The 72,089-nt window shown below is 43.1% G+C and overlaps 2 protein-coding genes, 1 long non-coding RNA gene and 1 pseudogene across 4 annotated transcripts; 1 reads left to right on the plus strand and 3 right to left on the minus strand.

Annotated features, from left to right (window-relative positions):
- Positions 1-29,819: 29,819 nt before the first annotated feature.
- On the minus strand, positions 29,820-39,362 carry LOC309361329 (vomeronasal type-2 receptor 26-like; the record flags this gene model as incomplete). Its single annotated transcript, XM_081896210.1, has 4 exons — positions 29,820-30,724; positions 32,384-32,510; positions 38,306-38,603; positions 39,160-39,362. The coding sequence occupies 4 exons, from the start codon at positions 39,360-39,362 to the stop codon at positions 29,820-29,822; spliced, it is 1,533 nt and encodes a 510-aa protein (XP_081752336.1).
- Positions 36,607-37,752, plus strand: LOC309365470. The gene is made up of 2 exons (XR_014166177.1): positions 36,607-37,404; positions 37,506-37,752. It is a non-coding gene; the product is annotated as an uncharacterized lncRNA (long non-coding RNA).
- Positions 39,363-43,110: 3,748 nt separating the features above from the next.
- LOC309361343 (vomeronasal type-2 receptor 26-like) lies at positions 43,111-53,917 on the minus strand (the record flags this gene model as incomplete). The annotated part of the gene is made up of 5 exons (XM_081896212.1): positions 43,111-44,021; positions 45,338-45,464; positions 51,241-52,050; positions 52,593-52,761; positions 53,694-53,917. The coding sequence occupies 5 exons, from the start codon at positions 53,915-53,917 to the stop codon at positions 43,111-43,113; spliced, it is 2,241 nt and encodes a 746-aa protein (XP_081752338.1).
- Positions 53,918-63,825: 9,908 nt separating this feature from the next.
- Positions 63,826-68,710, minus strand: LOC309361354 (vomeronasal type-2 receptor 26-like; annotated as a pseudogene). The gene is made up of 5 exons: positions 68,543-68,710; positions 67,065-67,880; positions 65,749-65,976; positions 65,191-65,317; positions 63,826-64,749 (listed from the first exon to the last, which is right to left on the minus strand). The product of its transcript is annotated as a vomeronasal type-2 receptor 26-like (transcript).
- Positions 68,711-72,089: the final 3,379 nt, after the last annotated feature.

The following is a 72,089-nucleotide window of genomic DNA, read 5'->3' on the forward strand; positions in this document are numbered from 1 at the left end:
TAAAGAAAAGTCCTTGAAACAATAGACTTTGTTATTGCATCAACAGAGAAAAGAGATCTGTTGATGAACTAACAAAAGTTGGCTCACCCAGAAACAGCTGAAAAGGTATATTAAAAACTCATTGGCTGGCCCTCAGGTGCTCTTACAATCTCATGATTAATCCGAGCCCCTGAGAATTGGACAAGAAAAGTGGTCCATGGCACAGGGTATATTTTCTGCAAGAAACTTTTCAGACACAGTGTAATAGCCTTGATTCTGATGTTTGGTTGATTTGGCTAAATCCCTGGTGATTTGGCAAGAATAAGAATAATTATAATGAGGAGATGCATCACCTGAGTCTCTGTGTGGCTCAAGGCACAGGTGCAGACCTGGAGGAAAACATGAGAAGAAGAATGCACAGAAATGGCTCCCTGGTCTTTACCTGGGTTGGCTTGGGGGGTCAAAGGTCAGCTTGACCTTTAAATGACATACTCTTTTTATGTTCCATAAATGCCAGCAAAGTAGGGTGAACCTTGTTTTCCTTAATTATCAGAATCGTACTGATTTATTCTCCCCAGAACTCAAGCGATATTTTTCATAATTGTCAGACGTCCGAGTAAATAGCAGCACAGTGTCATTCATTGCACTGTGCTGGGGCCCGGGGGAGAGAAATCTGGTGCACAGAAGATCCTGTGTCAGAGAAATATTGAGTCAAGATTTAGAGCAGCTGACGTAGTTAGTAGTTTACTTCAAATTAAAAAACTTTAACTCCCGAAAAATACATGCCCTCCAAAATATCAGCAAAAAAGCACTTGCAAATAACACTCCAGTTGTAACACCAACACCCATGTCCTGAACATTCACCCTCCCTTCCTTACAAGCTGAGTTACTCAATGGATCTGGTTCTGCTAACCATAGAATAGATGAGAGATCTTTTCAGTTGCTGTCTCTTCTGTATAGGCAAAACCTATGACTGTGGTGCTGGCTTTCGTGGCCACAAAGCCAGGAAACACAATCAAGAGATGTCTGGGGAAGAGTCTGGCCAACTTCATTGTCATTTCCTGTTCTCTTGTCCAAGTTGTCATCTGCATCATCTGGCTGGGAATCTTTCCCCCATTCCCAGAAACTAACATGCACTCCCAGCCTACAGAGATTATCCTGCAATGCAAAGTGGGGTCCTCTGCCATGTTTTATGGTGCCCTGGGCTACATGGGCTTCCTGGCCTCCATCTGCTTCACAGTGGCTTTCTTAGCTTGGAAGCTGCCTGGGGCCTTCAATGAGGCTAAGCTGCTCAGCTTCAGCATGCTGGTCTTCTGTAGTGTATAGGTCTCCTTTGTGCCCTCCTACCTGAGCACCAATACATGGTGGCCGTGCAGATCTTCTCTATCTTGGCCTCCAGTGCTGGGCTTCTGGGCTGCATCTTCATTCCCAAGTGCTACCTAATTGTACTCAGGCCTGATATGAATACAAAGGAGGATCTAATGACCAAATCAAAGGATGGTGTATCATCTTGTGCTATGCAACTGATTTGATGATTAATATCTAGTGTCTGACAACAAAAGCTGATTCTTAAATTACTCATTTTCGACAACTGTCATCCAGCACAGACATACCTGCAAATGTAGCTTCTTAAGATTTCAATCTTTCTTCCTGTCAAATAAATCATGAATATTGAAACCGAAGTCATAATAGCTTTGCAATGGCCATAGGTCCTTTGGGCATAAGCTTGTACATTGCTTCATCACAGGCTTATCCCGCTATATTATTGACCAACCATACTAGTCTTTATGCTGCTCATATTTACTTGGGGGTCACAAATAACCAGTCACACTTATTTGTCTATTCAAACTGTTGGTAGTCAGACATTTTCCTCTTCTTTGCCTTTCTTTTGCGCTGCATAAATTATTTGATCTACAGCAAGCCTCTTTGCTCTTATCACTATCAAAAGGATTGTTATTTGAAAAGAGAACCATTTTCTCTGCATTTGTAGCTTCAGGTTTTTTCCTGACACACCTCATTGTTATCCTGTCCGGTGAAATTGACTGTATATTGGGGAAAGTATGGATACAGTTCTGAAGCCAACCTTTACGTTGGTGGTGTTGTACATTTTGCCAATCTTTCCATTTGGAGTTCCATGCCCCAGAGGAACAGCAGCAGAAACATAAGCCTTGGGTGGTTCTGGAGAACTGGAAAAACCGGTAGGAGGTGTCATTCATTTCAAAAGAAGGTGTAGCAAAAAGGCCACTAGTAAGTAAGTATAGTAAGTAGGCCTGCCAACACAATATTGGGGTCCTTGATTAGTCCTGGAATGAGGGACATGTCAGCTACCTTTTGTGCTGGTCCAGGGGGGAGGTTACCATGGGGCGAGGTCCAGGACCTGAGTTGAGGGTCGGCATACAGTCCTCCTCGGGCAAAGCAGGGTCCACAGCGAGAAGCCGGGCAAGGACAGGGGAACAGGAATGGATGCTGGCCAAAACAGTTCTTCAACGACGTTGCTCCCGCAACCTGGGACTGGGCTGACTGGCCTTTATCTTCTCTGAGGCCAGGGGCGGTCCCGGCCCCCAGGAGACCCACCTCTCCTGGCCTTAAGGCGAGCACTCCTTCTGGGAGAAACCAGTTCCCTTCGCCTCTCTGCCCTGAGCCTCTGGAGTTCAGGAGAGGCTGAAGGGTTACTGGACCCAGGGGGAGACTCACCTGTAGGCACTGAGTCCTCAACCACCTCTGGAGCCGGAGTGGATTCACCTGGTGCCTGCTCCTGAGGATCCGGCACAGGTGCAGGAGCTTCAGAATCAAGGCCCTGCCCCAGTTCAGCCGGCCCTGGAGGCGGGGAGTCCTGAGCAGGCTGGGATTCCTCCGGTTCAGCCTCTGAATCGGATTCCCAGGTCATCACACCTTTCTAGGATGTTCATAGTAAAGGGTGACATTTTCTCCATGTATTTGGAACATTTTCTTAGCATGCTTTGCAAAGACACTTCCTTGGGTCACAATGGGGCTCATCAAATGAGCATCTTTATTGACCCACTTGCCAGAGGAGCCCTTGGACAGTGCGACCTTTTCCCACCCGTCACAATTCAAGCCCCCCCCCCATAGATTAAAATTATGTTTTTTGTGTTTATTCGGTGTATGAGCTGCTGTAATTCCATGTTCTGAACAAAGCCCCCCCCCAATGTCTCTGGAGGTTTAAACTCCTCTTGATAATGATGGGAAAGTATCTCTTCAGAACTACTTAGGCTTGCCTATAAATCTCTCATTGACCCTAGCAGATATTCTGACCACCTTTTATCACCAAATAATTATCCATGCTGGCAGATGAGCAAGCAATGGACTCTTTCCAGTTTGCCATGCTCCGCTGGGAGTCCAAATGAGCATCTCTTTTGATCCCCTTGCAGGAGGGTGTCCCGGATAGTGTGACCTTGTCCCCACCCTCCACAATCTAGGTCTCCCTACCACCTGTTATCTATAGATTGAATGTGTCTCTGTGTGTTTATTTTAGCAGTTCTCCCCTGCCTCTTATGTGCCAGAGGGACAACTGGAGCTGATCTAGGGTGGATTTCCTTCCACTATGACAACTTCTGCCATGTCTAAAGAAGTCAGGAGACAGATCTTCAGTGACAGAGAATCTGAGACATCACAGATGAAGTGGGGAGAATCCTTCCACTCATCAGGATAGTGGAAAAAGAGCAGCAGCAGCAGAAACTCCAGCCAGAGTCAAATAGGAGCTCATGCTGGATATGGTTTGCATTCTCCACCTCCAAAGGAGCTGACAGTGGCTTTGAGACTAGAGAGGCTTCACTTCCCATCTTGTTACCTCTGCTCAAAGAAGTTTTAGAATATATAGCAAAAACTGCAAAATAGATGCAAAGCAAATGGGATGAGTGGGTGTACCATGAGCAGTTATCTCAAGTCAAAGGGCATTGGGCTCTCTGGAAGAAATGATCTTCCTTTCTCCATTACTTCCTTCATCTAACTATCATTGCCGTGATATTTCCCAACAGAAATGAAGAAGAAGAAAATCAGCACTCTTTCTCGCCAGCTCAAAAGCAACTAAGTCCTGAGACACCGTGAAGAGCAACAGATTTATCAGGGCACAATTATCTCAGTATTTTTAACCTAATGTTTTTGAAGGAAAATACAGATATTAATTGTATGTACAATGAAGAACAATTCATATTTCAAAGTTCAACATGCTTTAAATGACATTTTACAGTAAGGAATAAATTACTCCTACCATGTTTATTCCCCCCTCCTAAGAACCCTCCCATTGTGGGTGTGGGTGTGTGGGTGTGGGTGTGTGTATATATATATATATATATATATATATATATATATATATATATATATGCAGGTTTTGGTGTCCTCGGGTGTCTTCCCGTGTAAAAGTTGGGGTGTCTAGGCGACGTTTCGACGAGGTCTCACTCGTCATCTTCAGGCTGGTGCTTTCGGCTTCTTGTTACTGGAACAGAGCAGGATCTCAGTGTTTGAGTTCCTATAAATACTGTTGAGGGGGTGTGGTGTATAGCCTCCAATGTTCTGGGCAGAGAGGAAGTTCCCAGGCTAGTGTGCCTTTTCTTCTTTTGTTCCTTAATTACTTGAGGGATATCTTGAGTGATTTCTTGAGTGATATCCTGAGTACCACTTAGGTGGGTCATTAGGTGTGGATTAGTTGCTAAAGTCTTTGTGTCTTGACCTCTTGAACTTTGTGAAGAGTTTTTCTGAGAAGATGGCTGTACTGCATTTAGTTGTGCTCTGGCTTGGCTTCGTGTATAGGGGCGAACTAGCCCTCCCCACAAAAACTGACACCAGATCCAGAGGCACACAGAACGCCATCACCAATCAACCACACCAGACCCAAACCCAGACCCTCTCCACAGATAAATTACAGACACCATCCAGTAGCCAAACCATGGTGGCACCTCCGGATGCTGCACCCCCCTGCAATCCCTACACAGATCTGGCTGACACAGGCCACAAAACCACAGTTCGCCCCTATACACGAAGCCAAGCCAGAGCACAACTAAATGCAGTACAGCCATCTTCTCAGAAAAACTCTTCACAAAGTTCAAGAGGTCAAGACACAAAGACTTTAGCAACTAATCCACACCTAATGACCCACCTAAGTGGTACTCAGGATATCACTCAAGAAATCACTCAAGATATCCCTCAAGTAATTAAGGAACAAAAGAAGAAAAGGCACACTAGCCTGGGAACTTCCTCTCTGCCCAGAACATTGGAGGCTATACACCACACCCCCTCAACAGTATTTATAGGAACTCAAACACTGAGATCCTGCTCTGTTCCAGTAACAAGAAGCCGAAAGCACCAGCCTGAAGATGACGAGTGAGACCTCGTCGAAACGTCGCCTAGACACCCCAACTTTTACACGGGAAGACACCCGAGGACACCAAAACCTGCATTCCTGTACCCGTGAAAATCTACGAAAGCATATATATATATATATATATAATGTTTCTGTGCCCTCTGTTAACTGTTCCTGAAACAAAATATTTCACTACTCAATTACACTTTTCTCCTCTATTTGTTTTAGCAGTCCCAATCAATTTTCCTATTAAATCAATATATGCAGGAAGTGCCAAAGAACCTGAATTTTAAGAGAAAAACATTCAGCTGTCCAAGTTAAAATAGCACAATTAAAAATAATATTTAAAAATTTTGACACTTCTTAAAGGTTTGAAAAGTAACCATCAGAAAAGGAGCCATAAACATGTTTTAAATCTAAGAAGCTACATTTGCAAGGCAAGTGTGTCTTTTTCATCATTGCTGTGCTGGACAACAGTTGTCAAAAATGAGTCATTTAAGAACCAGCTTTTGTTGTCAGATGCTCCTTTGTATTCAAATCAGGCCTGAGTACAATTATGTAGCACTTGGGAAAGAAGATGCAGCCCAGAAGCCCAGCACTGGAAGCCAAGATAGAGAAGATCTGCACAGCCACCATGTATTTCCCCTTTGTGCTCAGATAGGAGGGCACAAAGGAGACCCAAACACTGCAGAAGACCAGCATGCTGAAGGTGATCAACTTGGCTTCATTGAAGGCCCCAGGCAGCTTCCTAGCTAAAAAAGCCACTGTGAAGCAGATGGAGGCCAGGAAGCCCATGTAGCCAAGGACACCATAAAACATGGCAACAGACCCTTCATTGCATTGCAGGATGATCTCTCTGGACTGATCTCTCTGGATGATCTCTCTGGACTGGGAATGCATGTCAGACTCTGGGAAGGGAGGAGAGATTCCCAGCCAGATGATGCAAATGGACACTGGAACAGGAAATGACAATGGAGTTGGTCAGACTCTTTCCCAGCCATCTCTTCACCCTGCTCCCTGGTTTTGTGGCCAGGAAGGCCAGCACCACAGTGATGGTTTTTGCCAACACAGAGGAGACAGCAACTGAAAAGATGATGCTGAAGGCCATTTGTCGAAGAAGGCAGGTCCCTTTCCTTGGCCTTCCAATGAAGAGGAAGGAGGACAGAAAGGAAAGCAGGAGGGAGATGAGGAGGATATAGGAGAGGTTCCGGTTGTTGGCTTTGACTATGGGAGTTTCCCGGAATATAATGAATATTCCTAGCACAGCACACGTGGTTAAGGATAAGAACAGGGCAAAGGAAGCTAGGAAAATCCCCAAAGGTTCTTCATAAGCCAGAAAAGTAATGATCTTGTACAAACATTGCACTCTGTCTTTGTTTGGATGCTGATCTTCTGGACACCTGTTGCAATGCTCTGCATCTGGAATGAACACAAGGAATAACAACTTTACTGCTTTTCCTTAACAAAAAGTAATACCAAAAAGAAAATACCATTCTGTACAACCAGGGAGAGCAATTATTGGTATTAATAATATTACGGGATAGGAAAATGACACTCAAAAGGGACCTTGTTGGACTCAACTATATGAAACATTTGTGCCTGACAATCATCTGGGAGTTCATGGTGCCTCTTGTGCCAAATTTGACTAACAGTCAAAGTAATGTCAAATTCTTGTATCTCAGGATTTCTAATTGTCATTCGATGTGTCAATACAGCATGTATGAACACCCAATGGGGAAAATGCCCAGTTGTGTTGTAGCAGTGCATCAGTTCTAGAACTCCCCTTTAATAAACCCCAGACACCCGAAAGGTCCTTTGTCCTCTTCCCCAAGGGCAGGTCTTTCTGCTGGTGTCACCCACCTTCCTGAGTGGCCATTGTTCCTTCCGCACAGGGAACACAGTCATAACAGCAGAGCAGCATTCCTTCCTGAACTACCTTGAAGAATCCAGGCTGGCAACTTTCCACACACCTGGAAGTAGGCAGGGGCTGAGCATAAAGGGGCATCAAGGAAAACGTGTTAAGGCTGCTATGTTAAGGATGAGAGCAATGTATTACTTAATTATCTTTGACCACATTTATATACTGCTTGATTGCAGGAAAACCTCTAATGAAAACAGTTTCCAGTTGGTCCATAGAACATGGATTTACAGGAGCATTTCAGGAAATATTGCCAGCACTGAGGCTGCTAAAAGCCACACTATCTTACTAGTGGCCACATCATCTAGTTACTAAAACACCCACCTTGAAATTACACTCCCATAGCAGCTGATTCATGCATATACAGAGTTTCACAGGAACCCACTGTTAGATCTTCAAGGAATGCCGGAGGCATTTGAAGGCAGTGCGACACAAAACATGGTGACATGATTTGAACTTATCGGATGGGAAATCTAATAAAATGAAATTATTTTCCCCACCTTGTTGAGCCATTTGTGGCACACAGTGGCATTCTGGTCCATGGTGCACTTTAGGTCTAGGGATTTCTGCCTATTGATGCTTCCAATGATCTCTCTAAGAAGGGACCGATTTGGAAACACCATCCAGTTCACAATGTCCAGGTCAGCTGCCAGTTCCCCGTTCTCATCCAAATACACTCCGTCCATTGAAGAATTGTAAAACTGGGTGTCTCCCATGAAAGAGTGGAGCTAGAATAGCAGAGAAAAGGGCCGCATATGGAACAGAGGAAACAACACTGACTATTCAACTCTGCACATTTCATGCTTGGATCTGCTCTCTTTTGGGATTGGCTACAGAGTGTCAGGGACTGGTTGGGCAGTTTGAGGAATTGTGGGAAGCACCAGGAAGCGATCCCTCAAGGGAATCCCCATGGGAGGAAGGCTCAGAGCCAGGGGATTGGTGGTGGGACACTGAGGAGAGCTCAGAGGAAGAAGATTACAATGAGGGGCTAGATGCTGAAGGGACAATGGGGTTTAGTGAGCAGGGAGAGTCGGTGATGGGGAGCAGTACAGACTGTGAGGCTGAAGCAGAGGAGAGGGGTAAGAGGCTGCTGGAGAATCCAAGGACACTTTCTCTCCTGCTGAGACAGGCTCCCCTCCTCCCTGGTCTCAAGAACATGTAGGATTATGAAGAGGGTGGAACAGAGACCAGAGGTGCCTTAGAAAGGGCAGACGACAGGTCCCTTCAGTTCCGGCAACTGCCCTATAGGTGCCAGACTGATTGGGAGGTGCTCCTGAATTGTATGCCGTTTTCTTGAATAAACCTCCTGCCTCTGCATATTAATGGAATCAGAATATAAATAAGCCAGAAATATGACAATTGTACATATGTATTAAACTCTATCGTAATGAGAACATGAGTTGCTCAGGCACTTAATACAGGCTCCAGCAACATGCACAATCTTTGGACAAAGCATAGAACTTAGTGGAGCTCAGTTGGTGCCAAAATATCACAATAAACAGGAGGGAAGAAGGCTATGGGAGAGAGAGCCTTTGCAATGCCATCTTCCCTGCCCAAGGGAATTCTTATGTAGGAGGTGGGGGTCAAATGGGCCACTGCAAGGCAGAGAAGAGGTTAAGCCAGTAGTAGGAACTGTTCCCAGAGAGACTATCATCTGAGAGGAGATGAAAAGGATCCAATTCAGGGCACTACACAAAGGGGTTTGCAAAATCTCACCTCTCCACTACATTCCTCAAGTTCTCCAAGACTACCATTCTGGAATTGTACAATTGATTGTCACGTTTGGCAGAGATGTCAGTGATGGGAAAGGAAATACCTGCCATGGCTGTAGCCTTTGAACTTCCAGACTGTCCTTCAACCTCCACTTTGATCTGGAGGAATATGCAGCATTTAAGGAACGGGCCACAGCTTGGACAGTGTTGTAAATCCTGTAGCTGTTTAGAGATAACAGTCTTTCCAGATGGCCTTGGGGCAGCATCTCCAGTTCCTCTCTTTCTCGGCATCTTGTCCATCGTTTCACTGACAATGTATTCTGCAAATGGGAACAATTAAAAGCTGTCTCCCAAAACTGCTTGCTTGCAAAGAAAAAGGCATCAAAATCGTCATATTTTGTCCATTTATTTGCCCCAATAGAGAAAGAAAGAATACTGTGGAAATGCTGGAAATCAAAACCATGGTTGATGAAGCTGATGAAGTCTATACTCATATCCCACATAGATGTTGTGATGAAGACTTTCCCTGCTGTGGGTTTGACCAGCTGGTCAAATATTATTTTTCCAAGTCGTATTCCCAGCGAGAAATAAGTAGTTTCTACATAATAAAAAAATACATGGACTTGTCCCCACTTTTCAAATGGAGGAACACTGAACCTCACACTGTATGTATTAAGTTGTGGAATGATTAGTGAGATGGCGACACAAATGCCACTCTTTATGAGCCCAGGTGTCAATGTCTTCATGAACCTCTCTCCGTTTTCAGTGTCTGGAGCAATGAGACCAATGAACGTCCATCTGAAATGATGGAGCAGCTTGACAATCGCTGGGTATATGGTGTCCTCTTTGGGGACCGTCCGATAGAAAAAGGGGAACTGCCTCTTGTCATTCAGAACATGGGAGCCAAAAGCATAGTTGGCCTGGTAAAAAAAAAAGGAGAACTGTTGGTTTGCATTGTTTGGGATCAAAGCCGAAATAGTTATTTTCCCAAATAACATATATCTGTTTTGTAAAGAAACGTGGTCCTCCCCCCCCCACCCCGATTTTCTTTGGCACATAAGACTGGACCCCATTTTTATCTTTATGAATTCCCTCAGTTCCTGTTTTCATCTTTTAAAATATGCTTTTATATTTCTAATTTACTGGTATTATACTGTACATTTGTTTCAACAATTTTGTTACTATTTTATGTTATGCAATGCAAAAATGTTTTTTATTTATTGAATGCGTTATAACTGTTTTCAATTGAAAAACAAAATATCAGTTTCACTCAGGGAAATATTTCTACTTTATTCCATTTTTAGTGGCATGGCCACTAGTATGAGGGAAGTTCCCTTCCTCCTCATTTTATATGCACAGGCGCACACACACACACACACACACACACATCAGCATTTGACACAAAGGGAAAGTAAGAAGTACAGGTAGTATCAAAAAGAAAACAGCAATTCTTCTGACCGTTCCTTATCTCCTTTCTTCAATCCCTTGACCTCCAATGTCTTCCTCATTCTGAGTTGACACTACCCAACACTTTCATGGCTGAGAACCACAGTCAGATGATCCCACCATCTCCATTCCTACCTGTGGCATTTTATAGATGCTCAACATGCTTGAAATCTGGATGGAGTTCTCAGAGTCAGAGTCAGCCCCTTCCAGAACAGCAATCAAGTTATGCTGTCCTCTGCAGTTGTAGTTTGGAACATTCGCCTGTCTAGAAGAGACCAGGTCTACCAAAGCTTCATACGTCATCCTTCCATGAAAAAAGTTCTCATAGATATTGTAGCCCAGAGTGATGTTGGGCAAGAGCCTGGGATCCTGGTTGATCTCTTGAATGCCAAAGAAGAAGGACAGGGGCAGCCAATACCTCGTTCCTTCTTTCCTGCAAAAAATACCACATCATTTCCTCCAGCATTCAGTGAATATATCACTTCCAACTCTTTCTCTTTTTTTGGACAAGCTTCTAAGGATAATCTAAAGTCCTGGATTCAATTTCTACAATTTAATCCTCCTAACACTGATCTAAGTTCAGATTTTGACAGCCAATCCCCATTTAATGATGCCTGAGTGGTGGAAAAGCCTTGTTCAGTCAAGACCCATTATCCTTTGGAAAACAAAACTAAAATAGAGTGAATTTTTCATGATGGAATTAGACGGGCACAGACTTTCAAAAAACAATAAGAGACAAAAGATTTTTAAAGTCTCATAAAATGACACAGAACATCTATTGCTCTCTCTCCCCGGTCTCCCCCAATCCTTTAATTTTTTTAATTATTTTTATTGATTTGTTTTTAAAAAGAAGTGCAAACAGTAAAAAAGAAAGAAAATAAAGATTTAAAAATTTATAGCCTAAAGCATCACAGCCTGGAAGGTCTAAAGTACACAGATACACCACAGTTCCAAAAAGATGATGGATAAAGATAAATATTGAATGAAGCAGCAATAACCAAATCGCCATAAATGGACTTACATGATAAAGGTGGTAGAGGGAGACTCATTGAAGTGCTGTGGATTAAATATCGCACCTGTGGCAGAGATGACCCCACTAATGAGGTGGTCTCCTGGCCTGTAATAATTGAATGGCTCTAGCCAATCTCTCTCCAAAGTCAAGGGGCATTTTGCCTTTGCTCCACAGTCTGCATGAGGCAGGAAGAGCAGGAGAAGTACCATTCTGTGCCTGGTTGGGACACCTTCCTTGTCTGTGACTGCTCCTCTGAACTAGAAGATAATTAGATAATGTTGATGGAATCCAACCTAGACTTCACACCTAGAAGGGTTAGAAATTAGCCTTGCACCCTTGTATTGCAACTCGCCTGTCCTAAATCTGAACCCAAACTGTCAGTGGTACAGAAGGCCTTTATGCACCAATTCCTCTCTGCTCTGATGATATATCTTAATTACCTTACGTTGTTGACAATTCAGATATCTCCCTGAGTGGACTCAAAGGTGATCTTTGGACAAATCTCTGGAGCTTTGTTGAGAAGAAGATGAAAGGAAAACCCCTCTATAATTTTGATGATTTTGATAATTATAAAGGGAACAAGCATGGCGACTGAAATGTCCTGAACTCTTGACGTGGCTTCATGCGCAGGTGCAGGCTGGAGAAAAACATGTTTGCAAAAACTCTGTCTGTCCTACACTTGGATTCTGGGAGGAAACAAAGAAGTTGGAGCACCCCAACTTAGAGGAACTAGACAAGCATGTCCAAATTCACCCTTGCTTTTTTCATATTTGCTTCTGCTATTAGACAACATAGAGAGATCTATGGAGTAGTCCACAATTCAGTTAAATATAAATTGATTTCATATGCAGATGATATTCTTCTGATGATATTCTACCTCATTTTACTATTTCCATGTTTGTGCAGATGATAGATGTCTTCACAATACTCTATTAACTGGTACAAATTGGGATTGGTGCCTATAGGTGAAAATTTACTTACCCATTCATTTAAGGACTATCAGTTCCACATTTGTTCCAAATCTATTAAATATTTAAGTATGGTAATACGAAGAGATTTAACTCTCACTTTGTAACACGTAACACACAGACGTATATATATATAGAGAGAGAGAGAGATTTTTTCAGACGTTATTAGCTGGGAGTCATTAAGCCTTACACTTTGGGCAAGAACATAAATTATACATCACAAACAGTTGATAAAGTCACATTCCCATATATCTTTTTAGGTTATCTGATATTAAACGACCACAGAAACCCATGTTGAACCTTCAGTGGGTATGGCCCAAGTATCAAAGTAGAAGAAGACATATGGAAGCCACTGTGGTTTTGATAATTACAAAGGAAACAAACAGCAACTCTACAACATCCTCAAGAATCTATGGATATTCATGTCCAGGCGTAGTAGTGGGGGGGGGGGATGTTTGTGAAAACTCCCAGATCTAGCTCCCAACTCTGAGATGCTAAACCCTCCTCACTTGAACTGCTAGTCACTTGGGGGCAGGGCAGGCCAACTGCCTCACACTTAAAACAAAAAAAATCCTTCCAGTAGCACCTTAAAGACCAACACACTTGACATTTTATTGCCTCACACTTGACATTTTATTGGAAGGAGGGCTGCCCTCTCACAGGGAAGCTGCAACCAAAATTCATTGCAATTCAGTATGTCTTCTGAGCAGACAAGACAATGCTCCCATAACTTCACTTCCTTATTCTCAGTCAGCTGAGCAGCTCTCCTCCGTGTAAATGCCTCTCGAGAAGCAGCTCCTCACAGGCTTGGAGGAGGAGGAGGAGGAGGAGGAGGAGGAGGAGAGAGGGGTGCAGCTGGTTAAAGGAAGGGTGTGTGTAAGTGCTGAATTAATTTTGAATTCAAAGCATGTCTGAAAATGAAGCATGGCATGGGGAATGTCACACTCTGAGTCTGCGCTCTGGAAAGGGATTGTGGAAACCAACACAAACAACTTTTTTCATAAAAAAAAATCATTTGATTTTACAAGTAAAAAATTATCACACTACATAACCATATAAAGAGATTTCTCTGAATCTTGAGATTTCCCCCCATCCCCTCCATGGGTCCTATTGCCAACATTTACAACTGCATATTATTCCATAATAACATTTTGTATCCTTCCATATTATCCATATTGTTTGTTACATTACAAGTGTGATTAAAATCCTGCTCCTACACAAACAACAACAAGGAAGGAATATCTCTTCTCTAGCACAATATTTGTCTGTTTACTGCATTTCTATACTACTTCTATACTACCGTCATTATTAATATACTAAAATAAATTATTGACAGAAGAAGTAAAAGGGCATTTCCAATGGCTTATCTATACAGTGGTACCTCGGGTTACATACGCTTCAAGTTACATACGCTTCAGGTTACTGTCTCCTCTAACCCAGAATTATTACCTCGGGTTAAGAACTTTGCTTCAGGATGAGAACAGAAATCGTGCGGCGGCGTGACAGCAGCAGGAGGCCCCATTAGCTAAAGTGGTGCTTCAGATAAAGAACAGTTTCAGGTTCAAAACGGACCTCCAGAATGAATTAAGTACTTAACTCGAGGTACCACTGTACTTATATTTGCCCCACATTTTCTAGGCACACACCTGTCCTTTGAAGCAGGATGAGGCCTGCATTGAATGGCTGCAAAAATATCTAGTCACCTTCTGAGAATTATGGTTGAGTGGATTGCACTGAATTGTGTATTGTGACCTGTCTACCCCACTATCAGATAACTCCCAACACTCCCCAAAATGGTTTTGAGTCTCAAACTTCCATATGGGTCCTGAAAGCGTACAGAGAAAAAATCCTTTCCCTCAGAATCATGGATGATGGAATTGGATCATGGAGAGGTTACAATACACCCTAAAGCAATATATTCATCTATGGCACCCCTCAGGTTTCCAGGGCCCCATAGAAGACTTGCCAGAAATGAAACCTGTTGTTTAGGACCAAGGAAATAGGCTAGGCTCATAGTTGCATGACACTCCAAAAATATTTAGTTTCACTGGGCCTTGAAATTGAAAAGGGAATTCAGGGCCCATATGTAGGCATAAGAGGAAGCCCAAACCCATGACTTCAGATCAGTTATGGTGAGTCACTTAAATGCAGCACAACCCCGCTACTACAGCAGCAAGGATTCTCATCGCAAAGTATTGGAAGACACCAGATCTACCCACTCTGGAAGAATGGCAGATGAAGATGACAGAATACATGGGACTGGCAGAGATGACTGGCAGAATCCGAGATCAGGACAAAGAGACAGTGGAAGAAGACTGGAAGAAGTTTAAAGACTATCTTAATAAACATTACAAAATTAATGAAGGCTAAAAAGATATGGGCTTAAAAATTAGTGGTTTGCAGGGGAATTGATTTAAGGGAAAAGAATAGAATTAATAAAAACTAGGGAAATGTGGGAATGGATTTGCTGATAAAATAAATGAGATTAGAATACAGAAGGGGGAGGTGTGAGGAGGTCGGTGAAATTAGGATTAGAAATTATGGTTTGAACTTATACTTGTTTTTGATTTGTTTGTTTGTTTTTTATGTTTTATTGTCTTTTGTGTTTATATGTGTTATGTAAAACTTTAATAAATATCATTTAAAAATAAATAAAAATAAATGCAGCACAACCCACCAAGACTAAGATTTTCGTTAAATGGGCTCTTGAACCAAAATGAGGGTGAAGGGCCTGCATGAGAGATCAGTGAAAATCAAAACCTATTCTTTGTGTTCAGAATTGTTGCAATGGTCACACAGAATGGTCACAACCAGTGCTAAAAACAGGGTGATCGGGCCCCTACATGGAAAGGGAAGTAAAAGGGGCCACACAGAAGGTCAGGGAAACTCTGACAATGAGACAGTGACAGAGGCATCACATAACCTACCCCAAATACAATCTTCACATTCATTGGACTGTTGAACAAAAATAGGAGTTATGGGGTCACATTTAATGTTGGGGGGAACTCTAATCCATTACTTAGGATTGCAGGGTTATCATAGAATCATAGAATCATAGAACTGGATGGGACCCCAAGGGGCATCTAGTCCAACCCCCTGCAATGAAGGAATTTTAGCTAAAGCATCCATGAAAGGTGGCCACCCAACCTCTGTTTATAAACACCCAAGGAAGGAGAGTCCACAACCTCCTGAGGGAGACCGTTCCAGTTGCTTAGAGTGGCCACAATCTCTCTCTCTCTCTCTCTCTCACACACACACACACACACACACACACACACACACACAGACACCATGTTTCTAGTGAGACCCTAAAATATTCAATTTGGGGAATCCTATAGCTAAACATGATCCAGAGTGTGGGCAGGGCTTCCAGTGAAAATGAAGTTGGGCTTGTAGGAGAGAAAACTTAGATAAAGGCTCAAGGGGAATCAGAAGGCGAATAAAGAAAAGTCCTTGAAACAATAGACTTTGTTATTGCATCAACAGCGAAGAGAGATCTGTTGATGCACTAACAAAAGTTGGCTCACCCAGAAACAGCTGAAAAGGTATATTAAAAACTCATTGGCTGGCCCTCAGGTGTTCTTACAATCTCATGATTAATCCAAGCCCTGAAGATTGGACAAGAAAAGTGGTCCATGGCACAGGGTATATTTTCTGCAAGAAACATTTCAGGCACAGTGTAATAAATTACCTCACTTTAGCTTTGATTCTGATGTTTGGTTGATTTGTCTAAATCCTTGGTGATTTGGCAAGAATAAGAATAATTATAAGGGGGAGATGCATCACCTGAGTCTCTGTGTGGCTCAAGGCACAGGTGCAGACCTGGAGGAAAACAAAAGAACAAGAATGCACAGAAATGGCTCCTTGGTCTTTACCTGGGCCAGCTTATTGGGGGGGGGGTCAAAGGTCAGCTTGACATTTAAATGGCAACATACTCTTTTAATGTTCCATAAATGCCAGCAAAGTAGGGAGAACTTTGTTTTCCTTAATTATCAGAATCGTAGTGATTTATTGTTCCCAGAACTCAAGCGATATTTTTCGTCAGACGTCTGAATAAATAGCAGCACAGTGTCATTCATTGCACTGTGCTGGGGCCCTGGGGAGAGAAATCTGGTGCACAGAAGATCCTGTGTCAGAGAAATATTGAGTCAAGATTTAGAGCAGCTGAAGTAGTTAGTAGTTTACTTTAAACTAAAGAACTTTAACCCCTGAAAAATACACGCCCTCCAAAATATCAGCAAAAAACACTTGCAACTAACACCCCAGTTGTAACACCAACACCCACGTCCTGAACATTCACCCTCCCTTCCTTACAAGTTCAGTTACTCAATGGATCTGGTTCTGCTAACCATAGAATAGATGTAAGATCTTCTCAGTTGCTGTCTCTTCTTTGCTGTCCAAAACCATCATGGTGGTGCTGGCCTTCCTGGCCACAAAGCCAGGAAACACGATGAGGAGATGTCTGGGGAAGAGTCTGACCAACTCCATTGTCATTTCCTGTTCTCTTGTCCAAGTTGTCATCTGCATCATCTGGATGGGAATCTCTCCACCCTTCCCAGAGTCTGACATGACCTCCCAGACTGGAGATATCACCCTGCAATGCAATGAAGGGTCCGTTGCCATGTTTTATGCTGCCCTGGGTTACATGGGCTCCCTGGCCTCCATCTGCTTCACGGTGGCTTTTCTGGCCAGGAAGCTGCCTGGGGTCTTCAATGAGGCCAAGCTGCTCACCTTCAGCATGCTGGTCTTCTGCAGTGTTTGGGTCTCCTTTGTGCCCTCCTACCTGAGCACAAAGGGGAAATTCATGGTGGCTGTGCAGATCTTCTCTATCTTGGCCTCCAGTGCTGGGCTTCTGGGCTGCATCTTCATTCCCAAGTGCTACATAATTGTACTCGGGCCTGATCTGAATGCTAAGGAGGATCTAATGACCAAATCAAAGGATGGTGTATGATCTTGTTCTATGCAACTGATTTGATGACCAACATCTAGTGTCTGACAACAAAAGCTTATTCTTAAATTACTCATTTTCGACAACTGTCATCCAGCACAGACATACTTGCAAATGTAGCTTCTTAGATTTAAATCTTTCTTCCTGTCAAATAAATCATGAATGTTGAAATTGAAGTCATAAAAGCTCTGTAGTGGCCATAGGTCCTTTGGGCATAAGCTTGTACATTGCTTCATCACAGGCTTATCCCGCTATATTATTGACCAACCATACTAGTCTTTATGCTGCTCATATTTACCTGGGGGTCACAAATAACCAGTCACACTTATTTGTCTATTCAAACTGTTGGTAGTCAGACATTTTCCTCTTCTTCCTAAATGCCTTTCTTTTGTGCTGCATAAATTATTTGATCTACAGCAAGCCTGTTAAAACAGATGTGCTTTGCTCTTCTCACTCTCAAAAGGGTTATTTGAAAAGAGAACCATTTTCTCTGCATTTGTAGCTTCAATTTTTTTCCTGACACACCGCATCGTTATCCTTTTCTGTTTGTGCCTTTTGCTGTGTATTTGCTTACTATCAGATATTCTTTTCTCTTCCCTGAAACACCTTGGAGCACATCAGAATTGTTAGGAAATTATTAGGATTACTTTCATCGTTGACAAGATTTCTATGTTGCCCCTCTTCAAAAGGATCCCCATCTCCTTCTTCGGCATGTTGCAGCTTGGAATGTAACTGATTGTTCTGTGAATAATGTTGGAGCCAGCCAACACAAGTGGAACTTGTTTAGTATAAAATAAAGACGCAGAAAGCCAGTAATATTTCCATGATAAGAGAGAGCAGCCCCTCTGTCTGCCCTTCTCCGATTTATTCTCCTTTGTTCTGACCAGCCGCATGGCTGCATTCCAATGTCTCCTGTTACCTCATCCGGTCAAGGCTTGACACTCCCCTCTCCTTGTAAGGTAATCATTGCCCAGAGGAATGTCAGGGGGCACCCTGCAGTATTTACAAACCTCTGCCTCTGGCTTTATGACTCCCACATGCCCTCTTTCTTTATTTTATTAATCAGTGTCATAAATGTCCGTTCCAATATCGAGTGCGATAAGCGACTCTTGTGAAACCGGAAGCGGGCCGCGGACTGGAGAACCATGCAGTACACACAGAAATTAAAGAAGGAATACATTGTATATAGCAACACAAAATAATGCAAATAACTACTATAATAATCACTAAAATCAATAAATGTCGAAGCCAACTTCCATCCGGAAGCCAAGAATATAAGAATTCTGATTCCAAGCTGCATGGTAGGCTTCCTTTGCTAGTTTTTAACCATGCACTCGTGTCTCTCCTACAGACTGAGATTGGTCACTGTATGTTCCTGTAAGAGAACAAGAGCTATTAAACATGAATTTCAATGTGTATTGACAGTTTGGATATATGCCCCATGATTCTTTCCCCTCTTTAATTTGAAAACAAATGGGGGCAGGCATACACACCCAACATTTAGAAGCATGCAATAAAACTTAATCATATCTTGCACAAAAATATTATTCCTCCATATCTTATGATAATTTTCTCCCCTAAAAGTCTTATTCAACAAAGCTGTTCTTATAGTTCGAGAGTGGCTGAGCTGTGGATGCTGCCAGCCAGAGTAGGATTCTGACGACTGCTGCTTGCCAGCTGATAAGGTGAAATATGGTGGTTTCAACTGGACTGGGTCGTCTGCTTCTCTTTCTTGTATAACTGTGCAGCAAAGGATGGCAAGGCAATGGTTAGGAAGGCGCTTCCGCGGTTGAAGATGCTCGCCATGGTCGCACGCATCGAGCTGGAACCCACAAAGGCTTGTCCTCTACGTCCACTGCCGCGTATCCTCGTCCCCACATAATCAGCGGGACAGGTCCATGCCATGCGGGATCAGGCAAGCGTCGGTACACCACCAAGGGGCGAGGGAGTGCCTCCTCCTTCCTAAAATGCAATTCAGTGGGGGTACGGGTCCTGTTATGTGGATATAAGATATGGTTAAGCACAAAAAGAACTTGGTGAACAGCCGAAGGGATATCCGCTGTTGGTATGCTTCGGCCGCCAAGCTGTTTAAGCAATAGTGTTTTGAACGTCAGGTGCGCTCTTTCCACTATCGCTTGCCCTGTGGAGTTAAAGGGTATACCATGAGTTAATTTCACATTCCACAACATACAAAATTCCGAAAATGTTTTAGAAATATATGCTGGACCATTATCAGTTTTGATGCGCGCAGGTTTACCCATGACTGAGAAACAGCGAATGGTGTGCTGGATCACATGACGAGCTGTTTCCCCCCTCATGGGCGTAGCCTATAGGAATTCAGAGTGGGTGTCCACTGTGAGGTGAACCTTGGAGAGTGGAGCCAACACAGGTGTGTGTGTGACATCCATCTGCCAATACGCCAATGCAGACGTGCCCCTAGGATTGACAGCATCAAAAGGAACGGCCAGCTGAGATTTAGAACAAGTAGCACATAGGGAAACTATATCCCTTGCTTGGGCCAAGGGAATAGAAAACTGCTTAGCCAATGCTTTCGCAGGGAGATGAAAAGTGTTATGACATAGTATAGGATCAGAAAATAGAGAAAAGGCAGAAATGTTCTTCAACGCTGCATCTGCTCTTGCATTGCCCTCTGCTAAATACCCTGGGTGCGATGTGTGGGAGCGAAGATGTGCAACATAATAAGGGAACTCTCTGTGCTGAAGTAAAGCCTGCAGGGCAAGAAACAAGGAAAATAAGTCAAAATCCAAGGAAGGAGTCATATAAGATATTGGTAAAATAGCAAAAAGGTGATATACATACTGAGTATCCACAATAAGGTTGAAAGGTTGAGTAGGAAAGGATTGAAAGGCAAGAATCACAGCTGCTAGTTCAGCTCGCTAGGCAGAAGACTGTGGAGAGGTAAATAAACATTTCCATTTTCCTCCCTCCTCCCATGTCACTACTCCCCTACTTCTTGTTCCATCTGTGAAAAGGGTTAGTGCAGAGGGGAGAGGTGTGAGAGACAAGGGGGTAGCCAAAACATAGGTGACCTGTGTCAAAAATGTCAAACGGTCATCCTTTGGGGGGTTGAAAATTATGACACCTATAAAATCCGCTAAGGCGATTTGCACGGCAGCATTTGTGATCAATAAATGCTGCTGTTCAGTCTGTGAAAAAGGCAAATAAATTGATGCAACATCAAAACCACTCAAAGCCATAACACGTGAACGTCCTTTAATCACAATGTCTGATGTGGATTCAATTACTGAATAAATGTTCTTTGGAGGGGTATAATGCAGATAGTCTTCTTCTTGTCCGTCTGTGCATATAAGATTCCTGTTGGCAACAATGGTGTAGCAAACACTGCCAGATGCAGCTGGTGTTCAGCACCTCTAGGTGGCGCATGCGGAAAGGTTTCGATGCTTCATCCATAAAATGCTGACAAAGTGTAGGGGAGTTCCGCATGCTGTGCGGCAGGACAACCCACTGATATCGCTGGGTGGGCTGCGAATTGTTATATACTGGCAATGTAAAAGCAAACCGTTCCTGTCTGCTGGAGCCAGTGGGATGAAGACAGTTCAATGTGGCCGAAAGTCAATTGTTCAGAAATAAGCTGTTCAAAAACGAGATGGTGCCATTGCTGCGGATTTTACTTTTGGTGGAGGCCATTTTTCTCCCCACACTGAGGTATCGGTGATCTTGGTTTGCCACACTGGAAACGTTGTATCGGTGGCCACAGGCTGGTTTTTATTTTGCGCTGCCACCAGCAAATGGGCCTTGTGGGTGGCTGTTCCAACAGACTGACAAATGCGAAGCATAGCTGCTGCGTCTGTGGTAGGATTGTGTATTATCGGGTGCAACGCAACCTTACAATCCTCATTGGCATTTTCAAAGGCCAATTGTTTGATAATTATTTGTTTGGCTTCAGGATTTTCAATTTGTCTACTCACTGCTGTAATCAGCCTGTCCATGAAGGAAGAATATGATTCTCTAGGTTCTTGGCTGATTGAACCCCACCTAGATTGAACACTGGTGGGTTCCGGGATTTTTCTCATTGCTTGTTGAGCAGCAAGAGCAGTATCCCTTAATAAGATCTGCAGCAGTGTGGCTTGCACTGAAGCCTGATCAAAGGGCCCACGCCCCATCATAGCATCCATCACATCTGCGAGGGTAAGATTAGGATTATTCCCTCTTGCTTGTTGCAGTAAAGCAGGAGCATAAGCACGACAGGCGATTTCCCATTCATGGGCAAACAATACACCTGCTGATGGGGGTAAAACTGTACATGCCAAAAGCTTGATGTCATCTGGCACCAACAGCTGGGCTAATGTAGCTTCCAAAAGAATTTGTGTAAATGAAGCTTGCAGTCCATTTGTCCTAACTGACAAATGAAGCTCTTTCAAGATTTTAAAGTCAAAAGGTTGGTGCTGGGCTTGAGTTCCTGCTGGAGCACCAGTAGGGGGCACAATAACAGGGAATGCCATGGTATTCTGAGATAAGGAGCAGGCAAGGACTGCACGTTGAAAAGGGGTAGCTTGTTCTGCTACTGAAAGAACAGGGTCATTTCCAGCCAGACCACTGTATTTTTGCAGGATTGGGTCCTCTGGTGAGGAACTGTAGTCTGGAGGCTTGGGGTCTGGGGGTGCTGGCAAAGCAAGTGCTGGAACAGGCGGCATCACAGCAGGCTGGATTAAAGAAGCTGGAGGTGATGTTGGCAATACAGCCATGGAGATATTTTTTGGTGATAAAGAACCCATAGCATATCGAATTTTACACCAAGCATTTAAAATTCGAATTCCTATGCTGGGATGTCCATGAAAATGAGTCCCGATCGTATCCCAATGTTTTATTTCCAATTTTCCATCCAAAGGGAACCAGGGACAATTTTCATGAATGCACAGAATAAGCTGTATCAAATCACCATCAGGAACTTCCAATTGGTTGGAGGAGAGGAGAAATTGTAAGTCTTTTAAACATTTCAGTTGCGTAGAAGACAGACAGCTGCCCATTTTTCTAAAATCAATATAAAAGGGATCGACTCACCGGGATCTTTTTTTAAATATGTATAAGCGCTTTGCAATCCTTTCCGGACGAGATGAGCCGATGATATCCACTGCTTGGATCGAAAATCCTCTCACAGTGTCTTTTAAAATCCTCTTAGTCTGCCTCAGACTGTTTCCTTTAAGTTGCTTCTCTCGGTTCTCTTTGAAGTTTGTCTCACACTGCTTTCTTTTAAGTTTTCCTCTTCTTTTAATTGGGCCTCAGAGAGGGCACCACTTGTTGGAGCCAGCCAACACAAGTGGAACTTGTTTAGTATAAAATAAAGACGCAGAAAGCCAGTAATATTTCCATGATAAGAGAGAGCAGCCTCTCTGTCTGCCCTTCTCCGATTTATTCTTGTTGGAGCCTGCCGTTACAAGTGGCACTTGTTTAGTATAAAATAAAGACGCAGAAAGCCAGTAATATTTCCATGATAAGAGAGAGAGCAGCCCCTCTGTCTGCCCTTCTCCGATTTATTCTCCTTTGTTCTGACCAGCCACATGGCTGCATTCCAATGTCTCCTGTTACCTCATCCGGTCAAGGCTTGACACTCCCCTCTCCTTGTAAGGTAATCATTGCCCAGAGGAATGTCAGGGGGCACCCTGCAGTATTTACAAACCTCTGCCTCTGGCTTTATGACTCCCACAGAATAATATTTCATGCATGAATTTCTACGATAAAATTTAGTTTATTTTCCTACATCTGAGGTGATCCTTATCCCAAGACACCTTACTGTGTTGCTTGATTTACTGGTATTTTCTTGTCTTGTCCTAATTAAAACCCAGCCATTATAACTCAATTTTACATGTAACCCATTAATCTTTCTGGATCATTCCTGGATCAGCAGTACATTTATATAAGCTTTACAAGAGCAAATAAGGAATGAGATGAAGGTACTCTGCACATGCTCATGGGCACTCTCAGTTGGTATTGCTTTCTGTGCCTATGGCACACTCCTGACTCAAATGGAGCTAGTCAGTCAGAAGACTCAAACCCAGCCATTTCTCAGGGTTTCAGAGGGCATTAACATCCCAACTCTGCGATGTGAACTAATTGGTGTTGCTGAATACATCATGGAACCTGAGTTAAAATCATGCACTCAGCTACCTAGTTCTAGCTTTTCCACTTTCTCAGCTACTCACAAGTTTGTGATCCTCATAATGATGGGAGAGTGTCTCTTCAGAACTTCTTAGGCTTGCCTATCAATCCCTCATTGACCCTAGGAGATGTTCTGACCACCTTTTATCACCAAATAATTATCCCTGCTGGCAGATGAGCAAGCAATGGACTCTTTCCAGTTTGCCATGCTCCACTGGGAGTCCAAATGAGCATCTCTTTTGATCCCCTTGCAGGAGGGTGTCCCGGATAGTGTGACCTTGTCCCCACCCTCCACAATCTAGGTCTCCCCACCACTTGTTATCTATAGATTAAATGTGTCTCTGTGTTGTTTATTTTAGCAGTTCTCCCCTGCCTCTTATGTGCCAGAGGGACAACTGGAGCTGATCTAGGGTGAATTTCCTTCCACTATGACAAGTTCTGCCATGTCTAAAGAATTCAGGAGACAGAGCTTCAGCGACAGAGAATCTGAGACATCACAGATGAAGGGGGGAGAATCCTGTTGGTTTCTGCTTCCCTCACTGAGCAGCAGAAGTGCTTGTCACAAGACACTGTTTACATTCCTCAGGATGTGCTGTTGGGATTCTCACGGGAAAGGGAGACTGGATGTGACGTGCACCTGTTTCCTGTTTTTCACTGCTCTTTGCAGTTTCAGTTTGTGATTCTCTCCGTGCTTTAGAGGAGAGATGACGCTTTCTCTGCTCTGGCAGAGGGAAGATGTTTTTCTGTAACTTACCAGCTTTGAAGTGTAAATAAAGCAATATATAGCATGTTGGCACGTACTTTTCATCATTCCGCTGTGCACTGGATTCTGCTTATCAATAACATCTGGTTATGGGCCCAGAAAAATATGCAGTATTTTGAGGATGGACTTCCAGAAGTCGGGCTCCTGGCAAAGGAACAAAGAGACGAAGTGCCGGCAACGGAACAGCAGCAGAGGGACGGATCGCAACGCTATCTGCTCTGCGCGTCAAAATGATTGATGAAGGTATGTGCTACTGCTCCGGGCAGCCTGCCAGCTTCTAATTAATGGCTTTATGGCTGGACTTTGAACTTTTATAGCCGGTTTTTGCCGTGCCACAGGCGAAAGGCTAGAAGGCTAAAAAGGGACGCTATGCTGGTGGAAATCGAAAGTAAACAGCTGCAGCTCTGTGACGCAGCAAGAATTTAGCACAGCATAGGCAAAGCACTTGGGGATTTTCACTTTGAACTTGCTTTTGGAATGCAGTTTGAAATAGCTGCAAATAAGCATCGCAGCATACAGTAAGGCGCAGGCTCAAAGGCAGAGGCTGTTTTGAAATTGCCTTTGGATTGAGGCAGCTGTACACAAACGCAGCATGTATAAAGCAGTCTGATTTAAAGCAGCAGAGATGATGCAGGAGACAAATGCCAGGTTATGATGGCTAGCTGCAGAAGGCTGGATGAGGCTAGTGGGGAATTTGATACCACTGATCAGCCAAATGCTCAACTCACAGTAGCTTGTGATACTGCCATGATTCAGAATAAAGCGGATCGGCGCGGTGCTGGCTGCATGGGAAAGGGGGAGTCTTCACAGACGTCATCCCATAGTGCAGTGGAACCACCAGATGGCGCCAAAGCTTTGAAGGCAGTGAAATGCTACTTGTGTGGACGTCTAGGCCATATGAAGAGGGAATGCAAATGTCCCAGGGCCAAGACAGAGCAGCGCAGCGGAAGCTCATCACGTGGAAAAGGCCAAAGCAAAGGCAAAGGTCCCGTGTCCAGGACAACGCAGCACAAGGCAATGGTCTCACGCTACGCTCCAAAGGTTGCAAAGGTTGCAGAGGTTGCAGAGGTCCAGAAGACGTCTAGATCTTTCTTCGTTGTTGATTCAGCGGCAACCCACCACATGTGCAACGATAAGCGACTGTTCGTGTCTTTTACACCGCAGGAAGGTGCAATTCACCAGGCGGATGGCCACACGATCCCCAGTAAAGGCTACGGAACTGTTGTTCTTCACAGTTTGGACTTATCGATACAGGACGTGCTTTATGTGCCGGACGCGAAACATAATCTGCTCAGCGTTGGACAGCTGATGGAGCGGAAAATTGACGTTTCCTTTAAGAACAATAAGTGCATCATCACAAAGAAAAATGATTATCAATTGTATGCTGAATTTGTTGATCGTTTGTTTCTTTTGTATTATGATGATGTTGTGCAGGATGACACTTGTTGCATTGCAGGTTCTAACAAAAGTTTGCATGCAGAATGTATTCACGATTTTCATCGAAAATTTGGACATTTGCATTTTGAGGCAGTATCTAAAATGCCTGCCTTGGTTGAAGGTATGACTATTAAACCCTGCAGGTACCACATGAAGTGCAAGGCATGCGCAGCAAACAAGGTGAAAATGGCTGCGAAAGGTAAGGTGTCTAGTAGGCAAGCTACAGAACCATACCAAATTGTTCATGCTGATTTGGTTGGACCACTAGCGCCCTCTTTGGGTGGGAATAGGTACTTCATGGTTCTTCTTGATGCATTTTCCAGGTATATTTATGTGTACAATCTCAAGCAGAAATCAGAGGCTTTTCCTAGGTTCAAGGAATTCTGTGCTTGGTTGGGAAATGTGCATGGTAAGAAAATTAAGATTCTTTTTACTGACCGGGGGGGAGAGTTCACTTCTCAGCAGTTTGAAGCTTTTCTGGCTGAGAAAGGAATTCAACATGATTTGTCTAGTCCTCGCTCGCCATGGCAGAATGGGCTTGCGGAACGAGCAAATCAAACATTGCTTCAAGGGTTAAAAACCTTGCTGCATGATGCAAATCTTCCAGAGAGTTATTGGGCCGAAGCTCTCTCATGTTTCACTTACAGTTATAATCGCAGGTTATCTTCAGCGATTGGTTGTACCCCCTATGAGAAGATGTTTGGCAAGAAGCCATACATCAAACACATGAAAATTTTTGGTTCGGACATGTGGGTTCACTCACCACAAAACTCCAAGTTAGACAAGCGTGGATTGCATGGTATCTTTCTAGGTTATCAGAAAGGGTCTTACAGAATAATGATGACTGACTCTAAGGAAATTAAGCTCACAAGAAGTGTTGAGTACAATGCCAAGTGGGGGGAGAATGTGGGAATTTTCCAATGTTATCCTGATGACAGTGAGGAGACTGAGGATAGTCAAAAGCAGCCGCAACAACCCACACCCACTGATGAAGGTTCTGATTCTGAGTCTGAAACTGAATCGGATGATTCAGAGGATTTCAAGAGTGCGAAAGCCTCTATGCGACCCTCTGAAAGCTCTGATCAGGAATTGGAGGAACCATTGTTCACAATAGGTCACTTTTCTCCTAAGAAGGAAGAGGAGAGTGTTGAAGACCTAAGGCTAATTCGTAGGTCACAGAGAGCCACAAAAGGCAGACCTCCAAAGAGATTTGCTGATGAGTTTGCTAAGATAGCAGTAACAGCTGTTAAAAGCTCCAAGAAGGTTTTTGAACCTTCAAGTTTCCAAGAAATCCAGGATTTGGATTCAAAGGAAGCTGAGCCATGGTTAAACGCCATGAAGGCTGAGCTTGATTCCTTGGAAAGGAACAAAACATGGGAACTAGTTCCAATAGTTCCAGGAATGAAACTGCTTGGAAGCAAATGGGTCTTCAAAGCGAAGACTGATCAAAATGGCAAGATAGTCAGACACAAAGCCAGATTGGTAGCCAGAGGATTTGCTCAGGTACCAGGTGAAGACTATCACGAGACCTACTCACCTACGGTGAGGTATGAGAGCATCAGGCTTATGCTCAAGCTAGCTGCAGAGGAGAATCTACACATTAGTCACCATGATGTCAATACAGCTTTTCTGTACGGATCTCTAGGTGAATCACTTTATATGCTTCCACCTGATGGAGTACAGGTAAAACAAGGATATGTTTGTGCTCTGAAGAAGTCAATTTATGGTCTCAAACAAAGTGCACGGTGTTGGCACACAAAACTCACTGAAGTATTGTTTTCTCTAGGTTTTAAGCAAGGGAAATCTGATCCATGTGTATTTGTCAAAGAGGAGGGGCAAAAGAAACTGTATTGTTTGTTTTATGTTGATGATCTTTTATTCTTTTGGGAAGATGTCACAATGTACAATAACACCCTAGCTCAACTGAAAGAGCACTTTGACATGAAAGATCTTGGTGAGGTAAACAACTACCTATCTCTGGAAATAGAGAGAGATCAAGATGGTAACATTCTAGTACACCAGTCACGGAAAATTGCTGATGTGTTAAGCAAACTAAACCTGATGGATGCTAATCCTGTGGACACACCGATGACAACAGGTTATCAGGTAGAAGACACTGAAGAAGCATTTTCTGACACTACACTGTACAGAAGTGTGCTAGGCAAGCTAAACTTCATTGCCAGATGTTCAAGACCAGACATTGCTGTTAGCTGTAATTTGCTAAGCAGACAAGTCAACAATCCTACTGTTAAGGATTGGAAAGCTCTGAAACGCATAGCGCGGTATTTGAAATGCACTATGCATTACAGACTGAGATTTAACAATCAGAAGTCTGGTGGTCTTGAAATATTTGCAGATGCAAGTTTTGGAAGTGACACTACAGACAGGAAAAGTACGTCTGGAGTTTGCTATAAGTACAATCAGGGTCTATTTGATTGGTCATGCAAGAAGCAAACAACAGTTAGCTTAAGTACTTGTGAAGCTGAACTGAATGCACTGTCTTATTCACTTAAAGATTGTGAATGGTTGTTACAATTGTGCAAAGACATGAAAATTCCTGTCAAATGTCCAATCCAGGTTTACCAGGACAACAAAGCATGTTTGGCTTTGCTGAATTCTGAAGGTTGTAAGCAAAGCACGAAGCACTTGCAATTGAAGGTGCAACATGCTAGGGAACGTATTCAGAAGGGACTCGTAACGGTGTCCTATATACCAGGTAATGAAATTCCTGCTGATGTATTGTCCAAGATTGTGTCAAGGGATCAACACTGTACTTATGTGCAGAAGTTGGGTTTGTACTGATATTGTACGAACATGCTGCCCAGTGATGTTCACAGTAAGGGGGAGGATGTTGGTTTCTGCTTCCCTCACTGAGCAGCAGAAGTGCTTGTCACAAGACACTGTTTACATTCCTCAGGATGTGCTGTTGGGATTCTCACGGGAAAGGGAGACTGGATGTGACGTACACCTGTTTCCTGTTTTTCACTGCTCTTTGCAGTTTCAGTTTGTGATTCTCTCCGTGCTTTAGAGGAGAGATGACGCTTTCTCTGCTCTGGCAGAGGGAAGATGTTTTTCTGTAACTTACCAGCTTTGAAGTGTAAATAAAGCAATATATAGCATGTTGGCACGTACTTTTCATCATTCCGCTGTGCACTGGATTCTGCTTATCAATAACAAATCCTTCCACTCATCATGATAGTGGAAAATGAGCAGCAGCAGAAACTCCAGCCAGAGTCAAATAGGAACGCATGCTGGATATGGTTTGCATTCCCACCCCCAAAGGAGCTGACAGTGGCTTTGAGACTAGAGAGGCTGCACTTCCCATCTTGTTACCTCTGCTCAAAGAAGTTTTAGAATATATAGCAAAGCCTGCAAAATAGATGCAAAGCAAATGGGATGAGTGGGTGTACCATGAGCAGTTATCTCAAGTCACTATCAAAGTGCATTGGGCTCTCTGGAAGAAATGATCTTCCTTTCTCCATTACTTCCTTCATTTAACTATCATTGCCGTGATATTTCCCAACAGAAATGAAGAAGAAGGGGGGAAAATCAGCACTCTTTCTCACCAGCTCAAAAGCAAATAAGTCCCGAGACACCATGAAGAGCAACAGATTTATCAGGGCACAATTATCTCAGTATTTTTAATATAATGTTTGTGAAGGAAAATACAGATATTAATTGTATGTACAATGAAGAACAATTAATATCTCAAAGTTCAACATGCTTTAAATGGCATTTTACAACAAGGAATAAATTATTCTTACCATGTTTATTCCCCCTCCTAAGAACCCTCCCATTGTGGTGGGTGAGTGTGTATCTGTAAATAATGTTTCTGTGCCCTCTGTTAACTGTTCCTGGGGGGAAGAAATTCACTACTCAATTACACTTTTCTCCTCTATTTGTTTTAGCAGTCCCAATCAATTTTCCTATTAAATTAATATATTGAAATGCAGGAAGTGCCAAGAACCTGAATTTTAAGAGAAAGACATTCAGCTTTCCAAGTTAAAATAGCACAATTAAAAATAAAATGTAAACATTTAGACACTTCTTAAAGGTTTGAAAAGTAACCATCAGAAAAGGAGCCATAAACATGCTTTTAAATCTAAGAAGCTACATTTGCAAGGCAAGTATGTTTTTTTCAACATTACTGTGCTGGACAACAGTTGTTGAAAATGAGTTATTTAAGAACCAGCTTTTGTTGTCAGATGCTCTTTTGTGTTCAGATCAGGCCTGAGTACAATTATGTAGCACTTGGGAATGAAGATGCAGCCCAGAAGCCCAGCACTGGAGGCCAAGATAGAGAAGACCTGCACAGCCACCATGTATTTCCCCTTTGTGCTCAGATAGGAGGGCACAAAGGAGACCCAAACACTGCAGAAGACCAGCATGCTGAAGGTGATCAGCTTGGCTTCATTGAAGGCCCCAGGCAGCTTCCTGGCCAGGAAAGCCACTGTGAAGCAGATGGAGGCCAGAAAGCCCATGTAGCCAAAGACACCATAAAACATGGCAACAGACCTTTCATTGCATTGCAGGATGATCTCTCTGGGCTGGGAATGCATGTCAGACTCTGGGAAGGGAGGAGAGATTCCCAGCCAGAAGATGCAGATGACAACTTGGACACTTGAACAGGAAATGACAATGGAGTTGGTCAGACTCTTCCCCAGCCATCTCCTCATCTTGTTTCCTGGTTTTGTGGCCAGGAAGGCCAGCACCACAGTGATGGTTTTTGCCAACACAGAAGAGATGGCAACTGAGAAGATGATGCTGAAGGCCATTTGTCGGAGAAGACAGGTCACTTTCCTTGGCCTTCCAATAAAGAGCAAGGAGGACAGAAAGGAAAGCAGGAGGGAGATGAGGAGGCTATAGGAGAGGTTCCGGTTGTTGGCTTTGACTATGGGAGTTTCTCGAAATATAATGAATATTCCTAACACAACACACGTGGTTAAGGATAAGAATAGGGCAAAGGAAGCTAGGAAAATCCCCAAAGCTTCTTCATAATCCAGGAAGGTGATGATCTTGTAGAAACATTGATCTCTGTCCTTGTTTGGATGCTGATCTTCTGGACACCTGGTGCAATGCTCTGCATCTGGAATGAACACAAAGAATATCAACTTTACTGTAATGCTTTTCATGAACAAAAAAGTAATACCAAAGTGGTCTCCACTAAAAGGAAACTTAACTATATTCATTAAAAATCACTGCATATAAATAGGGAGAGTATTTATTGGTATTAATAATATTACGAGACAGGAAAACCTGAGGCAATGGGGGCCGCTAGGCGCGCATTGGAAGATGGCCGACAATTCCATCTCTCCATCTCACATGGGGTAATTAAGAGGCTGATATGGGAGTATGCAGCCTCCCTTGTTACCCCTGGGAGTGGGGTAATACTGCATCGCCTGCTGTTGCCATAAATCACCCCCGAGTTCGAAAGGGGGTGAAGGCACTAGGCGCACAGCACCCGTGTGACACGGCTCTCCCGGACGCTGTCTCTGATCGCACAAACTGGTTGCAGGAGCTCAAAATAAACAATTAGAGAGAAGCAAATGCACATATTTCAAGTGAAGAACGGGAGTTAAGACTGCTAATTGAGGTGACCTCTATAAAGTAGAGCGACGGGTTGGATTCAACAGGAAAATATTCATGAAGAAGATACATCAAAGTGTCGGTATGTCGGAACGGGATTGGAAGGGGGGGACTTTTCTTTTTTTCTCTATGTGATTACCTAACAACCCCTCCCCAAGAAAGAACCGTTGCATAATTGACTATAAGCAGGATGATAAAAAGTTGTGTGGAAATAAATTATTAACCAAAGGTTTGACGTATGGAGATCTGGAAAAGAATAAAGGCTTTTGGAATGGCGCAGTCTTAAAAAGAGAGTCGCCATCTTGGCAGGTTTTATGACTCTTGGACGAATGGAAAAACCCACACAGGATTATAAAAATATCTGTTTTCAACTCACTTGTGGAGATTTTCAAAGGTCAAAAAGAGAAAGGAATAATATATGAAAACAACAAGAAGAGATTTGGAAAACAACAAGAAAGGATTGGATAGAACTGTGAACATCATTTGGACAGAATTGTGGATATTAAAGCAGCAGCAGCAATAAGATGATCGGATCCTTTTCGGAACTTGAAATATGGGTACCCCCAACAAAAATTTAAAATTTGGCTCTGTAATTTGGAATTAATGTGATTTGATTGGTCTGTTAATATATATTTTTTTTTTTAAAAAAGGAAAACCTGAGGCAACTGGTATGTCGTCAATTGGTGGTAAAAACAATGGGGAGAGAATTCCATATACTAAGGGAATCACAATGCAGGAGGCCCTCAATAATATTTCTGATAGGAAAAAAAGAATTCTAAGCCATGGTGACCCCTTTCCTGAAAAAGTGTCAATGTTAGGATAAGGGTCCTGAGGCCAAAAGCTTCTAATATGACACTCAAAAGGGAAACATCTGTGCCTGATAATCATCTGGGAGTTCATGGTGCCTCTTGTGCCAAGTTTGACTAATTGTCAAAGTACTGTCAATTTCCCACATCTCAGGATTTTCTCCCACTCTGTGTAGGCTTCTAATTGTCATTCAATGTGTCAATACAGTATATATGAACACCCAATAGGGAAAATGCCCAGTTGTGTTGTAGCAGTGCATCAGTTCTAGAACTCCCCTTTACTAAACCCCAAACACCAGAAAGGTCCTTTGTCCTCTTCCCCAAGCGCAGGTCTTTCTGCTGGTGTCACCCACCTTCCTGAGGGGCCATTGTTCCTTCTGCACAGGGAACGCAGTCATAGCAGCAGAGCAGCATTCCTTCCTGAACTACCTTGAAGAATCCAGGCTGGCAACTTTCCACACACCTGGAAGTAGGCAGGGGCTGAGCATAAAGGGGCATCAAGGAAAATGCGTTAAGGCTGATGATTTAAGAATGATAACAATGTATTACTTGATTAATTATCTTTAACAAAACTTATTAACTGCTTGATTGCAGCAAAACCTCTAACGATAATGTTTTCCTATTAAATCAAAACCCAAGATTCTTCCTCTTCCCTTCTCCTGCTGCTCAGTTGTGTTTCAGTTTGGTTTGTTAAATCCGCAAAGCATAGACCTCCCCTCTTGGACTTGATACAGTGTCATGATTGCTGTATAAATCAGAGGTAACTAAACTAAGGATAATATAAACCTTCTGTTGATTTGGCCAAAGAGTGGGCTTGATTGAGAACCACAACTCTCAAGTCCTCAGTCCAATATGTTTTACCATCAGCCATTTTCCAGTACTCTAAATTATTTTTATATTTCATTGTACGATTCAGTTTTATAAAACATATTTGCACAAACATATTTTATCAAAAGGGAGGTGTCTCAAAACCTTTTAGCATCACAGTATAACTGCAGCAGACATACAGCACAGTAAAACTATTTCCAGAAAATAATCCTTGTTTTGTTTGTTTTTTTAAAAAAAAGTGGTCCTAGGTGCCATATAGAATTTGGGGGAGGGGGTCCAGATATTAGCCACCCTTCATATAAATAAATGATAAACTGGTGAAGAAGTTTCTGTCACCACAACCTGTTTTTGAACTGGAGCTGGGGCAGTATTTTCTAACAATATTTTTTTCATTCACCAAATTCCACTTTCCTTCCCCTGTTGCTCAGCTCTGTTTCAGTTTCGCCTCTTGTGCATGATAAAGTTTCATGATCACTGTATTAATCAGAGGAAGCTGAACTGTTTTCATTTGAGGGCGATAGTGACCCAAGTGGAACCTTCTGTTTGTTTGGCAATAGTTTCAAAGTGGGCATGATTGAGAACCACAGCTTTCAAACCAACTGCCATCCAGTAGGTTGTCCCATCAGCTATTTTCCGCTACATTATATTTCATAATAGGATTTAGTTTTAAAAAAATTTGCACAAACATATTTGATCAGGAGGGAGTGGTAGGTGCCACATAGAATATGAGGGAAGAAGGTCCAGATATTAGCTGCCCCTGGTAGGAAAAATAATTAACTGGTGAAGTGTTTCCTCTCCCTACAACCTGTGTTTGAACAGGAGCTGGGACAGTATTTTCTAAAAATATTTTTTCATTCATTCAAAGGTTTAGAAAAGGATCTAAGTGCAAAAGTTGAGGGATGGTTAAATTTCCTTGAAGGCTTCAAGTTAGGAGGCCATCTCTTCCAGCAAACAAACCTATTGTTGCATAGAACATGGATTTACAGCAGCATTTCAGGAAATATTGCTAGCATTGATTGTCAGCAAAGCTCCTAGTTTGTTGTTTTAGCAATAAATGTGAAATAATTAACAGCCAGAGTCGTCTCGTGTTTGTGGGAGAGACCAAGCCATAACACAGATGCTGCTAAAAGCCACACTCTCCTACAGATTTTTTATGGTTTAAATATGACAGGGGAAGGGGAAAACCATTGGCCACCTCTTCTACTTACTAAAATAAGCAACCGCCTAGAAATCACCCAGCCAAACAGCTGAATCCTGCATATACACAGTTTCACAGGGACCTACTCTTAAATCTTCAAGAAATGCAGAAGGCACCTAAAGGTAGCCACACACCAAGCATGGTGACAGTCAGGAGTTCCCAGCTTGATAACACAGTAAGCGTAGGTAATTAAAAATGAAGATTTATTACAAAAACAGATAGCTCTGGATGGCTCTAACACAGCCACCACCATTGTCACTCAAGATGAGCCTTCTGAAGACTCCTTCTGGTGTCTACAGAATATATTGAACTTATGCCTCTTACATCTCTTGTTTTGCTTCCTGTCTAGCAGTCCTCCTATTCACCAACTCCTCAGACTTATTGGATCAGCTTCAGCCTCTTCCTTTTCTGAGACAATATTTGTGTCTGTTCACGCCTATTTGAGCTTTCTGAGAGCTTTGGCTGAGTTCCAGCCCACTCTTGGTCGTTCCCCTGGCAACCTTCATTCCAAGGGATGGGGAAGTCTCCTCTGACTGCTGTTCAGTCTGTATCCGATCTGACCATCTCTGTTCTGCAGCTGGCTGTAAAGTTCCACTAGGAGCTGGCTCATTCCAGACAGTGACATGATTAGAGCTTATGGGATGGGAAATCCAATAAAAGGAAACAAATTATTTCTCCCACCTGGTTGTGCCATTTGGGGCACACAGTGGCATTCTGGTCGATGTTGCACTTCAGGGCCAGGGATCTCTGTCTCATGATGCTCCCAATCCTCTCTCTAAGGAGGGACTTATTGGGAAACACCACCCAGTTCACAATGTCCAAGTCAGCTGCCAGTTCCCCATTCTCATCCAAATACACTCTGTCCATTGAAGAATTGTAAAATTGGGAGTCTCCCAGGAAAGAGTGGAGCTAGAATGGCAGAGAAAAGGGCCACATATAGAACAGGGGAAACAACACTGACTATTCAACATCTGCGCATTTCATGCTTTGATCTGCTCTCATTTGGTATTGCCTATAGAGTGTCAAGGACTGGTTGGGACTGGTTGGGCAGTCTGAAGAATTGTGGAAAGCACCAGCCAGAGAACTTCCAAGGGAACCCCCAGGAGAGGAGGCTCAGAGCCAGAGGATTGGTGGTGGGACACTGAGGAGAGCTCAGAGGAAGAAGACTGCAATGGGGGGCTGGATGCTGAAGGGGCAACAGGGTTTAGTGAGCAGGGAGAGTCGGTGATGGGGAGCAGTACAGAGTGTGAGGCTGAAGCAGAGGAGAAGGGTGAAGAGGCTGCTGGAGATTCCAGGGACCATTTGGGAATGCCAGGGACAGAGGTATCTAAATTGTACAGAAATTTATTTATGCATGCAACAACAGCAGCTACTCTCCTAAAAAAGGAAAGAAGCAGAAGGAAGAATGGATACAAAATCTAATGGAATATGCAGAAATGGCAAAAGTTCCCGGAAGAATAAGAAATCATGATAACAAACTTATAAAAAATGGTTTATTGAATATTTGCAGATAAATTACAAATATCTAAAACCATTGGCAGGATTATTGTAACAACCTGTAATTTCATGAGAATATATATTTAAATTAGATAATTAAATGAGCAAATTAAATGAATTTGGATATGCCAAAGTTATAAAAAAAGCAAGTTTAATGAACCACAGAAAGAGGTGGATGGAAGTCAAACGTTGAAATGTTAAAATGATTGTAAAACTAATGAAATGTATAAATTGTAAAAGTATAAATAAAAACTTAAAAAAAGATAAAAGACCGAATGAGAAGTGTTGCCGAGTCATATGCCGTTGTCTTGAATAAATAGTTAAGAACTGCCTGCCTTGGTGTTCTGACCTGCATGTGACTCCAGTCTGGCACCAAAAGATGTATAATGAAGGTGCCAGACAAACCTCCCTGGAGACAGCATTCTCCAAATGGGGAGCCAGTGCATAAAAGGCACATTCTCGTGTTGCCACCCTCCAGACTCCTCATGAGGGAGGGACATGAAGAAGGGCCTCAAACAATGATTGCAGTTGTTATCTGCTCTGCATAAAAAAAATTCAAGATATATAAAATGGAAAATTTAGTTGAATGCATATTAATGGGATCAGAATATACTGTGGTACCTTGGTTTACAATCATGCTCTGTTCTGGAGGTCTGGTTGTAAACCAAAACAGGTTGTAACCCAAGGCGCGCTTTCACCAATGGGGCCTCCCCCACCAAAATGTGTTGTAATCCAAAAAAAGGGACATGCACTTCCGGGTTTGACGTGGTTGTAATCCAAAACGGTTGTAATCCAAAGTGGTTGCAAACCAAGGTACCACTGTAAATACACCAAAAATATGACAGATGTCCACATATACTCTTAACATAATGAGAAGATGAGTCACTCAGACACTTAATAGAGGCTCCAGCAACACACACAATCCTATGGAGAAAGGGTAGAGCTTAGTGGAGCTCAGAAGATGCCAAAATTACACCCTAAACAGGAGGGAGAGTCAGTGCAATGCCATCTTCCCAGCCCAAGGGAATTCTTATGGAGGAGGTGGGGGTCGAATGGGCCACCTCAAGGCAAAGAAGAGGTTAGGCTAGTGGTGGGAAGTGTTCCCAGAGAGACTATCCTCAGGGAGGAGATAAAAAGGATTCAATTCATAGCACTTCACAAAGGGATTTGCAAAATTTCACCTCCCCCCTACAACCCCCAATTCTCAGACAATCTCCAAGACTACCATTCTGGAATTGTACAATTGATAGCGATGTTTGGCTGAGATGTCAGTGATGGGAAAGGAAATACCTGCCATGGCTGTAGCCTTTGAACTTCCAGACTGTCCTTCAACCTCCACTTAGATCTAGAGGAATACGCAGCATTTAAGGAACGGGCCACAGCTTGGACAGTGTTGTAAATCCTGTAGCTGTTTAGAGATAAGAGTCTTTCCAGATATTCTTGGGGCAGCATCTCCAGTTCCTCCCTTTCTCGGCATCTTGCCCAGCTTTTCACTGACAATGTATGCTCTAAATAGGAACAAGTAAAAGCTTCCTCCCAAAACTGCTGAAGTGCAAAGAAAAAGGCATCTATATCATCATATTTGGCCCATTTATTTGCCCCAATAGAGAAAGAAAGAATACTGTGGAAGTGCTGGAAATCTAAACCACTGTTGATTAACTCAATTAAGTCTACACTCAAATCCCACATCGATGTTGTGATCAAGACTTTCCCCACAGTGAGTTTGACTAGCTTATCAAATATCATTTCAGCAACTTGCATTCCCTTCCAGAAGTAAGTAGATTCTACGTAATATATGAATACTTGGACTTGTCGCCACTTTTCTGATGGTGGACCTTTGGACCTCATACGGTATGTATTATGTTGTGGAAAGCTTAGTGAGATAGCAACACAAATGCCACTCTCTACAAACATAGGTGTCAATGTCTTCATGAACGTCTCTCCGTTTTCAGTGTCTGGAGCAATGAGACCAATGAACGTCCATCTGAAGTGATGGAGCAGCTTGACAATCGGTGGGTAAACAGCCTCTTCTTTGGGGACCGTCCGATAGAAAAAGGGGAACTGCCTCTTGTCATTTAGAACATGTGAGCCAAAAGCATAGCTGGCCTGGCAAAAAAAGAAGGACTGTTGGTTTGCATTGTTTGGGTTCAAAGACGAAATAATTCATACCCCAAATAACATATATTTGCTTTGTAAAAACATGTGTTTTGTTGGTTTTTTGCCCAGACTTTTCTTGACATATAAGACTGGATTCCATTTTTATTTTTATGAATCCCCACAGTTCCTGTTTTTAAAATACGCCTTTATCCTTTTATTTTAATGCTTTATACTGTTGATTTGTTTCAACAATTTTGTTACTGTTTTAGGTTGTGCACTACTAAAAGTTTTTTTAATAATTGAGTGGGTTATGAATGTTTTCAATTAATAAACAAATTTTACAGTTTCACTCAGAGGAAACTTCCCCGCTTTATCCAATTTTTAGTGGCATGGCCACTAGTACGAGGGAAGTTCCCTTCCTTCTCATTTTATATGCACATGCATACAAACACGCAAACACAGGAATTAGCATTTGACACAAATGAAAGGGAGGAAGGACAGTTAATATCCAAAAGAGCACAGTTATTCATCTGACCATTCCTTATCTCCTTTCTTCAATCCCTTGACATCCAATGTCTTCCTCATTCGGAGTTGACACTACCCAAAATTTTCATGCCTGAGCCCAGCCAGATAATCCCACCATCTCCATTCCTACCTGTGGCATTTTATAGATGCTCAACATGCTTGAAATCTGGATGGAGTTCTCAGAGTCAGAGTCAGCCCCTTCCAGAACAGCAATCAAGTTATTCTTTCCTCCGCAGTTGTAGTTTGGAATATTCGCCTGTCTAGAAGAGACCAAGTCTACCAAAGCTTCATACGTTATCCTTCCATGAAAAAAGTTCTCATAGATATTGTAGCCCAGAGTGATGTTGGGCAAGAGCCTGGGATTCTGGTTAATCTCTTGAATGGCAAAGAAGAACGAGAGGGGCACCCAGTACCTTGTTCCTCCTTTGCTGAAAAAATGTACATATCACATCATATCCTCCAGCATTCAGTGACAAGCTTCTAAGGATAATATAAAATCCTGGATTCAATTTCTAGAATTCAATCACCCTAACACTGATCCAAATTCGGACGTTTGATAGTAAATTCCCAATGAATGATGAGTGTTGGGAAAGCCTTGTTCAATCAATACTCATTATCCCTTGGAAAACAAAACTAAAGCAGAATGAATTTCTAATGATGGAATTAGACATGCATAGACTTTCAAAGAACAATAGGAGTTAAAAGGTTTTTAAAGGCTCATTAAATGACACAGAACATCTATTGCTCTCTCTCCTCCGCCCTCCCCCAATCCGGTTATATTTATAATTAATTTTATTGATTTGTTTTAAAAAAGAAGTGCAAACATTAAAAAAGAAAGAAAATGAAGAATTAAAAACTTAAATCCAAAAGCATCACAGCCTGGAAGGCCCAAAGTACACAGATACACCAAGCTCCAAAATGATGATAAGTAAAAATCAATATTGAATGGAGCAGCAGTAACCCTATCCCCATAAAATGACTCACTGCTTAAAGCTGGTAGAGGGAGACTCCTTGAAGTGCTGTAGATTAAATATAGCAAATCTGGCAGAGATGACTCCACTAATGAGGTGGTCTCCTGGCCTGTAATAAATGAATGGCTCAATCCAGTCTCTCTCCAAAGTCAAGGGGCATTTTGCCTTCACTCCACAGTCTGCATGAGGCAGGAAGAGCAGGAGAAGCAGTACCATTCTGTACCTGCTTGGAACACCTTCCTTTCCTGTCACTGCTCCTCTGAACTAGAAGATAATTAGATAATGTGGATGGAATCCAACCAAGGCTTGACATCTAGAAGGGATAGACGTATAGCAATTTGCCTGTCCTAAATCTGAACCCCAATTCTGAGTGGTACACAAGGCCTTTATGTACCAATCCTTCCCTGCTCTGATGAAATATGTTAATAACTTCATGTTGTTGTCAATTCTGATATCTCCTTGATTGGACTCAAAGGTGATCTTTGGACAAATCTCTGGAGCTTTGTTGAAAGGGTGATGAAAGAAAAAACCCCTCTGTGATTTTGATAATTACAAAGGGAAGAAGCATGGACTCTGAAATGCCCTCAGTTCTTTACATGGCTTCATGCACAGGTGCAGGCTGGAGAAAAACATGTTTGCAAAAACTCCCATATGTGCCTTCAAACTCTGAGAGGCATAACAGAATGGGAAGCTGAATATGTCTAACTTTGATGAAAGAAGCTCATTCCACACACTCCAACATTCCTCTGATGTAAATCGGGGTGCACATATTTTGGTGCCATGCTCTCATGGGAGCCTGCTGACCTGTGCGTCAGTGCGGCACCACTGCAAGCTTGAGCAGGGTCAGGCCTGGGATATGGAAGGCTGAAGGTTTAGAAGGGTTGTGCTTCTGTATCACAAAGGCTGACAGGGAAGTGCCGGGCCATTGCAGGTCAAGAAGGGGCTGGGGAGACAGCGAGGTCATCCTGGCTTGACTACTTCAGATCAAGAAGTTGCAGGAAACTTAGCTCCAGCCCCGCCATTCCCCTCTAGTTTCTCACTCTGGAGCCCTCCCCAACAGACAGAGACTGCAATATGGGAGTGAGCTCCTCCCCAGGGTCTTTCTGTCAACATGTAGGACTCTTCTAGATCAGGGTGTGAGAGGAGGAGAGCGAGCAGGACTGAGACTGTTCTGCTGCGGGATGGCAGGTGTACCCTCTGATTCCTCACTGTCTGCTCACATTGAGACACTCAGCCTCCGGCCTTGTCCTCCACCTTCTGACACCCCCCTTGATTCCAGCACCTCCCAGCTCAACCCTTCCCCCTTGTCCCACCACCAGGACCCAGGGGTTCAGTCCTCATCTTCCCTGTCTTCCTTGAAGGGCTCTTGGATGGGAGGCTCCCCCACTCTTCCTCATCCAGCCAGTCCGTGATACTTGAATACGGACCATGTTGAGACACAGGTCAACTGAGGTTGTTTTTTTTTTTAATATTTTTATTAGTTTTTACACATATTGATGACAATACAAGACAAACACAAACATCAAAAACAAACAACAAAAATTGACTTCCCCATGCCTTCCCTTCGCCACATCCTTGTTTTACCATTTTTCGAGCAACTCATCAATCAGTCTTTAGTTAAGTCCCTTTTAAATTTCCTTGAACTTTAAGATTTACAGCTGTAGTTCTTTGTTTCCTACCCCTTAACATCTTATCAGTCCACAATTTTACAGTAATTTTTTAGATATGTTTTAAATTTCCCCCAGTCCTCTTCCACTGTCTCTTTCCTCTGGTCACGGATTCTGCCGGTCATCTCTGCCAGTCCCATGTATTCCATCACCTTCGATTGCCATTCTTCCAGAGTAGGTAATTCTTGCATCTTCCAATACTTTGCACAGGTCAACTGAGGTGACCCACCCCCAGCCACTGCAGGAAGCTCTATGGTCTGCAGGCCCCACACTTGGCTTCTGGAAGGAGACAAAGGTCTTGAGGGCTGCATTCAGCCCTTGGGCTGTGCATTGGAGCACCCCAACTTAGAGGAACTAGACAAGCATGTCTGATTTCACCCTTGCTTTTTCATATTTGCTTCTGCTATTAGACAACATAGGGAGATCCACAATTCAGTTGAATATAAATTGAATTCATATGCAGATGATATTCTTCTGATTGTTTCTAAACCTCATTTTACAGTCCCCATGTTTATGGTGATAGATGTCTTTGGTTAAAGATCGCAATACTCTGTTAACTGGTGCAAAGTGGAATTGGTGCCTACAAGTGAAAATTTACTTACCCATTCATTTAAGGAGTATCATTTCCACATTCACTTATAATTCACTTTGTAACATGTAATATTATATATATATATATGAGAGAGAGCGCGATAGCGATAGCGCTTCCTTCAGACATTATTAGTTGGGAGTCATTAAGCCTTCCTCTTTGGGCAAGAACATTAATAATACATCGTAAACAGTTGATAAAGTCACAGTCTGGTATATCTTTTTAAGTTAGCCGATATTTAAAGCTTCTTGGGGACATTTTCACCGTGTTATGATTTTTTTATATTATTTTGTAGCCCTTAGCAACTATTGTCCCTGGGTGCTGTTTAATGGGCAAATAGGGAGCCCAGTGAACTTTCCCCCCCAATCTTTTTAAAAGCCAAAGAATAATGATGTAAACTTGAATCCCAAATCGAAGGACAATTATTCAGTGTATGAGCTGCTGTAACCCCATGTTCTGAACAAGACCCCTCCCCCTGTCTTCAAAGGTTTAATCTTCATCTTGATAATGATGGACGAGTGTCTTTCCAGAACTTCTGAGGCCTGCTTATTAATCTCTCATTGACCTTAGGAGAGAAATTCTTGGCAGTCAGATATTCTGACCACCTTTTATCACCAAATAATTATCCATGCTGGCAGATGAGCAAGCAATGGACTCTTTCCAGTTTGCCATGCTCCACTGGGAGTCCAAATGAGCATCTTTTTTGATCCCTTTGTGGGAGGGTGCCCTGGATAGTGTGACCTTGTTCCCACCCTCCACAATCTAGGTCTTCCCACCACCTGTTATCTATGGATTAAATGTGTCTCTGAGTGTTTATTTTAGCAGTTCTGCCCTGCCTCTTATATGCCAGAGGGCCAGCTGGAGCTAATCTTGGGTGGATTGACTTCTATAATGACAAGTTCTCCCATATCTAAAGAAGTCAGGAGACAGAGCTTCAGCTACAGAGAATCAGAGATAGCCCAGATGAAAGAGGGAGAATGTCTCCACTCATCATGGTAGTGGAAAAGCAACAGCAGCAACCGCAACTCCAGTCAGAGTCAAATAGGAGCACATGCTAGAAATACTCAAGCAATTTTTATTTCAAGGAACTGACCGTGGCTTTGAGACTAGAGAGGCTGCACTTCCCTTGTTGCTACCTCTGCTCAAAGATGTATTGGAAGCTATCCTAATCCGTTTTCTTTTAAATTAGTATTTTAAAGTACAGGAACAGCCAAAGAGTATGATTTTTAAGAAGACAACACTCAAATGATGTCATGTTTACAGCACAATGAAAAGTAAAGCTTAATCGTTTAGACATATTTTAAATCCATCAGACAAGGAGGCATAAACATTGTTTCCTGCAAGTTGAACCTAGGTGTGCACTAGCTGAATAGAAAGTAAAAAAAATCCTTCCAGTAGCACCTTAAAGACCAACTAAGTCAGTTCTAGGTATGAGCTTTCGTGTGCATGCACACTTCTTCAGATACACGTGTATCTGAAGAAGTGTGCATGCACACGAAAGCTCATACCTAGAACTGACTTAGTTGGTCTTTAAGGTGCTACTGGAAGGAATTTTTTTGTTTTGACTATGGCAGACCAACACGGCTACCTATCTGTAACTGAATAGAAAGTAGTATTCTTTCACTGAAACATGATGGATTCGCCATTTGCCAGATTCAGAACCTGATAGAACACTAGCTCTAGATCATCAAACCATCACAGAACAAGATCACATACCACCCTTTGATTTCATCATTAGATCCTCCTTTGTATTCAAATCAGGCCTGAGTAAAATTATGTAGCACTTGGGAAAGAAGATGCAGCCCAGAAGCCCAGCACTGGAAGCCAAGATAGAGAAGATCTGCACGGCCACCATGTATTTCCCCTTTGTGCTCAGATAGGAGGGCACAAAGGAGACCCAAACACTGCAGAAGACCAACATGCTGAAGGTGATCAGTTTGGCTTCATTGAAGGCCCCAGGCAGCTTCCTAGCTAAGAAAGCCACTGTGAAACAGATGGAGGCCAGGAAGCCCATGTAGGCAAGGGCACCATAAAACATGGCAACAGACCCTTCATTGCATTGCAGGATGATCTCTCTGGGCTGGGAATGCATGTCAGACTCTGGGAAGGGTGGAGAGATTCCTAGCCAGATGATGCAGATGACAACTTGGACACTGGAACAGGAAATGACAATGGAGTTGGCCAGACTCTTCCCCAGCCATCTCTTCACTCTGTTTCCTGGTTTTGTGGCCAGGAAGGCCAGCACCACAGTGATGGTTTTTGCCAACACAGAAGAGACGGCAACTGAGAAGATGATGCTGAAGGCCATTTGTCGGAGAAGACAAGTCACTTTCCTTGGCCTTCCAATGAAGAGGAAGGAGGACAGAAAGGAAAGCAAGAGGGAAACAAGGAGGATATAGGAGAGGTCCCTGTTATTGGCTTTGACTATGGGAGTTTCATTATACTTAATGAATATTCCTAGCACAAGGGCTGCACTTAGGGTTAAAACGATGGTCAAGGAAGCCAGGAGAACCCCCAAATATTCTTCATAAGCCAGGAAGTTGACGCTCTTGTGGAGACATTGATCTCTGGCCTCATTTGGATGTTGATCTTCTGGACACTTGGTGCAATGTTCAGCATCTGGAAAGAACAAGACCAACTTTGTATCCTTCTGTATTGCTTTTAATGTGCAGACTGTGATATCAAAGTAGTTCCCACTAGAAGACACATAACTAGATCCAGTAAAAAATAATTGCATATGACCCTGGAAATCAGAAATTTGGACTCAGTATCAATAACATCAAGGATGATGGACTGCTTGAGGCAACAGGTATGCCATCCACTGGTGGTGAAAACAATGGGTAGCATGACCTAAGGGTCATCTAGTCCACCCCCTTGAATCTCAATGAAAGCTTCCATGACAGGTGGCTGTCCAACCACTGCTTAACAACCTACAAGGAAGAAGAGTTTGGATTTGATATCCCGCTTTATCACTACCCGAAGGAGTCTCAAAGCGGCTAACATTCTCCTTTCCCTTCCTCCCCCACAACAAACACTCTGTGAGGTGAGTGCGGCTGAGAGACTTCAGAGAAGTGTGACTGGCCCAAGGTCACCCAGCAGCTGCATGTGGAGGAGCGGGGATGCGAACCCAGTTCACCAGATTATGAGTCTGTCACTCTTAACCACTACACCACGCTGGCTCTCAGGAAGGAGAGTATATCACTTTCTGAGGGAGACTTGCCATCAAGCCTTACCATCAAAACGTTCCTCCTGATGTTTAGTCGGAATCTCCTTTCTTGTAATGTTAAGACAGTTTTCCAGGTCCTACTCATTGGGGCAGGAGAAAACAATTTGACTGCCCTTTAGATATTTGAAAATGACTAAAGTATGTCCTTTCAGTTCCCTCTTATCCAGCCCAAACATACCCAGCTCCTTCAGCTATCGCTCCTAAGGCTTCGTTTCCAGATCCTTTATCATCTTGGTCGGCCTCCTCTGCACACGTTCCAAATTGTCCATATCTTCTTATATTTTGACACACAGAACTGGACACAATATTCCAGGTGGGGTCTGACCAAAGCAGAATGAAGCAGTGCTATGGTTTTCCTTGATCTGGAAACTAGACTTCTGTTGATGCAGCTTAGAACAGCATGAACTGTTTTTGCTTATGCATCACACTATTGACTCCTGTTAAGCATGTGGTCTACTAATTCCCTAGATCCTTTTCAGGGGTACTAATGGCAAGCCAGGTGTTCCCCATCTTACATTTGTACAGCTGGTTATTCATGCCAAAGTGTATAACCTTATATCCCCCCCCTTATTGAAACTTAATTGGTTTATGTGGGCCTACTTCTCCAATCTGTATTGGAGTTATCATCAGTTCTAAATTTCCCCCTGTATATTGGAATGAAGTGATTTCCTCTTCCTCAAGGGCAGCCCTTTCTGCTGGCATTACCCACCTTCCTGAGTGGAGATGGTCCCTTCTGCACAGGGAACACAATCATAGCAGCAGAGTGGCATTCCTTCCTGAACACGTTTGACCAATCCAGGGCTGCAACTTTCCACACACTTGGAAGTAGGGAAGGTCTAAGCAGCAAAGAAATTGTGTTAGGCCTATTTATTTTTCCCTATGTAAATGAGACATCAGTTTGGGAAGGCCCAGGATTCTCATGTGAACCCTGCAACTAAGGCTTAGTGGCATTGAGTGTGCATTCCTATCTCGGGCAGGTTCACTAGCCATGCATGCTCCTGGTTGGGGTTAGGCTGGCCTCAGTTCTACATGCTCTGCTAACCTTCTGGTTCTCCTATTGTGGGGCTACACATGAAGAAACCTGGAAGCTGCAAATAGTGTGAAGTGAAACAGCCAGGCTGCTCAGTGTGGGAGCAGCCAAGTGGGACAGAGGTAGAAATGTGGAGAACAGAACAAGAGATTACTAGAACCACACTGGCTGTGTGTTGGCTACTGAGCCCAATTCAGCATGTCGCTACTTGGATCAGAGCCTAAGTTCTTACAGGAAGACCCGACCATCCCCCCTCCCAAATATCTGCCATGGTGAATGGTGAGATCTGCAGGATAGTTCAGTCAATTAGCACAGCATGTTGCAGCACCACAGATAGGGAAATTCATTTATCAATCTTCCATGTAGCACACCATGGAAAACAGAGAAGGTGAATGGCGAATTTACTTGATTGCTTTAACAAACTGAAAGCTATGACGAAATTTCTGTACTACCTGATTGTAATAAATCATCTTATGATACTGCTTCCATGGTTGTAAACTCTTGAAAGCACATACTTCTATTCTTCTGCCCTGTAAAATGTTGCACCAATAAAGACCACTGCTGAATCGGAGGTGGCTAACCATATTTTTTAAAGAAGGACCACAGAAATCTTCAATGGGTGTGGCCCAAGCATCAAAGCAGACATGGAGACAACTGCACTTCTCAAGGCTGCCACCCAGTAGGCTTTTCCACCAGCTATTCTCCAGTGCTTTCAATAACTTTTCTAATTGATTTTAAAATAGAGTTTTTAAAAGAAGAAATATAGATAGATTCTTTATTGTCATTACACAAGTGCAACATTGCACAAGTGCAACGAAATTGGATGCCATCCCTTAAAAACAACAAAAGCAAAACAACAACAACAACCAGACAAACCACATTCCAGCCACACCCACACCCACACCCATCAAACTCCCAGGTCACACTATCGAGTTACAGCATTCAAAAAGGCCACAGCTCTTGGATAGAAACTATTTTTCAGTCTATTTGTCCTTGACTTGATGTTTCTATATCTCCTGCCGGAAGGCAGTAGTGCAAACAGACTGTGTCCCGGGTGAGATGAATCCTGCAGGATGTTGTTTGCTTTCCTAAGACAACGGGAACCGTACAGTTCTTCCAAAGATGGGAGAGGATGACCAATAATCCTTTGGGCTGTGGTTATGACCTTCTGGAGCACCTTCCTCTCCCTAGCTGTACAACTGGAGAACCAAGCACAAATACAGTATGTGAGAATGCTCTCTATGGAGCCTCGGTAGAAGGACACCAGCAGTCTCTCACTCAGATTGTTCTTCTTTAAAAGTCTGAGGAAATAAATTCTCTGCTGGGCCTTCTTCACCAGAGCAGTGGTATTTGCGCTCCAAGTCATGCCCTGATCGATAGTCACTCCTAAAAACCTGAATTCCGCCACCCTCTCCACCCGTTCCCCGTTGATATACAAGGGCTGAATGTCCGCCTTTTTTTTTCTGTAATCCACCACCAGTTCCTTGGTCTTAGCCGTATTGAGAGCCAGATTGTTCTCTCCACACCAAACACAAAGCCGCTCCACCTCGTCCCGATAGGCGGACTCATCCCCTCCTGAAATGAGCCCCACCACCGTAGTGTCATCAGCAAACTTGATGATTTTGTTGCTGGAATAAATGGCTGTACAGTCATACGTATAGAGAGTATAGAGCAGGGGACTCAACACACAACCCTGTGGTGAGCCGGTGTTAAGGCTAAGGGCTGTGGACATATGTGACCCTACTCTAACCCTCTGAGAACGTTCTGACAAAAAATCCAAAACCCAGAGACAGGTGGAGTTGGAGAGTCCAATCGCCTCTAGCTTGGACGCCAGTCTATGGGGGAGGATAGTGTTAAAAGCAGAGCTAAAATCCACAAACAGCAGCCTCACATAACTCACCGGCTGCTCCAGATGGGACAGAGCAGCATGGAGAGTGGTGGTGATAGCGTCTTCCGTGGATCTATTTGCCCTGTATGCAAACTGGTAGTTGTCAAAAGTTGATGGAAGACAGGAAATAATGTGACGGCGCACCAGTTTCTCAAAACACTTCATGATGATTGGAGTCAGTGCAACTGGTCTGTAGTCGTTCAAGCTACTGATTGTGGATTTTTTAGGCAGAGGAACGATAGTTGACGACTTCAGGCAGGGTGGGACAATAGACTGGTGTAAGGACTTGTTGAAGATCTTAGTAAAGACCCTCGCCAGCTGATCCGCACAGCCCTTCAACACCTTTCCAGTGATGCCATCAGGTCCAGCAGCCTTCCTCGGATTCACCATCCTCAATACCTGTCTCACCTCATGCTCCTCTACAGTGAATGAGGGGCCCCTATGGGCTGGTGGCTGTAATACCGGCGTCTCAGGTGGCTCCTTCTCGAAGCGAGCAAAGAAGAGGTTAAGCTCCTCCGCCAGCAAGGGGTCACCGTCGACAGCACCAAGGTTAGGTTTGTAGTTGGTAATATGCTGAATCCCCTGCCACATCTGTCTTGTGTTGTTGCTCCTTAAATTGTCCTCAATCCTCTGCCTATAATCCAGTTTTGCCCGTCGAATACCCCTCTTCAAGTTTGCTCTTGCCACACTGTAAAGCTGCACCTCGCCCGACCTGAAAGCCCTGTTCCTTTCCCGCAACAGGCACTGGACCTCTCTATTCATCCAGGGTTTCTGATTGGGGTAAAACCGGATGGATTTATTTACTGTGACAGTGTCTGTGCAGTGATTGATATAGCACAGAACTGCCGCCGTGTGCTCCTCCAGGTCTGAACGATCGAAAATATCCCAATTGGTTCTCTCAAAACAGTCCTGCAGCTGGTGAATAGCACCTTCAGGCCAGATTTTAACAGTCCTTGATATTGTGGGAGCCCGTTTCCTGAGTGGGATATATGCTGGTACCAGGAACAGAGACATATGGTCGGACTGGCCCAAATGTGGCAGCTGTAAAGCCCTATAGCCGTGATTTACATTCGAATAAACTTTATCCAGTGTCTTGTCCCCTCTTGTGGGACATTTCACATGCTGATAGAGCGTTGGGAGCACTGTTTTAAGTTCAACATGATTGAAGTCTCCCGCAATGATGTGCACAGCTTCAGGATACTTGTCTTGCTGGCTGCTGATAAGGCTCTGCAGGCATCCCAAAGCCAAGTTGGCATTGGCGTCTGGTGGCACGTATATTTGATAGGTGGGCAGTCAGGTTTTTTTGGGGGGGTATCACAGTATCACAGCAGAGACATATGGGAGCAGTCAGTAAAAACATATTTTACAAATAATTTAATTTAATTTGGCATAGATAATCTATGCAAACTCCTTATTTGGGAGGGGCATCAAGGTGAAGGTGGGACAATGGTCGGGTTCAGTTAATGGCTCAACATCACAGTCTTTCTCACACACTAGGGTGGGAAGGAAATAGGACGGCCAGCTTTAGCCATTTCCTCACTAGGAAGGGCAAGGAGAGAAATGGGCAGGACTTGTTCATTTCAAAGCCCTTTCCCTTCCCTAAGAGGAAGATCACAGTTTAAAAACCCTGATTTTCCAGTAGGCATTTGGCTTTGCGAGTAGTCAGTTGACTCTGCGATCTCCAATAGAACTCATCCACAATTCTCAAGGACCAACATACAGATGCTTAAGGACAGTTATACTCTTCCCTTTGCATTTCTGCCTTTTTATTAAGTGTGGGTTTCTGTGGGTAAATGGCCAAGCTCACTCTTCTACAAGTTGTTTGAATGCAGGTGTGAACTTCTGTTGGACATTAGGATAAGGTAAACACATATTCATAACAGGCACATGTCAGAACTCCAGCAAAAGATCCTAAACCTCCCTTTAGTGTGTGTATGAATACAGATGAGTGCAAACTCACATGTAGACTCATGACATAGTAGCACGCCGCTGGGTTTTGGGTTGGTTTCTTTTACAGTTTAAATATGGCAGGGGTTGCGGTAAACCTTGACCACCTCATCTAATTACTAAAATAAACAACCCCCTGGAAATTGCACTCCAAAACAGTTGAATCCTACATATACACAGTTTGACAGAGACACCATGCTAGATTGTAAAAAAATGTTGAATGTTGATGTTGAGAGGCAAGTGAAAGTAGCCTCACCCTAAGCAAGAAACCATAATTAGAGCTGCAACAGGATGGGAAATGCAATAAAATGAAAGGGATGATTTTGCCCACCTGGTTAAGCCATGTGTGCCATGCAGTGGAAACTTGGGCTAATGTGACCTTTAGGTCTGGGGACCCCTGTCGCTTGATGGTGCCAAAATCCAATCTAATGACAGTCTTGTTGGGGAACTTCACCCAGTTCACAACTTCCAAGACAGCTCCCACTTCTCCATTCTCATCCAAATACACTCCATCCATGGAAGAATTGTGAAACCAGACATTTCCCAGAAAAGGGTGGAGCTGGAATGGCAGAGAAAAGGGCGGGGTTTGGAATATGGGAAGCAATCATGGCTACCCAACTCTGACCTTTCCCAGCTTGAATTTCCTTTGATTTGAAGCTGGGTGCAGACTCAAGTTGCTGAGAGGCCTCCAAAATGTGGGCTACATGTAAGTTCGCTGTCAGGATCTGATTCACTACTTGGCGTAATTAGGCAGCCAGTTGACTCTTCCAGTGTTAAAGCAATTTATTATGTAGAACAAGTCACGTTCCGAGCCGTTAACAGTCACCGGTTCCTTTCAAGACATTGCAGCGCCTGGGCTGGGACTACTCCTCCAATAGGATCGCTCAGGGGAGCAATGTCTCTGACATTGGCCCAGACTGTCAACCCATATACTTATTTGGGGGCATGCCTCATTCAATTTAATAAAAACAGTTTGGGGCTGACTTTTAAAGCCCTAAATGGCCTTGGCTCAGTCTATCTGCAGGAGTGTCTCCACCTCCATCGTTCAGCCCAGAAACTGAGGTCCAGCTCCGGGGGTCTTCTGGCGGTTCCCTCCCTGTGAGAAGTGAGGTTACAGGGAACCAGGCAGAAGGCCTTCTCAGTAGTGGCACCCACCCTGTGGAACACCCTCTCATCAGATGTCAAAGAAATAAACAACTATTTTAGAAGACATCTGAAGGCAATCCTGTTTAGGGAAGTTTTTAATGTTTGATGTTTTATCATGTTTTTAACATTCTGTCAAACATCCCCCAGAGTGGCTGGCGAAACCCAGCCAGAATATATCCACCTCTCTCCTAATAAGTAAATGAGACACTCAGACAATACAGGTCCCTGTCCCTTGAAAAAAGGCTGGAGTTTTGTGGAGCTCAGTTGGTTCTGACAGAGCACCCCAGTCAGGAGGGAAGAAGCTTTAGGGAGAGAGATCTGGTGCAAGACCATTTCGCTTGCCCAAGGGAGTTCTTACATGGGGGGTGTTTACTCAGCTGAATAGGAGGGAGTGAAGCCAGTGTGGGGTGCTTTACCAGAGGGGCTGTGTCCTCTATGCAGGCCTAAAAAGGAACCCATTCAGTTCACGGCACAAAGGGGTCTGCAAAATTTCATCTCCCCACTACATTCCATAAGTTCTTAGACAATCTCCAAGACAGTTATTCTGGAATAGTACGATTGAAGGTCATGTAAGAGATGTCAGTGATGGGAAAGGAAATACCTGCCATGCTTGTAGCCTTTGAACTTCCAGACCATTTTTCACCTTCCACTTAGATCTAGAGGAATATGCAGCGTTTAAGGCATGCGCCGCAGCTTGGACCGTGTTGTAAATCCTGCGACTGTCTAGAGAGAGGGTTCTTTCCAAATCATCTTGGGCCAGCATCTCCAGGTTGTCTCTCTCTGTGCATCTTGTCTGGCCTTTCACTGACAATGCATGCTTTACATAGGAACAATTAAAGCTATCCTCCCAAAACTTCTTGATAGCAGAGTAATACTCTGGAAAACCATCATATTTTGCCACTTCACTTTTCCCAACAAGGAAAGAAAAAAGAACTTGGATATGTTGCAAATCTAAAGCACCGTGAGTGAGTTCGAAGGAGATGTCCCACATCACTGTTGTGATCAAGATTTTCCCAGCAGTGGGTTTTTTAAACATATTGATTAAATATTCCATAATTGATATTCCGAACTCGAAATAAATGGTTTCTACATAGTAGATAAATACATTGACTTGTCTCCACTCAATGAATTGAGAAAGACTGACTAACACTATCTTCCTGCCTTGTTGTAGGAGGAAGCTTTCTGAAATGGCAACACAAATGCCACTCTCTATGAGCAGAGGCGGCAAAGACCTCATGAACCTCTCTCCGTTTTTGGATTCTGGAGCAATGAGACCAATGAATGTCCATTTGAAGTGATGGAGCAGCTTGACAATTGCTGGGTATATGGCGTCTTCTTTGGGAACCGTCCGATAGAAAAAGGGGAACTGCCTCTTGTCATTCAGAAGATGGGAGCCCAAAGCATAGCTGAGCTGGCAAAAAATGGAAGACTGTTGGCTTCTTTTGTATCAAAGTTGAAATATTTCTTTCAGTGCATAACAAATAATTGTACAATAAATATGTCCCACCCCCAAGGCTTTCCTTGACACCTAACATTGGGCTCAGTTTTAATCTCCATACCTGTAAATAACTTACACCAGTTTTTATTTGTTTATAATTTAGATTGTATACTTGGGTTGTAAATGTTTTAAATTAATAAACACACCAACACTGTTTCACTCGGGATAAACCTTTCTACTTTCCTGTATTTTTATTGACATGGCCACTGGGATTGTGGACATTCTTTTCCATTCCTCATTCACACACACACACAAACACACACACACACAGACAGAGAGAGAGAGAGATTAGAATCACTATTTGACACACTACCTGACCATTTCTGATCTACTTTATTCCATGTGTTGATGTCCAAAGTCTTTTTCATTTTGATGAGGATAACATTGTGCCACCCTCTTGAGCTCTCCAGAATTAAGCCCAGCCAGAAAAATGACACACCCCTCACCATTCCTACCTGTGGGATTTTGTAGAGGCCCAACATGGTAGAAATCTGGATGGAGTTTTGAGAGTCAGAGTCAGCCCCTTCAAGAACAGCAAGCAGCTTATTCTGTTCCCCGCAGTTGAAGTTTGGAACAGTCACTTGCCCAGCAGAGAGCAGGTCTGCCAAAGTTTCACACGTCACCCTTGCATGATAAAAGTTATCATGGATGCTGTAACCTAGTGAGATGTTGGGCAAGAGCCTGGGATTCTGGTTGATATGCTGAATGGCCAACAGGAAGGACAGGAATAGCCAGTACCTTTTTAAACATTTGCTGCAAAAATGTACATAGTACATCATCATTCTCCAGCATTCCATCAATATTTTAGATTCAATTCTGCCTTTTAAAGATAATAGTGTTGCATACAAGATTTTTAAAGATAATAGTGTTGCATACAAGATTCCAGGGGTTCCAAACACTCACAAAGAGTTCAGTTTACTTGGAATGCGGCAAATCAGACACTGCGTTGTCTTTATGATACATAATTTATTTACACATACAGCAATATATATATATATATATATAAAAGGGACACCGGTGGCGCTGTGGGTTAAACCACAGAGCCTAGGACTTGCCATTCAGATGGTCGGCAGTTTGAATCCCTGCGACGGGGTGAGCTCCCGTTGCTTGGTTCCTGCTCCTGCCCACCTAGCAGTTTGAAAGCACATCAAAGTGCAAGTAGATAAATAGGTACCACTCTGGCAGGAAGGTAAACGGCATTTCCATGCGCTGCTCTGGTTTGCCAGAAGCAACTTAGTCATGCTGGCCACATGACCCGGAAGCTGTTTCTAGAACTTTACTTATGCTTATCTTGATCCAAAGCAAAAACTGGAAGCTCAACAACCAATCCTCATTTAATGATTTGCAGGTGGCTGAATAGTGTTGATCAGCCAATAGCTATTATCCTATAGCTATTATTAGGGTGCCCTGGACTTTTCCACTTGCAAAACCAAGAACAGACCCCTTTAGCCACAAGCTAAAGAACAGACCCCTTTAGCCACAAGGAGAGAACCTGGAATTGGGACTTATGAATTTTGTAGCTAAAGGAGCATTTGCAACCCTAGAAATCTACTTACTGGGCGAAGTTGGTAGAGGGAGACTCTTTGAAGGTGTGTGGCTTAAAAATAACCATTGTGCCAGAGATGACCCCACTAATGAGGTGGTCTCCTGGTCTGTAGAAACTGAATGGGTCTAGTTCATCTCTCTCCAGAGTCAAGGGGCATTTCATCTTCACTCCACAATCCACATAAGGCAGAAGCAGCAACAGCAACAGCAGCAGCAGCAGCAGCAGCAGTGCCATTCTCTGTCTACTTGGAACAGCTCCCTTCCTTGTGACTGCTCCTCTCAACTAGAGAATTATTAGAGGTAGTCAAACACTTTTTGTGACATTCAGCAGCTTTCCTAATGTTGATGGAGCCCAGCCATGGCTTCACTTTTAAAGGGGATGGAAGTCAACCTCACACCGTCATCGTCCAACTTACCTGTCCTAAATTCCAGCCCAAAGTCACATTGAAACAAAAGGCATTTATACACCGGTCTTTCCCACCTCACAAGCAAGATTCTCTCTTGATCCTCATGTTTACTTCAGAGCACTCAAATGTGATGTTTGGGCAGGTCTCTGGAGCTCTCGTGAGCAGAAGATGTGTGGAAACCTCTGTGATTTTGATAATTACAAAGGAAACATCCTCAAGAATTTATGGATGTCCGTGTGTGTGGGTAGTAGCAGGGGTGGGGAATATTTGTGAAAACTCCCAGATCTAGCTCCCAACTCTGAGATGCCCACCCTCCTCACTTGAAGTGCTAGTCACTTTGGGGCAGCCCAGGCCTAACTGCTTTAAATTTGACATTTTCTTGGAAGGAGGGCTCCCCTCTCACAGGGAAGCTGGGGAAAAAATTAATTTCAATTCAAAATTAAAAAAAATCCTTCCAGTAGCACCTTTCATGCATGCACATGAAAGCTCATACCAATAACAAACTTAGTTGGTCTCTAAGGTGCTACTGGAAGGAATTTTTTTTACAGTGGTACGTCGGGTAAAGAACTTAATTTGTTCTGGGGGTCCGTTCTTAACCTGAAACTGTTCTTAACCTGAAGCACCACTTTAGCTAATGGGGCCTCCTGCTGCCGCCGCACCGCCAGCGCACAATTTCTGTTCTCATCCTGAAGCAAAGTTCTTAACCCAAGGTACTACTTCTAGGTTAGCGGAATCTGTAACCTGAAGCGTTTGTAACCTGAAGTATCTGTAACCTGAGGTACCACTGTATTTTGTTTTGACTATGGGAGACCAACATGGCTACCTGCCTGTAATTTCAATTCAGTATGTCTTCTGAGAAGACAAGACAATGCTCCCATAACTTCACTTCCTTATTCTCACTCAGCTGAGAAGCTTTCCTCCATGTAAATGCCTCTCGAGAAGCAGCTCCTCACAGGCTTGGAGGAGGGGGAGGAGGAGAGGGGGGTGCAGCTGGTTAAAGGAAGGGTGTGTGTGAGTGCTGAATTAATTTTGCATTCAAAGCACTTCTGAAAATGAAGCATGGCATGGGGAAATGTCCCACTCCGAGTCTGCACTCTCCAAAGGGAATTTGGGAACCAACACAAACAACCTTTATTACAACAAGGGAAGGAATATCTCCTCTCCAACTCAAGATTTGCATGTTTCCTGCCTTTCTATACAACTTCTCTGTCAAGGCAACCATTATTAAAATACAAAAAGAAATGATTGATAGATGAGCCAAAGGACATTTCCAATGGCTTATCCATACTTATATTTGCCCCACACTTTCTAGGCACACGTCTGTCCTTTGAAGCAGGATGAGGCCTGCATTGAATGGCTGCAGAAATATCTAGTCACCTTCTGAGATTTATGGTTGACTGGATTTGCACTGAATTGTGTATTGTGACCTGTCTACCCCACCATCAGATAACTCTAACACCCCCACAAAAAGGTTTTGAGTCTCAAACTTCCATATGGGTCCTGAAAGAGTACAGAGAAAAAATCCATTCCCTCAGAATCATGGATGATGGAATTGGATCATGAAGAGTTTGCAACACATCCCAAAGCACTATATTCATCAAAGGCGCCCCTCAGGATTCCAGGGCCCCATAGATGACTTGGCAGACATGAAACCTCTTGTTTAGGAACAAGGCAATAGGCTGGGATCATAGAAAAGTTACATGACACCCCAAAAATATTTAGGTTCACTGGGCCTTTAAATTAAAAAGGCAATTCAGGGCCCACATGTAAGGTTAGGAGGAAGCCCAAACCCTTCAGATCAGTTATGATGAGTCACTTAAATGCACCACAACCCACCAAAACCAATCTTTATGTTAAATGGGCTCTTGAACCAAAATGAGGGTGCAGGGACTGCATGAAAGATCAGTGAAAATCAAAACCCATTCTTTGTGTTCAGGATTGATGCCATGGTCACACAGAATGGCCACAACAAGCCCTAAAAACAGGGTGGTTAGGCCCTTTCATGAAAAGGGAAGTAGAAGGGGCCACACAGAAGGTCAGGGAAACTCGGAACTTTATAGTCAAGAACAATGAGACAGTGACAGAGGTATCACATAACGTACCCCAAATATAATCTTCACATTCATTGGGCTGTTGAACAAAAATAGGAGTTATGGGGTCTCATTTAATGTTGGGGGGAACAATAATCCATTACTTAGGACTGCAGGAGAATCATAGAATTATAGAACTGGAAGGGACCCCAAGGGGCATCTAGCCCAACCCCCTGCAATGAAGGAATCTTAGCTAAAGCATCCATGAAAGGTGGCCACCCAACCTCTACTTATAAACACCCAAGGAAGGAGGGTCCACAACCTCTTGAGGGGGACCGTTCCAGTTGCTTAGAATGGCCACAATATCTCTCTCTCTCTCTCTCTCTCTCTCTCTCTCTCACACACACACACACACACACACACACACACCATGTTTGTAGTGAGACCCTAAAATATTCAATTTGGGGGATCCTATAGCTAAACATGATCCAGAGTGTGGGCAGGGCTTCCAGTGAAAATGAAGACAGGAACCAGTCACTCTCATTTGTGGTGTAGGGTGTGTATTACCAGCTGAAACTATTTAGGGCAATTTGGAAGAAAGCTCATATGGGAAAAGCCATGACTACTGTGCCACAGGGCCTGAAAGTTGGGCTTGTAGGAGAAAAAAGAGATAGGGGGGGTCTTGCGGTGCCAAATCTGAGGTGATACTATGAGGCCGCATGTCTTTGTTGGGTAAAAGACTGGATCGTCATTAAAAATAGAGAGATGTTAGATCTAGAGGGGTTTAACTTAAGATTCGGTTGGCACGCTTATCTATGGCGAGATAAGGGAAGGGTTCATAAAGGTTTTTCTAACCATATTTTCAGAGGGCCACTACTGGAAGTCTGGTAAAGGAATAAAAAATTGCTGGAGCAGAAGACACCTTGGTGGCTATCACCAATTGATATTTTAACAATTAAAAAATTAAACATTGAGGGGGAACGATGGACGTATGAGGACTTACTAACCAAAACAGAATCCGGGTGGAGGATTAGACCATACGAAGAAATAAAAAATAAGTTGACTGGTTGGATTCAATATCATCCAATAAATTCAATGTGGACGGAAGACAAAAAGATTGGAATAAATGAGAAAAAATCTAGATTCCAGATTGAAATAATAGAAAGTAAAACAAAATTATTATCAAAAATGTATAACCAGTTGTTTGAGTGGGACACCAAGGATGAGGAAGTAAAGGAGGTGATGGTGAGGTGGGTGGTAGATCTAGGGTATAATATAGAGTTTGATAAATGGAAGGCTTTATGGTGTAAAGATATGAACTTTTCAGCACGCACGACACTTAAGGAAAATATGTACAAGATGATGTACAGATGGTACATAACGCCGATAAAATTGTATAAAATTTATAGAACAGGCGACAAACTGTGTTGGAAATGTAAGAGTAAAGAGGGCGAATTTATTCACATGTGGTGGACGTGCGAGATTCTCAAAAAATTCTGGGAATCTATCTATAATGAAATATTTTTTTTTTTCCAAATATACGTTTGTTAAAAAACCTGAAACCTTCCTGCTGGGGATAATTGGCAAAGATATTAAAGAAGAAGATAGAACCCTTCTTCAATACGCAACAGTGGCCGCTAGAACCCTCATAGCACAGTACTGGAAAACAGCAAAAACCCCAACATTAAAGGAGTGGCAATTTAAATTAATGGATTATTTAGAATTGGCAAAATTGACTCAGAAAATAAGAAATCAAAAACGTACAAAATTTAGTAATGAATGGGATACATTTAGAATATATAGGGAAATAGAGACAAGGGGAAAATCAAAATGTTAATCAGAAATATAGATGTATCTAAAAAAAAAAAATCACAGTAGGCATGAGATAACGCTTACTACATTATAAATTTTATTTTGGAATAGATACAGCAGAAAGATAATTAAGATAACATTATCCGAAATCGAGATAAAGGGAAGTCGATCAATGTTGTTGTAAAATTAATGTAAGTTGTGTTGTTTATGTTGTACGTATTTTATGTTCTTTTTCTTTTCTTTTTTTCTTTTCTTTTTATGTCTATTTCATTTACTTTTGTCTGTTGTATGTCTGTGAAATATATTTTTGCAAAACTTAATAAAAATATTTTAAAAAACACAAAACAGTCTGTTGAACCAAAATGAGGGTGCAGGGACTGCATGAAAGATCAGTGAAAATCAAAACCCATTCTGTTCAGAATTGATGCCATGGTCACACAGAATGGCCACAACAAGCCCTTAAAACAGGATGGTTAGGCCCTTTCATGAAAAGGGGAGAAGAAGGGGCCACACAGAAGGTCAGGGAAACTCGGAACTTTATAGTCAAGAACAATGAGACAGTGACAGAGGTATCACATAACGTACCCCAAATACAATCTTCACATTCATTGGGCTGTTGAACAAAAATAGGAGTTATGGGGTCTCATTTAATGTTGGGGGGAACAATAATCCATTACTTAGGACTGCAGGAGAATCATAGAATTATAGAACTGGAAGGGACCCCAAGGGGCATCTAGCCCAACCCCCTGCAATGAAGGAATCTTAGCTAAAGCATCCATGAAAGGTGGCCACCCAACCTCTGCTTATAAACACCCAAGGAAGGAGGGTCCACAACCTCTTGAGGAGACCGTTCCAGTTGCTTAGAATGGGCACAATCTCTCTCTCTCTCTCTCTCTCTCACACACACACACACACACACACACCATGTTTGTAGTGAGACCCTAAAATATTCAATTTGGGGGATACTATAGCTAAACATGATCCAGAGTGTGGGCAGGGCTTCCAGTGAAAATGAAGAGAGGAACCAGTCACTCTCATTTGTGGTGTAGGGTGTGTATTCAGTACTTCTTACCAGCTGAAACTATTTAGGGCAATTTGGAAGAAAGCTCATATGGGAAAAGCCATGACTACTGTGCCACAGGGCCTGAAAGTTGGGCTTGTAGGAGAAAAAACTTGGATAAAGGCTCAAGGGGAATCAGAAGGAGAATAAAGAAAAGTCCTTGAAACAATAGACTTTGTTATTGCATCAACAGAGAAAAGAGATCTGTTGATGAACTAACAAAAGTTGACTCACCCAGAAACAGCTGAAAAGGTATATTAAAAACTCATTGGCTGGCCCTCAGGTGCTCTTACAATCTCATGATTAATCCGAGCCCCTGAGAATTGGACAAGAAAAGTGGTCCATGGCACAGGGTATATTTTCTGCAAGAAACTTTTCAGACACAGTGTAATAGCCTTGATTCTGATGTTTGGTTGATTTGGCTAAATCCCTGGTGATTTGGCAAGAATAAGAATAATTATAAGGGGGAGATGCATCACCTGAGTCTCTGTGTGGCTCAAGGCACAGGTGCAGACCTGGAGGAAAACATGAGAAGAAGAATGCACAGAAATGGCTCCCTGGTCTTTACCTGGGTTGGCTTGGGGGGTCAAAGGTCAGCTTGACCTTTAAATGACATACTCTTTTTATGTTCCATAAATGCCAGCAAAGTAGGGTGAACCTTGTTTTCCTTAATTATCAGAATCGTACTGATTTATTCTCCCCAGAACTCAAGCGATATTTTTCATAATTGTCAGACGTCCGAGTAAATAGCAGCACAGTGTCATTCATTGCACTGTGCTGGGGCCCGGGGGAGAGAAATCTGGTGCACAGAAGATCCTGTGTCAGAGAAATATTGAGTCAAGATTTAGAGCAGCTGACGTAGTTAGTAGTTTACTTCAAATTAAAAAACTTTAACTCCCGAAAAATACATGCCCTCCAAAATATCAGCAAAAAAGCACTTGCAAATAACACTCCAGTTGTAACACCAACACCCATGTCCTGAACATTCACCCTCCCTTCCTTACAAGCTGAGTTACTCAATGGATCTGGTTCTGCTAACCATAGAATAGATGAGAGATCTTTTCAGTTGCTGTCTCTTCTGTATAGGCAAAACCTATGACTGTGGTGCTGGCTTTCGTGGCCACAAAGCCAGGAAACACAATCAAGAGATGTCTGGGGAAGAGTCTGGCCAACTTCATTGTCATTTCCTGTTCTCTTGTCCAAGTTGTCATCTGCATCATCTGGCTGGGAATCTTTCCCCCATTCCCAGAAACTAACATGCACTCCCAGCCTACAGAGATTATCCTGCAATGCAAAGTGGGGTCCTCTGCCATGTTTTATGGTGCCCTGGGCTACATGGGCTTCCTGGCCTCCATCTGCTTCACAGTGGCTTTCTTAGCTTGGAAGCTGCCTGGGGCCTTCAATGAGGCTAAGCTGCTCAGCTTCAGCATGCTGGTCTTCTGTAGTGTATAGGTCTCCTTTGTGCCCTCCTACCTGAGCACCAATACATGGTGGCCGTGCAGATCTTCTCTATCTTGGCCTCCAGTGCTGGGCTTCTGGGCTGCATCTTCATTCCCAAGTGCTACCTAATTGTACTCAGGCCTGATATGAATACAAAGGAGGATCTAATGACCAAATCAAAGGATGGTGTATCATCTTGTGCTATGCAACTGATTTGATGATTAATATCTAGTGTCTGACAACAAAAGCTGATTCTTAAATTACTCATTTTCGACAACTGTCATCCAGCACAGACATACCTGCAAATGTAGCTTCTTAAGATTTCAATCTTTCTTCCTGTCAAATAAATCATGAATATTGAAACCGAAGTCATAATAGCTTTGCAATGGCCATAGGTCCTTTGGGCATAAGCTTGTACATTGCTTCATCACAGGCTTATCCCGCTATATTATTGACCAACCATACTAGTCTTTATGCTGCTCATATTTACTTGGGGGTCACAAATAACCAGTCACACTTATTTGTCTATTCAAACTGTTGGTAGTCAGACATTTTCCTCTTCTTTGCCTTTCTTTTGCGCTGCATAAATTATTTGATCTACAGCAAGCCTCTTTGCTCTTATCACTATCAAAAGGATTGTTATTTGAAAAGAGAACCATTTTCTCTGCATTTGTAGCTTCAGGTTTTTTCCTGACACACCTCATTGTTATCCTGTCCGGTGAAATTGACTGTATATTGGGGAAAGTATGGATACAGTTCTGAAGCCAACCTTTACGTTGGTGGTGTTGTACATTTTGCCAATCTTTCCATTTGGAGTTCCATGCCCCAGAGGAACAGCAGCAGAAACATAAGCCTTGGGTGGTTCTGGAGAACTGGAAAAACCGGTAGGAGGTGTCATTCATTTCAAAAGAAGGTGTAGCAAAAAGGCCACTAGTAAGTAAGTATAGTAAGTAGGCCTGCCAACACAATATTGGGGTCCTTGATTAGTCCTGGAATGAGGGACATGTCAGCTACCTTTTGTGCTGGTCCAGGGGGGAGGTTACCATGGGGCGAGGTCCAGGACCTGAGTTGAGGGTCGGCATACAGTCCTCCTCGGGCAAAGCAGGGTCCACAGCGAGAAGCCGGGCAAGGACAGGGGAACAGGAATGGATGCTGGCCAAAACAGTTCTTCAACGACGTTGCTCCCGCAACCTGGGACTGGGCTGACTGGCCTTTATCTTCTCTGAGGCCAGGGGCGGTCCCGGCCCCCAGGAGACCCACCTCTCCTGGCCTTAAGGCGAGCACTCCTTCTGGGAGAAACCAGTTCCCTTCGCCTCTCTGCCCTGAGCCTCTGGAGTTCAGGAGAGGCTGAAGGGTTACTGGACCCAGGGGGAGACTCACCTGTAGGCACTGAGTCCTCAACCACCTCTGGAGCCGGAGTGGATTCACCTGGTGCCTGCTCCTGAGGATCCGGCACAGGTGCAGGAGCTTCAGAATCAAGGCCCTGCCCCAGTTCAGCCGGCCCTGGAGGCGGGGAGTCCTGAGCAGGCTGGGATTCCTCCGGTTCAGCCTCTGAATCGGATTCCCAGGTCATCACACCTTTCTAGGATGTTCATAGTAAAGGGTGACATTTTCTCCATGTATTTGGAACATTTTCTTAGCATGCTTTGCAAAGACACTTCCTTGGGTCACAATGGGGCTCATCAAATGAGCATCTTTATTGACCCACTTGCCAGAGGAGCCCTTGGACAGTGCGACCTTTTCCCACCCGTCACAATTCAAGCCCCCCCCCCATAGATTAAAATTATGTTTTTTGTGTTTATTCGGTGTATGAGCTGCTGTAATTCCATGTTCTGAACAAAGCCCCCCCCCAATGTCTCTGGAGGTTTAAACTCCTCTTGATAATGATGGGAAAGTATCTCTTCAGAACTACTTAGGCTTGCCTATAAATCTCTCATTGACCCTAGCAGATATTCTGACCACCTTTTATCACCAAATAATTATCCATGCTGGCAGATGAGCAAGCAATGGACTCTTTCCAGTTTGCCATGCTCCGCTGGGAGTCCAAATGAGCATCTCTTTTGATCCCCTTGCAGGAGGGTGTCCCGGATAGTGTGACCTTGTCCCCACCCTCCACAATCTAGGTCTCCCTACCACCTGTTATCTATAGATTGAATGTGTCTGTGTGTGTTTATTTTAGCAGTTCTCCCCTGCCTCTTATGTGCCAGAGGGACAACTGGAGCTGATCTAGGGTGGATTTCCTTCCACTATGACAACTTCTGCCATGTCTAAAGAAGTCAGGAGACAGATCTTCAGTGACAGAGAATCTGAGACATCACAGATGAAGTGGGGAGAATCCTTCCACTCATCAGGATAGTGGAAAAAGAGCAGCAGCAGCAGAAACTCCAGCCAGAGTCAAATAGGAGCTCATGCTGGATATGGTTTGCATTCTCCACCTCCAAAGGAGCTGACAGTGGCTTTGAGACTAGAGAGGCTTCACTTCCCATCTTGTTACCTCTGCTCAAAGAAGTTTTAGAATATATAGCAAAAACTGCAAAATAGATGCAAAGCAAATGGGATGAGTGGGTGTACCATGAGCAGTTATCTCAAGTCAAAGGGCATTGGGCTCTCTGGAAGAAATGATCTTCCTTTCTCCATTACTTCCTTCATCTAACTATCATTGCCGTGATATTTCCCAACAGAAATGAAGAGGAAGAAGAAAATCAGCACTCTTTCTCGCCAGCTCAAAAGCAACTAAGTCCTGAGACACCGTGAAGAGCAACAGATTTATCAGGGCACAATTATCTCAGTATTTTTAACCTAATGTTTTTGAAGGAAAATACAGATATTAATTGTATGTACAATGAAGAACAATTCATATTTCAAAGTTCAACATGCTTTAAATGACATTTTACAGTAAGGAATAAATTACTCCTACCATGTTTATTCCCCCCTCCTAAGAACCCTCCCATTGTGGGTGTGGGTGTGTGGGTGTGGGTGTGGGTGTGGGTGTGGGTGTATATATATATATATATATATATATATATATATATATATATATATATAATGTTTCTGTGCCCTCTGTTAACTGTCCCTGAAACAAAATATTTCACTACTCAATTACACTTTTCTCCTCTATTTGTTTTAGCAGTCCCAATCAATTTTCCTATTAAATCAATATATGCAGGAAGTGCCAAAGAACCTGAATTTTAAGAGAAAAACATTCAGCTGTCCAAGTTAAAATAGCACAATTAAAAATAATATTTAAAAATTTTGACACTTCTTAAAGGTTTGAAAAGTAACCATCAGAAAAGGAGCCATAAACATGTTTTAAATCTAAGAAGCTACATTTGCAAGGCAAGTGTGTCTTTTTCATCATTGCTGTGCTGGACAACAGTTGTCAAAAATGAGTCATTTAAGAACCAGCTTTTGTTGTCAGATGCTCCTTTGTATTCAAATCAGGCCTGAGTACAATTATGTAGCACTTGGGAAAGAAGATGCAGCCCAGAAGCCCAGCACTGGAAGCCAAGATAGAGAAGATCTGCACAGCCACCATGTATTTCCCCTTTGTGCTCAGATAGGAGGGCACAAAGGAGACCCAAACACTGCAGAAGACCAGCATGCTGAAGGTGATCAACTTGGCTTCATTGAAGGCCCCAGGCAGCTTCCTAGCTAAGAAAGCCACTGTGAAGCAGATGGAGGCCAGGAAGCCCATGTAGCCAAGGACACCATAAAACATGGCAACAGACCCTTCATTGCATTGCAGGATGATCTCTCTGGACTGATCTCTCTGGATGATCTCTCTGGACTGGGAATGCATGTCAGACTCTGGGAAGGGAGGAGAGATTCCCAGCCAGATGATGCAAATGGACACTGGAACAGGAAATGACAATGGAGTTGGTCAGACTCTTTCCCAGCCATCTCTTCACCCTGCTCCCTGGTTTTGTGGCCAGGAAGGCCAGCACCACAGTGATGGTTTTTGCCAACACAGAGGAGACAGCAACTGAAAAGATGATGCTGAAGGCCATTTGTCGAAGAAGGCAGGTCCCTTTCCTTGGCCTTCCAATGAAGAGGAAGGAGGACAGAAAGGAAAGCAGGAGGGAGATGAGGAGGATATAGGAGAGGTTCCGGTTGTTGGCTTTGACTATGGGAGTTTCCCGGAATATAATGAATATTCCTAGCACAGCACACGTGGTTAAGGATAAGAACAGGGCAAAGGAAGCTAGGAAAATCCCCAAAGGTTCTTCATAAGCCAGAAAAGTAATGATCTTGTACAAACATTGCACTCTGTCTTTGTTTGGATGCTGATCTTCTGGACACCTGTTGCAATGCTCTGCATCTGGAATGAACACAAGGAATAACAACTTTACTGCTTTTCCTTAACAAAAAGTAATACCAAAAAGAAAATACCATTCTGTACAACCAGGGAGAGCAATTATTGGTATTAATAATATTACGGGATAGGAAAATGACACTCAAAAGGGACCTTGTTGGACTCAACTATATGAAACATTTGTGCCTGACAATCATCTGGGAGTTCATGGTGCCTCTTGTGCCAAATTTGACTAACAGTCAAAGTAATGTCAAATTCTTGTATCTCAGGATTTCTAATTGTCATTTGATGTGTCAATACAGCATGTATGAACACCCAATGGGAAAAATGCTCAGTTGTGTTGTAGCAGTGCATCAGCTCTAAAACTCCCCTTTAATAGACTCTGGACACCCGAAAGGTCCTTTGTCCTCTTCCCCAAGGGCAGGTCTTTCTGCTGGTGTCACCCACCTTCCTGAGCGGCCATTGTTCCTTCCGCACAGGGAACGCAGTCATAGCAGCAGAGCAGCATTCCTTCCTGAACTACCTTGAAGAATCCAGGCTGGCAACTTTCCACACACCTGGAAGTAGGCAGGGGCTGAGCATAAAGGGGCATCAAGGAAAACATGTTAAGGCTGCTATGTTAAGGATGAGAGCAATGTATTACTTAATTATCTTTGACCACATTTATATACTGCTTGATTGCAGGAAAACCTCTAATGAAAACAGTTTCCAGTTGGTCCATAGAACATGGATTTACAGGAGCATTTCAGGAAATATTGCCAGCACTGAGGCTGCTAAAAGCCACACTATCTTACTAGTGGCCACATCATCTAGTTACTAAAACACCCACCTTGAAATTACACTCCCATAGCAGCTGATTCATGCATATACAGAGTTTCACAGGAACCCACTGTTAGATCTTCAAGGAATGCCGGAGGCATTTGAAGGCAGTGCGACACAAAACATGGTGACATGATTTGAACTTATCGGATGGGAAATCTAATAAAATGAAATTATTTTCCCCACCTTGTTGAGCCATTTGGGGCACACAGTGGCATTCTGGTCCATGGTGCACTTTAGGTCTAGGGATTTCTGCCTATTGATGCTTCCAATGATCTCTCTAAGAAGGGACCGATTTGGAAACACCATCCAGTTCACAATGTCCAGGTCAGCTGCCAGTTCCCCGTTCTCATCCAAATACACTCCGTCCATTGAAGAATTGTAAAACTGGGTGTCTCCCATGAAAGAGTGGAGCTAGAATAGCAGAGAAAAGGGCCGCATATGGAACAGGGGAAACAACACTGACTATTCAACTCTGCACATTTCATGCTTGGATCTGCTCTCTTTTGGGATTGGCTACAGAGTGTCAGGGACTGGTTGGGCAGTTTGAGGAATTGTGGGAAGCACCAGGAAGCGATCCCTCAAGGGAATCCCCATGGGAGGAAGGCTCAGAGCCAGGGGATTGGTGGTGGGACACTGAGGAGAGCTCAGAGGAAGAAGATTACAATGAGGGGCTAGATGCTGAAGGGACAACGGGGTTTAGTGAGCAGGGAGAGTCGGTGATGGGGAGCAGTACAGACTGTGAGGCTGAAGCAGAGGAGAGGGGTAAGAGGCTGCTGGAGAATCCAAGGACACTTTCTCTCCTGCTGAGACAGGCTCCCCTCCTCCCTGGTCTCAAGAACATGTAGGATTATGAAGAGGGTGGAACAGAGACCAGAGGTGCCTTAGAAAGGGCAGACGACAGGTCCCTTCAGTTCCGGCAACTGCCCTATAGGTGCCAGACTGATTGGGAGGTGCTCCTGAATTGTATGCCGTTTTCTTGAATAAACCTCCTGCCTCTGCATATTAATGGAATCAGAATATAAATAAGCCAGAAATATGACAATTGTACATATGTATTAAACTCTATCGTAATGAGAACATGAGTTGCTCAGGCACTTAATACAGGCTCCAGCAACATGCACAATCTTTGGACAAAGCATAGAACTTAGTGGAGCTCAGTTGGTGCCAAAATATCACAATAAACAGGAGGGAAGAAGGCTATGGGAGAGAGAGCCTTTGCAATGCCATCTTCCCTGCCCAAGGGAATTCTTATGTAGGAGGTGGGGGTCAAATGGGCCACTGCAAGGCAGAGAAGAGGTTAAGCCAGTAGTAGGAACTGTTCCCAGAGAGACTATCATCTGAGAGGAGATGAAAAGGATCCAATTCAGGGCACTACACAAAGGGGTTTGCAAAATCTCACCTCTCCACTACATTCCTCAAGTTCTCCAAGACTACCATTCTGGAATTGTACAATTGATTGTCACGTTTGGCAGAGATGTCAGTGATGGGAAAGGAAATACCTGCCATGGCTGTAGCCTTTGAACTTCCAGACTGTCCTTCAACCTCCACTTTGATCTGGAGGAATATGCAGCATTTAAGGAACGGGCCACAGCTTGGACAGTGTTGTAAATCCTGTAGCTGTTTAGAGATAACAGTCTTTCCAGATGGCCTTGGGGCAGCATCTCCAGTTCCTCTCTTTCTCGGCATCTTGTCCATCGTTTCACTGACAATGTATTCTGCAAATGGGAACAATTAAAAGCTGTCTCCCAAAACTGCTTGCTTGCAAAGAAAAAGGCATCAAAATCGTCATATTTTGTCCATTTATTTGCCCCAATAGAGAAAGAAAGAATACTGTGGAAATGCTGGAAATCAAAACCATGGTTGATGAAGCTGATGAAGTCTATACTCATATCCCACATAGATGTTGTGATGAAGACTTTCCCTGCTGTGGGTTTGACCAGCTGGTCAAATATTATTTTTCCAAGTCGTATTCCCAGCGAGAAATAAGTAGTTTCTACATAATAAAAAAATACATGGACTTGTCCCCACTTTTCAAATGGAGGAACACTGAACCTCACACTGTATGTATTAAGTTGTGGAATGATTAGTGAGACGGCGACACAAATGCCACTCTTTATGAGCCCAGGTGTCAATGTCTTCATGAACCTCTCTCCGTTTTCAGTGTCTGGAGCAATGAGACCAATGAACGTCCATCTGAAATGATGGAGCAGCTTGACAATCGCTGGGTATATGGTGTCCTCTTTGGGGACCGTCCGATAGAAAAAGGGGAACTGCCTCTTGTCATTCAGAACATGGGAGCCAAAAGCATAGTTGGCCTGGTAAAAAAAAAAGGAGAACTGTTGGTTTGCATTGTTTGGGATCAAAGCCGAAATAGTTATTTTCCCAAATAACATATATCTGTTTTGTAAAGAAACGTGGTCCTCCCCCCCCCACCCCGATTTTCTTTGGCACATAAGACTGGACCCCATTTTTATCTTTATGAATTCCCTCAGTTCCTGTTTTCATCTTTTAAAATATGCTTTTATATTTCTAATTTACTGGTATTATACTGTACATTTGTTTCAACAATTTTGTTACTATTTTATGTTATGCAATGCAAAAATGTTTTTTATTTATTGAATGCGTTATAACTGTTTTCAATTGAAAAACAAAATATCAGTTTCACTCAGGGAAATCTTTTCTACTTTATTCCATTTTTAGTGGCATGGCCACTAGTATGAGGGAAGTTCCCTTCCTCCTCATTTTATATGCACAGGCGCACACACACACACACACACACACACATCAGCATTTGACACAAAGGGAAAGTAAGAAGTACAGGTAGTATCAAAAAGAAAACAGCAATTCTTCTGACCGTTCCTTATCTCCTTTCTTCAATCCCTTGACCTCCAATGTCTTCCTCATTCTGAGTTGACACTACCCAACACTTTCATGGCTGAGAACCACAGTCAGATGATCCCACCATCTCCATTCCTACCTGTGGCATTTTATAGATGCTCAACATGCTTGAAATCTGGATGGAGTTCTCAGAGTCAGAGTCAGCCCCTTCCAGAACAGCAATCAAGTTATGCTGTCCTCTGCAGTTGTAGTTTGGAACATTCGCCTGTCTAGAAGAGACCAGGTCTACCAAAGCTTCATACGTCATCCTTCCATGAAAAAAGTTCTCATAGATATTGTAGCCCAGAGTGATGTTGGGCAAGAGCCTGGGATCCTGGTTGATCTCTTGAATGCCAAAGAAGAAGGACAGGGGCAGCCAATACCTCGTTCCTTCTTTCCTGCAAAAAATACCACATCATTTCCTCCAGCATTCAGTGAATATATCACTTCCAACTCTTTCTCTTTTTTTGGACAAGCTTCTAAGGATAATCTAAAGTCCTGGATTCAATTTCTACAATTTAATCCTCCTAACACTGATCTAAGTTCAGATTTTGACAGCCAATCCCCATTTAATGATGCCTGAGTGGTGGAAAAGCCTTGTTCAGTCAAGACCCATTATCCTTTGGAAAACAAAACTAAAATAGAGTGAATTTTTCATGATGGAATTAGACGGGCACAGACTTTCAAAAAACAATAAGAGACAAAAGATTTTTAAAGTCTCATAAAATGACACAGAACATCTATTGCTCTCTCTCCCCGGTCTCCCCCAATCCTTTAATTTTTTAAATTATTTTTATTGATTTGTTTTTAAAAAGAAGTGCAAACAGTAAAAAAGAAAGAAAATAAAGATTTAAAAATTTATAGCCTAAAGCATCACAGCCTGGAAGGTCTAAAGTACACAGATACACCACAGTTCCAAAAAGATGATGGATAAAGATAAATATTGAATGAAGCAGCAATAACCAAATCGCCATAAATGGACTTACATGATAAAGGTGGTAGAGGGAGACTCATTGAAGTGCTGTGGATTAAATATCGCACCTGTGGCAGAGATGACCCCACTAATGAGGTGGTCTCCTGGCCTGTAATAATTGAATGGCTCTAGCCAATCTCTCTCCAAAGTCAAGGGGCATTTTGCCTTTGCTCCACAGTCTGCATGAGGCAGGAAGAGCAGGAGAAGAAGTACCATTCTGTGCCTGGTTGGGACACCTTCCTTGTCTGTGACTGCTCCTCTGAACTAGAAGATAATTAGATAATGTTGATGGAATCCAACCTAGACTTCACACCTAGAAGGGTTAGAAATTAGCCTTGCACCCTTGTATTGCAACTCGCCTGTCCTAAATCTGAACCCAAACTGTCAGTGGTACAGAAGGCCTTTATGCACCAATTCCTCTCTGCTCTGATGATATATCTTAATTACCTTACGTTGTTGACAATTCAGATATCTCCCTGAGTGGACTCAAAGGTGATCTTTGGACAAATCTCTGGAGCTTTGTTGAGAAGAAGATGAAAGAAAAACCCCTCTATAATTTTGATGATTTTGATAATTATAAAGGGAACAAGCATGGCGACTGAAATGTCCTGAACTCTTGACGTGGCTTCATGCGCAGGTGCAGGCTGGAGAAAAACATGTTTGCAAAAACTCTGTCTGTCCTACACTTGGATTCTGGGAGGAAACAAAGAAGTTGGAGCACCCCAACTTAGAGGAACTAGACAAGCATGTCCAAATTCACCCTTGCTTTTTTCATATTTGCTTCTGCTATTAGACAACATAGAGAGATCTATGGAGTAGTCCACAATTCAGTTAAATATAAATTGATTTCATATGCAGATGATATTCTTCTGATGATATTCTACCTCATTTTACTATTTCCATGTGTGTGCAGATGATAGATGTCTTCACAATACTCTATTAACTGGTACAAATTGGGATTGGTGCCTATAGGTGAAAATTTACTTACCCATTCATTTAAGGACTATCAGTTCCACATTTGTTCCAAATCTATTAAATATTTAAGTATGGTAATACGAAGAGATTTAACTCTCACTTTGTAACACGTAACACACAGACGTATATATATAGAGAGAGAGAGAGAGATTTTTTCAGACGTTATTAGCTGGGAGTCATTAAGCCTTACACTTTGGGCAAGAACATAAATTATACATCACAAACAGTTGATAAAGTCACATTCCCATATATCTTTTTAGGTTATCTGATATTAAACGACCACAGAAACCCATGTTGAACCTTCAGTGGGTATGGCCCAAGTATCAAAGTAGAAGAAGACATATGGAAGCCACTGTGGTTTTGATAATTACAAAGGAAACAAACAGCAACTCTACAACATCCTCAAGAATCTATGGATATTCATGTCCAGGCGTAGTAGTGGGGGGGGGGATGTTTGTGAAAACTCCCAGATCTAGCTCCCAACTCTGAGATGCTAAACCCTCCTCACTTGAACTGCTAGTCACTTGGGGGCAGGGCAGGCCAACTGCCTCACACTTAAAACAAAAAAATTCCTTCCAGTAGCACCTTAAAGACCAACACACTTGACATTTTATTGCCTCACACTTGACATTTTATTGGAAGGAGGGCTGCCCTCTCACAGGGAAGCTGCAACCAAAATTCATTGCAATTCAGTATGTCTTCTGAGCAGACAAGACAATGCTCCCATAACTTCACTTCCTTATTCTCAGTCAGCTGAGCAGCTCTCCTCCGTGTAAATGCCTCTCGAGAAGCAGCTCCTCACAGGCTTGGAGGAGGAGGAGGAGGAGGAGGAGAGAGGGGTGCAGCTGGTTAAAGGAAGGGTGTGTGTAAGTGCTGAATTAATTTTGAATTCAAAGCATGTCTGAAAATGAAGCATGGCATGGGGAATGTCACACTCTGAGTCTGCGCTCTGGAAAGGGATTGTGGAAACCAACACAAACAACTTTTTTCATAAAAAAAAATCATTTGATTTTACAAGTAAAAAATTATCACACTACATAACCATATAAAGAGATTTCTCTGAATCTTGAGATTTCCCCCCATCCCCTCCATGGGTCCTATTGCCAACATTTACAACTGCATATTATTCCATAATAACATTTTGTATCCTTCCATATTATCCATATTGTTTGTTACATTACAAGTGTGATTAAAATCCTGCTCCTACACAAACAACAACAAGGAAGGAATATCTCTTCTCTAGCACAATATTTGTCTGTTTACTGCATTTCTATACTACTTCTATACTACCGTCATTATTAATATACTAAAATAAATTATTGACAGAAGAAGTAAAAGGGCATTTCCAATGGCTTATCTATACAGTGGTACCTCGGGTTACATACGCTTCAAGTTACATACGCTTCAGGTTACTGTCTCCTCTAACCCAGAATTATTACCTCGGGTTAAGAACTTTGCTTCAGGATGAGAACAGAAATCGTGCGGCGGCGTGGCAGCAGCAGGAGGCCCCATTAGCTAAAGTGGTGCTTCAGATAAAGAACAGTTTCAGGTTCAAAACGGACCTCCAGAATGAATTAAGTACTTAACTCGAGGTACCACTGTACTTATATTTGCCCCACATTTTCTAGGCACACACCTGTCCTTTGAAGCAGGATGAGGCCTGCATTGAATGGCTGCAGAAATATCTAGTCACCTTCTG

Source organism: Podarcis melisellensis (assembly GCF_964234715.1).
Source record: "Podarcis melisellensis genome assembly, chromosome: 2".
Taxonomy (NCBI): Eukaryota; Metazoa; Chordata; class Lepidosauria; order Squamata; family Lacertidae; genus Podarcis; species Podarcis melisellensis.